The sequence below is a fragment of the Nicotiana attenuata genome, unplaced genomic scaffold, assembly GCF_001879085.1.
Source record: "Nicotiana attenuata strain UT unplaced genomic scaffold, NIATTr2, whole genome shotgun sequence".
In the NCBI taxonomy this organism is placed as follows: domain Eukaryota; kingdom Viridiplantae; phylum Streptophyta; class Magnoliopsida; order Solanales; family Solanaceae; genus Nicotiana; species Nicotiana attenuata.
Genome location: NW_017670753.1, coordinates 38,667 through 105,560, shown reverse-complemented (window position 1 = coordinate 105,560; position 66,894 = coordinate 38,667). Strand labels below are relative to the sequence as shown.

General features: G+C 39.4%; 4 protein-coding genes across 4 annotated transcripts; 1 reads left to right on the top strand and 3 right to left on the bottom strand.

Moving 5' to 3' along the window:
- Nucleotides 1-6,379: 6,379 nt before the first annotated feature.
- Nucleotides 6,380-11,850, bottom strand: LOC109242998. Its single transcript, XM_019409891.1, has 4 exons — nt 11,751-11,850; nt 10,841-11,449; nt 8,461-10,487; nt 6,380-6,526 (listed from the first exon to the last, which is right to left on the bottom strand). Exons 1-4 carry the CDS (start codon nt 11,848-11,850, stop codon nt 6,380-6,382), a joined length of 2,883 nt encoding a protein of 960 aa, XP_019265436.1.
- A 2,198-nt stretch (nt 11,851-14,048) lies between these two features.
- LOC109243005 (probable UDP-3-O-acylglucosamine N-acyltransferase 2, mitochondrial) lies at nt 14,049-20,747 on the top strand. Its single transcript, XM_019409898.1, has 11 exons — nt 14,049-14,366; nt 14,693-14,942; nt 15,863-15,939; nt 16,108-16,157; nt 17,115-17,179; nt 17,302-17,353; nt 17,422-17,492; nt 17,666-17,732; nt 18,897-18,968; nt 19,070-19,122; nt 20,262-20,747. Exons 1-11 carry the CDS (start codon nt 14,180-14,182, stop codon nt 20,281-20,283), a joined length of 966 nt encoding a protein of 321 aa, XP_019265443.1. The 5' UTR covers nt 14,049-14,179; the 3' UTR covers nt 20,284-20,747.
- Nucleotides 19,668-20,550, bottom strand: LOC109243006 (NDR1/HIN1-like protein 12). Its single transcript, XM_019409899.1, has one exon. It carries the CDS (start codon nt 20,524-20,526, stop codon nt 19,852-19,854), a length of 675 nt encoding a protein of 224 aa, XP_019265444.1. The 5' UTR covers nt 20,527-20,550; the 3' UTR covers nt 19,668-19,851.
- Nucleotides 20,748-27,543: 6,796 nt separating the features above from the next.
- On the bottom strand, nt 27,544-30,359 carry LOC109243004 (peroxidase 27-like). Its single transcript, XM_019409896.1, has 4 exons — nt 30,100-30,359; nt 29,361-29,546; nt 28,700-28,865; nt 27,544-28,166 (listed from the first exon to the last, which is right to left on the bottom strand). Exons 1-4 carry the CDS (start codon nt 30,322-30,324, stop codon nt 27,760-27,762), a joined length of 984 nt encoding a protein of 327 aa, XP_019265441.1. The 5' UTR covers nt 30,325-30,359; the 3' UTR covers nt 27,544-27,759.
- Nucleotides 30,360-66,894: the final 36,535 nt, after the last annotated feature.

Here is a 66,894-nt window from a genome sequence, read left to right as displayed (position 1 = left end):
AGTTGATTTGTTTAATAGCAGATATAGCCCATCATCCTCTTTACCAATCTCCTTACACCTTGCCAATTGTAAAGATACCTGAAAAACACAAAAAGTTAGGATAAAAGGCACCTACACAATTTAACTGTTTTATAGCCTGTGATACTGACATAAGATTGTATTTAAATTGAGGCAGTAAAAAAACATTAGTTAGAGTGCTATTATCAGAAATTTTGCTTGAACCAATGTGTGTTACTTTTGATACTTCACCATTTGGTACTGCACATTTTTCCCATTAGCATCTTTTAGTAAAGAAGCTTTGTCTAACATATTTATATCAGAAACCATGTGATTTGTTGCACCTGTGTCAATGATCCAATCTTTGAGAATTTTGGATACTAACATGACTTTACTGCTGCAAATACCGGGTTCTGTACCTGCTACATTGGCTGAAGAGCTAGTGTTTGAGTTTGTGCTTTGTTGATGGCTTTGATTTAGCATCTGAACAATCTGATCATATTGAGATTGAGTAAAGGCACACACTCCTGTTTGAGTTATTTGTCCTGGCATTTGTGTCAGTTGTGAAGGTGTATCTGTGTAATGCATCCTGCTTGTTTTGTTATTTCCTTGATTATCCAGCTGTGTCATTTGTTCACCTGCTTCTTGAGAGAGTACATTGTAAGCTGCAGAACTACCAGCACCCCCTCTCCTTTTGAATCTAGAATCTTGAGGATATCCTTTTAGTTTATAGCAGTTTTCTTTGGTATGATTCCTCATTTTGCAATGATCACAGTACAAATTACCTCCATTTTTCTTGAACTTCTGAGGTTGATATCCAGTCTTAGAATACATAACCACAGACTCAAGATTGGGCATAGTACCCAATAGACCAACTGAATTTGAAGATGCTCCTACAACTTTTTGTGCTTCATCACTTACTATCATAGCATATGCTTGATTTACTGAGGGCAGAGGAGTCATCAAAAGAATTTGACTTCTAGCCTGTAGATAGTTATCATTCAATCCCATTAAGAATTGAACAATTTCTGTCGTTGAAGATACTGAATAAATTCTCTTGATTTATCACATTTGCACCCAGGTAGTGGCACTAAGGCTTCCAATTCAACCCACAGTTCTTTAAGCTTAGTGAAGTAGGTTGCTACAGAAGCAGTTCCTTGTGTTAGCTTCACAATTTCTTGATGTAAACTGAATGACCTAGATCCATCCACTTTATTGAACTTTTCTTTAAGATCTTCCCACACATCTTGAGCACTATCAGCATACACCATTCCTCCTAATAGATTGCTATACACAGTATTCATAATCCAAGATTGAACTATAGCATTACACCTTTCCCACTGATACCATAGTTCTTCCCTAAAACTTTCTTTCTTCCAAGAACCATCGACAAACCTAGTTTGTTTCTTCCTAGTAGAGCAATCCTCATGTATTTACTCAATAGTGAGTAATTTTCAGAACCAGTTAACTGTCACACCTCCTTTTTATCTACTACACCCGCAAGGGTATAATAAAGGGAGTTATTTCCAACTTGAAGTGACAATCGGAACGGGATTTATTATTAATATTCAGAGTCGCCACTTGGGAAATTAATGGTGTCCCAAGTCACCTGTTGAATCCCGATCCGAGGAAATTATGACTCTGTTAACAGTCCGCGAACTAGAACTCCGAGTAAGGAATTCTGTTAACCCGGGAGAAGGTATTAGGCATTCCCGGGTTCCATGGTTCTAGCACGGTCGCTCAACTATTGTATTTGATTTTATCTGATTTCGAAATATGTTCTAGCTTATGTGCTTTTATTAGTAAACCGCTTTTACTTTTATTTTTATTTGATTTTTAAACGGATTGCAACGTCGTGAAAATGTGCCTCAAATCACGTCGCACCAGTGCACCTGTGATTGTTAGCACATTTCGACTTCGTTGAGATTTGGATTTGGGTCACATCAATGTGCACCCGAATTCAGGGAAGTAATATTATTAAAGTATGCGCCTAAAGCACCTACGCGTTTGGCTTTGCGAGGGCCATGAAATTTTGCTAAATGGCACGCCTCGGATTCTAATCATTTTGATATAAGCAATTAATGACGGGCCCCGTCAATTTGTGTGTTCTATNAGCTATCCTTCGGGCTCGCCTTATTGAGATCACGGTAGTCAACACATACTCTGGTCTTCCCATCCTTCTTTGGTACAGGCACCACATTAGCTAACCAGGTAGGATATCGAGTAACTCGTATGACCCTCGCCTCAAGCTGCTTGGTAACCTCTTCTTTGATTTTCACACTGATATCTGTTTTAAATTTCCTCAACTTCTGCTTGACAGGCGGGCATGCCGAATAAACAGGCAATTTGTGGACCACCAGATTGGTACTCAAACCCGGCATGTCATCATATGACCATGCGAAAACATCTTTGTATTCAAGCAGCAATTTAATTATCTCCTCCCTGAGCGGGGCTTCCAGATGGACACTTATTTTTGTTTCCCGAACATTCTCCCGATCCCCTAGATTGATTGCCTCTGTGTCGTTCAAGTTAGGCTTGGGTTTTTCCTCGAATTGATTTAACTCCTTACTGATTTCTTCCAAAGCTTCCACATCATCGTATTCCCCTCCGTCCTCACACTCAATTTCCTGTATTACTATTTCACATTGATTATCAAGACTAGGCCGGCGACTCCTTATGCATGACACATCATTGAAATCAGCATAAAAGGGACTGTACAAAAGAGAAAAGAAAACAAAAATAAAGACTATCAGGAGAGAAGAAAAGAGGAAATTGCATTTCATTATAATTGTAAGATAACAAGGTTTAACTCATCCAAAACGGACGGAACATAGGAATCTGAATTACAACCCTGGAAATAATCCAGATTTAGTACTCAAGGAAAAATCAAAACTAACTACCACGACTCCTTCCGAATTGGAAGAGGAGTAGCTTCCCAGTTACTGAGCTTAGCCTGAGATCCCATGAACTGCACATCAAATTCACTCGGGCCTTCGCCGGGTTCCACCATACTCACTTCATCGAACAACTTTTCGAACCTTGCGAGCATCTCCTTGTCAGGTTCTATCACCACAGAATTTGGCATTGCTGTTGCTGGGCGCTGTTTAGTACCAGGCCGGACGAAGGAACGGGAAAGGCGGGGAATAGGTTTTGGAAGGGTCCACACTCTCTTTTTCATCTTTCTGGCTCTCCTTATGTCAGCTGAGGTGGGTTTGAAACCTAGCCCAAAAGTGTCTAGATTTCCAGGGAGAGACACCGGCTGTATGATCCCCTGCAGTGAAGCACCTAACCCCTTTCCGGGTAAGAATCCATTTCTTATCATCTCTGAGGCTACCATAACAGATGCGGCAGCTATCTTGGGCATGGGAACACACTCTCCTTCCGGGATTTTATCAACTGGCACTGTATCCATGACTTGGTACACCCAGGGACCTTTGTCATTTTCAACTTCCTCGAAGGATGTAATAGCATTACAAGAATTGTCCTCTCCATGAACCACGATCTCTTGCCGATCCCATTCAAACTTGACCATTTGATGCAAAGTAGACGGTACTGCCTTTGCGGCATGAATCCAGGGCCGTCCCAGTAAAAGATTGTAGGAAACACTGACATCGAGCACTTGAAACTCCATCGTGAATTCCACAGGTCCTATTGTTAGCTCCAACACAATATCTCCCACTGTGTCTTTCCCTCCGCCGTCAAACCCCCGTACACAGATGCTGTTTTTATGAATTCTTTCCCTGTCAACTTGCAACTTTTCTAGAGTGGAAAGAGGGCAAATGTTGGCACTAGACCCATTATCAATTAACACCCGAGTCACCACGGAATCTTCACACCTCACTGTGAGGTACAAAGCTCTATTATGTTCAGTTCCTTCCAATGGTAACTCGTCATCAGAAAATGTCACCCTATTTACCTCAAAAATCTTATTCGCAATCTTCTCAAGATGATTCACAGTAATTTTATCTGGTACATGAGCTTCGTTTAGAATCTTCATCAAGGCCCGGCGGTGTTCATCTGAATGGATCAATAAGGACAATAATGAGATCTGTGCCGGGGTTTTCCTCAGTTGTTCCACAATCGAATAGTCCTGAGCCTTCATCTTTTTCAGGAACTCTTCAGCTTCTTCTTCAGTAACGGCTTTCTTTATCGGTGCCGAATTGTCTTTAGCTGCTTTAACCTTCCTCAATTCTTCAGGGGTAAAGCACCTCCCTGATCTAGTCAGCCCATGAGTTTCACACACTTCTTCTTTAATTTCCTTTCCTTGGTACACCATAGTCACTCTGTCGTAGTTCCACGGGACAGCTTTCTCACTAACCACGGGCAATTGGGTCACCGGTTTGATGATGACTGGCTCTGTTCGAACGCCTTTTACAACCAATACAGGCTCGACAGCTGCTCCTGGTATTGTTACCTTAACAGGCCCTGGTTTTATTACCCTCACTGGTTCATTGACTGTCCGGCCCACTGCGACCCAAGCTTTCTTATCAACCAAGTCCTCTTTTGCTTTACTTTCGCTTGCTTTAATCATCATCACAGTCTGCGACGGCTTCTTGTATTCTCCCTTCTGCACTATCTCGATCATGTGAGCCTCATGATGAATTGGTAGCGGATTCTGAGTGATATTGGGAGTCTCCGGAGCCTGCACCTCGATTCTGCGTGTATCAATCAATTCCTGAATGGCAGTTTTCAGATGCCAACATTTCTCTGTATCATGTCCAGGCGCTCCTGAGCAGTACTCACAATTCACTGAATGGTCCAGGTTCCTTGGGGGAGGGTTTGGTAATTTAGGTTCGATCGGGTTCAGCATACCCAACTGCCTCAATCTGTGGTATAGGCTCGTATAAGATTCTCCCAAGGGAGTGAAAGTCTTCTTCTTCTGCGACCTATCAGTCTTATATGCAGGATTGGGTTGGAAACTGGTTCCAGCGGTATTTCTGTTGGTTCTTTGGGGTGGGTAAGTGTTTTGGGGTGCGGGTGCGCGCCATTGGGCACGAGTGGGAGGTTATGGGTATGTCTGGGCATGATGGACAGAGAAATGGGGAGTAGGAGGTGGGTAGTACTGCTGTAGTGGGCCATATGAGGTATGCGGGTAAGCTTGGGGGTGAGGGCGAGGTTGGTGATAATATGGTGGCGGACCCCTGGACCAAACCCTTGATTCCACTACCGCCACTTCTTCTTTCTTCTTCTTGCCCAACACTCCTCCGGTGCCGCTTTGAATGGCCTGCGTGGTTGCTTTGAGTGCTGAGTAACTCATAATTTTGTTGGACTTGAGACCCTCTTCTACCATGCTGCCCATCTTTACAACTTCGTTGAAAGTTTTCCCCACAGCGGACACTAGATGGCCATAGTAAGTCGGCTCTAAAGCCTGAAGGAAATAATCCACCATCTCATTCTCTTTCATCGGGGATCNTGGTCATCGGAGCTTCGCCGCCGGCGGCGGCGATTTCCGGCCGGCGGCGGACGGCGGAGGGACGGTGGGGCTAGGGCGGAGGAGGGTGGCCGGCACCGGCGTTACAGGGGACGGGTTGGTACGAGGAAGAGGAATTATGTTTTTATTTTTTGTGTATAATTCGGACAGTTTTATTCCATTTTGAGAGTTAATCGTGGCCATTGGATTTGGGGAAATAGACGGTCGTGATTAAACGACGTCAAAACGACGTCGTTTTGAACGTGGGGCAATTGGACCGGGCAGGGTGTTTGGGTCTGGACGTGGGAATTGTTTGGGCTACCTGATTTTGGCCCAAATTTGGTCTTTACTCAAGTCCATTTTGAATTTTTCTCTTTTTCTCCTTTTTTTGTATTTTTTGTATTTATTTATTATTATTTTTATTTTTTTTTATTTTATAAAATGCTAAAACAAAGCACAGACCTAATTACACTATTTAACTCCTAGAATTACTTATAGCTCTATTTAAAACAAATGCAATAATTAATAATGCAAAGAACTATTTTCTTGCAATTTTCTCTACATTTATTCTAAAATTAATTAGTACTAAAATTGTGAAATTAAATCCCTAAATGCCAATGCATATTTTGGTATTTTCATATGGATACAAATAAAAATGCAACAATTACCAAAGGATGCCACAAAATTCACAAAAAAAATTATAAATACTAGAAAAACTGTTTTGTTTGAAATTTTGGGAATTATTGCTTAGGGCAAAAATCACGTGCTCACATTAACTGTAGAGAAATGAGGGAAATGCCACTTACATCTGTTGAATGCAGATACAAGGGGTGATTATGATCCATAGAAGGCAAGATTCCTGGTGCATTTTGTGTTGAGCTTGCATCGATTTGATTGACAGGTATTCCACTCCCAGTTTCCAGATTTTCTGCACCATTGATAGCCATGTTTCAAGAATTATTTTCCAGATATTCAACTTGATACCAATTCTGCTTCTTCCGTTTTAGTTTCTGCAGATTTTGAAAGCTGCCTGAGAATTCTAAGAGTTTCAGAGTTTTGCGAGTGTGATTTGATTGCGGATGACTCTGATACCATGTAGAAATTCATACATGGATCAAACTATATCAATTGAGAAAGCAAGAATATAATCTGCAGAAGAAATGAAGAAAGAACTGAAGAAGAAACAGAGAAAGAAAATGAAGAAGAAGAAGAGATAGGGAGAGAGAACTTCGTATTTTATTTCTTGTGTTATGAAATGTATTACAACCATATATATAGAGCAAGATTCTCTACTAAATACTAGTTCAATTTCCAGATGTGAAGTATCTAATTTTCCCGCTAATCTAACAACTCTAACTACCTTAACTAACTGACTTTTAACTAACTTAACTAATTTTTGGAAATTTCCAGCTGGGTTGGTTTTAATCTATTTCACTGCTTTTTATTTCTTCCATTGTATTCAATAGAACTAGATTATTATAATAGCAAGAACTAAAATAAAAGTGCAAACAATTAACATGTACTACAAAACTTTAGAAACTTTGTGTAAAAATTATACATGTGTATAAGTGTAATAATAATTTTAAATAGCTACTTTTATAGTCGTTTTGGTTCGGATTTTTTCGGTTATTTTTTTACTAAAACCAAAACAAAAACCAAACCAAATTTGATCATTTTTAAAATTCAAAACCTACCCAAAAAAGTATTGATTTTTCTAACCGGTTTGCTTTAGTTTTCAGTTTGGATCAATTTCTCGGGTTTTTATGAAGACCCACCAGGGTATTCCGGTTACGTGTAGCGACTAGTCTAGTTAATTGTTCAAAATACATTAAGTTTACCCGGAAAAACTGAAAGAAAAAAAATAGAGCGGATATTATGGAATTTCCACGATATGCGTGATCAATTTATTGTTTGGAGAAAGATTTTCATGAAGCAAGTTCTACCAATTCACAATCTTGAAGTCGTATTTTATGGTTGAACTTTGGAAATCTTACAAAGACTTGTCATATATGCCTCCAGCTATAATTTCATATATTACATGAACCTCCTTTGATATAAAGATAACAATCTAGTTCTCTTTAAGGAAATTTTTCTATTTTAATTTACAATCTTTATTAGTGTTATATGTATTTTTTATTTATACTTTTAAAAGGAAAATCTATTTGGAAAAAGTTTATGGAATTAACATACTCTCCCCGTCCCAACTTATAATAATTTCTTTGTAATCTATTTCAAAAAATTTACTTCTTCGAAACAATTTAATTTTAAACTTTCTATTTTACTTAATGAGATAACTTATAGCTATAACTTATTTTATACTTTATATTATAAGTTTCAATATTTTTTCTTTCTTTTATTAATACTTGCTTAGCAAACATCATCATATAAATTGGAACGAAGGATAGACAAAGTAATAGAATTTTTAGCTAAAATTATCCCTTATCTTTAAGGGTAGGTCCAACTTAGTCCTTTATCTATTATCCCGAACACCTATTGTCTTCAAGTTTGCCAAAGTTGAGCAGTTTTTAGTCTACCTACAAAAATTCAGACGAAGAATCCTAATATAAACGGGTCTTTATCGCCAGTAGGGAAAAAAGACTTTGACCGGACTGTTCTTCTTCTTTGAAATCCTAATTCCATTTTCCCAATTTGTTTAAACTCGCCAACCACTGGGCCACCTCTTCCTTTTCTTGCTGCTATACATACGCTTTGTCTTTAGCAGCAACTTTATTTGCCTTCTTATCATTTTTCTTTTTGGTTAAACTGAAAATTTTATTTAACCAAGTGTAAATATGTACATCCACCCACTCGATGGACTCTAGAGACGGGTCTTACAAAAATAGCCTATCTTTTTAGCACCTAAGTTCCACATCTGGAACTTAAACTCTATACTAACATGGATATCTATTTATCCTATCTAGGACAACCCTCCATTTACAATAGCTATCTCCTTTAATGTGCAAATGCAATACAATTTCTCTAACTCTATCCCTACTTTCTTTTCTTGTTTGTTGAAACCTTCGTAGGTTCCTTTCCATCCAGGTATGATATACTGTAGCTGCAAAGGCATTTCCCAGGATCTTCCATTTTGTATTCCTGCTCTTTGTTTTTGTAGCCATCCATTCAATCTCTTCCTGCCATCCACCTACTTGTCGATCGTTTCCAAACAGGCTCAAAAGTTGCTTCCATATGAACTTTGAATATGAGCATTCAAAGAACAAATGATCATGAGTTTCCTCTTCATCTGTCATACACAAAACACATTCTGCAGGTACTGGTATTCCCCATCTGATCAGCCTATCCACAGTTGCTAGTCTTCGATGCATAGCCATCCACAAAATGAACTGGTGCCTAGGTATCATACCTCGTGTCATGTACAGTGTCTTCCAAGTAACTTTTGGATATTGTGGCATGAATGAATGATAAGCTTTGCTGATGGTATACTTTCCCTGTATAACATATAGTTCCAGTTCTTGTATTCCGGTGTTTAGCCTTTTTCTGGCTTCAAATATTTTTCTTACCACCCAGCTAGCCTCTTTTGGAGTTTCCATATTTTCCATCTCCTTCTTCTTTATATAGTGATTATGTATCCACATAACCCATAACTTGTCTTTCTTCTGTGCAATTACCCATAACAGTTTCCCTATTGCTGCTCTATTCCACATAGAGAAGTTTATAATGTTCAGTCCTCCTGCTGCTTTTGGCTTGCAAATTGTATCCCATGATATAGGAGCTTTTTTTCCTTCATTGCTTCCATGCCATAGAAAGTTCCTGCATATCTCTGTAACCATATCATGTACTTTTTTTGGAATCATGAAGACTTGTGCCCAGTATGTTTGCATTTCAAACAACACACTTTTGATTAGTTGGACTCTCCCTGCATATGATAAAAATCTTGTTGTCCAGCATCTGGCCCTGCCTGCAATTCTATCAACCAATGGCATGCATTGACTAATGGTGGGTTTCTTTGAGGACAAAGGGACACCTAGGTACTTGAATGGTATTTCTCCATTGGTGAACTTCAGCTTCTCCAGTATTTTTTGCTTGTGTTGATTAGATATTCCTGCCACATAGAATGAGCTCTTTTCCATATTAGCCTGTAAGCCTGAAGCTGTGGAGAATTTTTCAAATTGTGTCATTATGAGTTCAATAGACACCTTATCAGCTCTGCAGCACATTAATAAGTCATCAGCAAAACATATGTGAACTATTCCTAGTCTTGCACATTTAGGATGGTAGTTAAAATCTGAATTTGATTTCAGCTGCTTCAAAGATCTGTTCAAATACTCCATCACCAAAATAAAAAGATAAGGTGACATTGGGTCACCTTGTCTTAATCCTTTTTTTGCCTGAAACTTTGGTGTTAATCCTTCATTGATCAGTAGGGAGTAAGAAACTGTGCTTACACACTCCATAATGAGTTTGACCATTTTACCAAGGATACCAAATTCCAGCATAAGGGCCCTTAGAAAATTCCAGTCCACTGAGTCATATGCCTTTCTAATATCTACTTTAACTGTACATCTTGGTGAAACTTTTTTCTGATTGTACCCCTTGATCAGTTCATGAGCTAGAATTACATTTTCCAAGATGTTTCTTCCCTCTATAAATGCTGACTGTGAAGGTCCCACCAGATAATCCACTACCGACTTCAACCTAGTAGTAAGCAGCTTGGCTATAATCTTGTACATTGTAGAACAACATGCAATAGGTCTGAATTCCTTCACATAATTTGGATTTGTCACCTTAGGTATGAGTGTGACAGTGGTGCAGTTGATCTCTCTAAGTAGCTTCCTTGTTTCAAAGAATTGGATTACTACCTTTATAACATCTTCACCAATTACTTCCCAGTTTTCTTTGAAAAATTCAGCTGGATATCCATCTATTCCTGGAGCTTTATCATTTGGTAGTTCTTGTACCACCCTTGTAATCTCCTCTTCTGTTACAGGCCTTAACATTTGTTGCTGTTGTGCCATTGATAGACAGGGTCCATCTCTAACTATGTTAACATCAATTCCAGGCATCACTGGTGCAGCCTCTCCTAGTAGCTCTTGAAAAATTGTATAAACTCCTGCTGGATCTGCAGGGGATCAGTCAATCTCTCATTTTGTTCTGTACAAATAGATGTGACTCTATTTCTTGCCTGTCTAGCCTTCAATTGAGCATGGAAGTATTTAGTATTAGAGTCTCCATGTTTGATCCATATGGCCCTTGACTTCTGTCTTAATATCTTCTCATGTACTGCCTCCCATTTCTCCATTAGCCTCAGAAGTTCCTTTTCTTGCTCTATCAATTGTAGATTTAATAGGTCATCATTAAGTTTCTGTTGTATTCCTTTAATATCCTCCTTCATCTATTTGAGTTTTTCCTCCACTGATGAGTATTTTCTTTGTAATCCTCTAGTATAAAACTCCAGCAGTTTAAGTTTCCTACAGATAGCATACATAGTGTATCCTTGTAAGTCTTGTCTCCATACATTCTCCACTGCTGCCTTATACTCTTCCTGTTGTAACATTACAGTCAGTAATCTATAAGGTTTCTTCACCTTCATTCTATGAACTTCTGTGTTCAATAGGATAGGTATGTGGTCAGAACATCCAGGTACTAAGTATATTGCTTCAATACCTGCATACAGCCAAAACCATTCTGCATTACCAAACGCCCAGTCTATATGACCGTATATCCCATCTTCAGCCCCTCTCTTATTACTCCATGAAAACTGCATCCCTTTTTTGTTTATCAAGCCTACTCCAATATCAGAAATGCATTGTTTGAAATCAACCACTTCATTTTGGTGAACAGGTACCCCATTAATTCTATCCTCCACTGATAGGACACTATTGAAATCCCCCATAATCAACCAAGGGCCATTGGTTACTGCATTGATGTCCCTTAATTGATCCCAAAGAGCTCTTCTATCTGCTATAGTATGTAGGCCATATACAATAGTTAAATCACTTTGAAACTCAGAATTTCTATCTTGTATATGGCAATGGATCAGCTGTGATGGTATCTGCTTTACAACTAAGTTTACTGCTGACCCTTTCCAACACAGCCAAATCGTACCATTAGGAGCCTCAGGATAGTTATCGATGACTTCCCACTACCAATCTTCTTTTGTATATCCCTTGCTCTCCTTTGTTTCATTCTAGTCTCCAAACATCCTATCAAATCAATTTTATTCTCTACAAGGAAGTCTTTAAACTCCCTCTGCTTAAAGGACTTGTTTAGTCCTCTAATATTCCATGTACTGAAGATCATATTGGTGGGATGGTAGTTGGAGTAGGCCCTTTGGTAATCCCCTGTATATGCTCATTGCCTCCATGTCTATCAGGTGGCTCACCTTCCTGAATTCTCAGTGTTGCATATTTATTTCTCCTTGTCAACTCTTCATAATCAATTGTTGGTTGGCCTTTTGTATTTGATCTACCATGGTAGACCATAGCCTATTTGCCTCTTTCTCCAACCTGAATTTGAATCTCCTGTGTCTCCTCCTGTGTATTCTCTTCCTCATGTGTTTCCTTCTCAGCAACAGTTGTTTCATTCTCTACATTTGTATCTATCTTAGTTTTCCTCACCCATTTCTGCTTTTTATCCTTCTTCCTTTGCATTGGTCTTCCTGTCTGTTTTTCTAGCTTACATTCCCCATTAGGATGCCCAAATTGGTTGCACTCCTGGCAGAGTTTTGGTTTCCATTCATACTCCACTATTTGCACCCTAATTTTACCATCAGAAAGTTCTAAATTCAGATCATCTGGTAATGGCTGTGTTATATCCATCTCTATCAACACACGAGCATATGATACTCTTTCACATTGTGCTGTTAGTCTGTCAGTTCATATAGGTTTTCCCAAACAACTTGCAATTCTTCCCAGGTTCTCCTCTGCCCAGCATTGGATAGGTAGTCCTGGCAAGGTGACCCATAGTGGCATCACACGCATAGGCTCCTTATCAAGCTCAAAGTCAGGCTCCCAATTCTTCAGTACCATTGGTCTATTGTTGAAAGTATGCGGTCCTTTTGCCATAATCTGCATTTTATCCTCAATTGATTCAAATCTAAAAATAAAATAGCCATCATCATATAGTAATACCGTTGGAGTAGTGACTGAGTTCCGCACCCCATAAGCAAATTTCAGCATCTCTTTGAAGGTAGGATTTCCTCCCATAACGTACCCTATGAGTGCTGACTCCCATTTTTTGCCATTTCTTCCTGATTCAGCTTCACAACTTTAACTCCATCCCTCACCTCAGGTGGATAGAGTTTGAGTTGCATTCCTTGTTGTACTGTTCTATTGCCTTTGACCACATCTGCCATAGTTCTCTTCTCCTCTCTAGATCCAGTAGAATAGGTCAATTTCCTTGCTGCTGTAGCCATAGTATTCTCATTCAACTTTGTAGTTTCAAGTTCCTTCGGCGGTGGGTCTTGCATGATTGTCGGTGCACTCCCCATACCTGGCATCCATTGTAGCAATTGAACCGGAGCTAATTGTTGTATAACTGCTGATTCAGGCGTAACCATTCGATTCAGAGTTTCCTCTTTACTTTCCTCCGTCTGTATTTGCTGCGTATTAGGTTTCCGATTTGTTTTCCTCCTTATAATTAAATATAAAAATAATTATTTAAATAAAGCTATTTTATAATATACATTATATATTCTTGTATTTCAGCAAATTTATTATTCTTATAATACAGAAAAGTTCCTCTTTAGTTGATATAATAAAAAAAGATCAACTAAAACTTTATTATTTTTATGCCAAATAAAAATATTTAGCCTAAATAATGTAGTTCTATCCAAGTTTTATTATAAATTCTATTCGAAAAAAATTATCCAAAAAAGTAACATACTTAAAAAGGTAAAAATATATTTTATTTAAAAAAAATGCCACATATACAGAAAAGTCCACGTGGCAGGCGAGTGCACCCACACTCTTTGCCACATCAGCGTCCAGGGGGTAATGACTCTCAAAAAGCCAAGTTGAGGGGGTAATTAAGATCATAAATAGTTTAAAGCTGTAACTAATAATCCGTGTCAAATTTAGGCGGGTGTTAAGGTACTTTGCCTTATATTTATCCAATGTTTGGTCATCGCCTGTTGGTATAGCTAAAATCGACATGAATTTATATCAAAATCTTGATATTACATATTGAATGGTGGGTTAAAATTTCAAGATTATTAATCTCGAAAATATAATCCCAAAATAACCTTGTTCGGAACTAAATTACCCATTACAACTTGTTTGGATGGTTGATCTGCTTCATAATTTATCGTATAGTATTGTATTGTATTGTACTGGATAGAATGTATTGTTTGCCGTAGTTTCATGATGTAATGTAGCAATAATATAAAAAATAAACTTACAATAATATAAAGAAAAAGTAAGTTATGAGGTAATATTATTATATAAAAAGATAGGATAAAAGATAAAATAAGATTATATTTAGTAATAAAAAGGGTAAGATGATACAAAAAAACAAGGAAACTACGCGACCACACTAAATCGGTCATTTCATAAAGTGACATTTTTCGTCGTTACATATTTAATGATCTGATATAATATAATTTAATTAATAATTAAAATAAATATATTATATTTAAAGTAAGAGTAGGATACAATACAAAAGATAACAACCATCCAAACAAGGTATTAAAGACATAGAGTTGCCGAGACGCCTATAAACAAGTGTTATTGCAATCTCGTGAATTGCTATGACCATTACAAACTTGTTTTGCCGTTGGATTAAGGTTAAACAAGTAATCAGCTACTTCACAGAATGGCGTCTTGCCTTAAAAGATTAGCTTCCATTCGTACCCTTTCCTCTATAACTGGACTGGTTCGTAACAAATTACACACAAGTAAGGTTGAAAATTTGTTGGCCCCAACACTCGTATCAGCAACTACTTCTTCCCATTATTTCTCTATAAGCCAAAGATCTTCACAGGATTACTCTACTGGGCCGGGTATCATTTTCTGCATGTCATTTTACTTTTAACATTTAAGTAGCTCACGTGTTTGTGAAAATGCCACTTAGACTGCGTTACTTGTTTTTGCAGTGGAGTCTATTCTTTTTCACGAGTTGGGCAAGAAATAAATTAAGAACTAAGTTTGATAAATATTTAAGCTCTTATGCATACTCTATCCCTTCCATTTTGTGTGGCATATTTTGATTGGATTTTTAGAAAAAAAGACAGACTTTTGATACTTATAAGCTAAACAAACCATAGAAATTATTTCTAAATAATGAATAGATTTTGCTTTCAAGATGACTATTTCTAGATTCCATCAGGTACCACAGTGCACCCCGAATGTGCTTTGAATTCAAGACTTCAGAATGATGGTGAGGTTGATCATCAAGATTACCTCAGATGGGGCAATGGTGGTGGGACTTTTCACAAGTCGGCTAGCATTGATCCCTCGGCCTTTGTGGAAATTGGTGCTGTAGTACATTCAGAATGTGCAGTGGGTGCAGAGTGTCGCATTGGCTGCGGAGCAATCATTGGACCTACAGTCACTATAGGCCAATCAACAAAAATAGGGTAAACATCTTGTCTATGTTGAAGACAATTCTTTGGCCAGAGTAGTCAAAAACGAAAAGAGCGAAAAAGCACTACATTCTATTGGAGCTTTAAGCACAAATAAAACGTGTGCTTTAGTGAAGAAAAGCTCCGATGAAGAAAAAATAAGAAAAATAATTACAGTGCAAGAAGATACAAGTATAACCACAACGAATAGTTATTTGGACAAAAGAATGGAAAAACTATATATATATATATATATATATATATATATATATATATATATATATAGATGTGTGTGTGTGTGTGTTATAGTGCCTTTAAAGACAAAATCCATTTGTGAAGGTTCACAGGCTTAGCACCTTGATGCATACGCAAAGCGCAAATTAATTAATCAAACTTCAAGGTTGTTGAACACTTTAAGAGCCTTTAACAACACTGTATTTGGCCTCATTTTGATGGGATATCTCTAGTAGGTAGCTAGAAGACTGCGTTCTAAATATTGAGTTGAAATAGGTTCAGCCTAATAAATAGAGTAGAGGTATTGTTAAAAAGATAGTTGTTATTTGGTTTCAGTTGGCAAAATAATATCGTTCTTCCGAGCAAAATCTCGCCAGCCTTTCTTTCATGATTATATTAAAAAATTATCGATTATCTATGCTTAAGCCTTTTCTCGATTTGTTAGGATGTCTTAGTTCTGTGCTGGAGTCTCCTAAAGAAAGAAATCCAAAAGTTTAGAATTGAAAGAAAAAAGTGGATGGGATACAGTAGAGGGGGAATAAAAATAAGATAAAAGAGCTATGGAAAAGCAAGATGATCCATTTACTTTCTTAGCTGTAGGCAGTGTCTCAAATGCATCTATTTTTGTGGCCTGAATTCTATTTTGCACCATTTCTTACAAGTGACTTTTGGTCTATGAATTATGCACAAATTGTCTTCAGCTACAATGTTGCATTGGCTAATTGCATGGTTGGTGACTTTTGTGTTATCCACAGCGGAGTATGCATTGGTCAAGATGGTAAGACTGAATCTAATGTGGAATTTTCTTTTTCAGTTCATTAAAAAGAAAACCAAGACTATTCTCTTTTCTGGTACATATTTCGGTCTACCTGTCGCTGACCTGCTTTTAATTTACATATTACTGCTTGTATTAGATTCTAAATAAAAAGTTCCTTTCTTGTTACAGGTTTTGGATTTTTCGTAGATGAGCAAGGAAATATGGTGAAAAAGCCTCAAGTTAGTCAAATACTACTAGTTATCTAAGAGATAAAATTGTTATTTTGTGATCCTTGAAATCATGTCTTTTACATGAACCAAAATGTGTTTTTATTTCTTTGTGGTTGTGGCCAATTCAGGACCCCTAAAGTCTTTAGGGCCTTAAATGCAAGTGACCAAGAGTAAATAAACAAAGAAAAAGTAAGTGCGGAGAGCTACCAAATGAGCTCCTCAGTGAAGTGAGCTAGAATTTGAGTAATTCTAGTAATCCTTAGAGTCCTATAGTTAAGTCTGTTGATCATGCTTGTGTGTAGTGAAAAGGTGTGCAATAGATATTTAATATTAGAATTTGGACAAAACCAATTTGATTATTCTTCATTGTTATTTTATTTGGTGTTACATTTTAGAACGATATTTGACACACAAAGTGTCAACGTTTGTGCTCGATATTAAATTAGTTTCTTAGCCCGTCACTTCTCCTCTGCTCAACATTTATATGTTCATATTACTTGTATGATGTCCTTTCTTATTTTGGTATTTTGGTCCTTTAAAAATTAGAAGCTGACATGAGGGATTTCTGATGTAGATATAATACCATGCTATATGGGGCTTGATTTGTTGATCAGAAAAAAAATGTCATTGAGTTTGGTCCATGATCATTTATGTTAATGGCTCATTGTTCGTGCTGAAGCCCAGTAAGCACTTGAGTATAACTTTGACCTATGCTCAAGCTTGGCCGTTCTCTGAATGAATCAGGGCTGACCGTACTTGAGCTAAAAATTGTTAGTCCTTGATTTGTTTTTCATTGGTTGATACCAGATCAACTACCTATCAAAAATTTTAAAATTAAATAAAGGCTGATAGCAGAAACTATATAAACTTTTCCTGGATTCTTTTTCATATACTTGATGTCTTATGAGCTACGACTCTTTGTAATCTTCCAAGACTATTAATTTTTTTCTTTTATCTCATCTGCAGACCCTGAACGTGAGAATAGAAAACCATGTAGAAATAGGTGCAAATACGTGTATCGATAGGGGCAGGTGAAATAAATGCTCTTTTTTAATTCTTCATTGTGGTTGTCTCAAGTCTTTCCAAATTAAATCCCCTGAACTAATGTTTCTGAGCTTAAACATAAATGCCTCATCATTCCGGAGCTATGCAGTTGGAGGGATACAGTAGTCGGAGAACATACAAAGATAGATAATTTAGTTCAGGTACTTTTCTACTTCTAAATTTTGGAGAAAATCTTGGTTCAAGACGGTTCTTATGATCTGTAATACAGATAGGTCACAATGCAGTGATTGGGAGAAGCTGCATCATATGTGGACAAGTCGGGGTTGCGGGTTCAGTGACGTATGTTATCCTTCTTATCCCACTTTGATAAATAATTGAAGTAAAAAAAACATCTATTTAGATTTGATCACTAATTTATTTTACTTTCTAGTTCAGTATACTTTTAGCTTTCAAGATTATATATTTGTTCTTTTCTTGGATTAATCTACATAATTTTCCTTTTGTTTTTCTAGTATAGGTGACTATGTAACTTTCGGAGGAAGAGTCGGGATCCGTGATCATGTAAACATTGCCTCAAAGGTATAGTTTTCTATTTAACTGGTGATTTGTTCCTTGACTAGCACCATTTGGATTCTATGTGAAATGACTACTCCATACAATAAATATAATTTATTTTTTGTAGATTTCTGACATTATTATATATTATATTGCATGGAACAGATGCAGATGCTAGAACACTTAACTTCCAAGCAAGCAGAGATTGCGTGTTATCACTTTATGCATCATAAGTTCTATATGGCACTGTTTAGCTTGACATTATCATGTTTATTCACTGCCTAGTATTGATCTTAATGGACATGGTAAGAATACAGAAATGTCAAGAATGAGAGGGTTCTCATAATAAAATAATAAAGCTGCACTTTGTGCACCCGTTCTCTTGCTTCAAGTTTGTCCACCTGTTCCCTATAGGCCTTGAGCTAACTGATATGATAGGATAAAAGACGAGATATTGTTGGAATAAACCACAGGTGTAGAATTCTTTAGCCACACAACTGCTTATTTTTGTTTGCTTGACAATGCTGCTTATTATCCTCCAACTTCCTCCTAACATAAGTCAGATTCAGAATGTTATGGCACATATTCAAAAGAGAATCAGAATGCTATTACATTTTATGATGGTTATGGAATCCTTGTAGCATGTTCTCTGTTCATGAAGTCAATAGATCTCTATGTTTCTACTACCAATACCATCATTCTTACTCCCTGTTAACCGTTTAGTGTCCTAGTTTGACGTGCCCCCCACTTGGGATAAAAGGATACTTTTCAGTAGGTTTGAGATGTAGGAGTTTTGAGGGTTAAAAAGAGAAATAGGATTAAAAAGTGGGCTCCATATAGCTTTTGAAGTACTATAATATTCAAAAAAAAATGTAGTGGAAAAGTTCCGTTAACAGAAAGCAGATACCCTTTTGGGAGAAACCGAAAAGTAAAGCAAAACAATCTCTTTGTAGAGAAGGGAGTATCCTATTGGCCTATTCTATTAAAAGTGTATTACTTAATTATATTCTAAAGCTTTTCTAAGACGTCGAGGAATGCTGTGAGCCATAAAGTACTTCAACTTAATATGAATCGGGATATTAAATTTCTCCGTGCATACTGCCGCTCCTTCTGTTGATTGTGCACATCCTATGTGGTTATTGTTCTATTGATCAGATTGTTACCAAGTAATAGCATTTGATGCTACAGGTCAGGTTAGCAGCTAATAGCTGTGTCACCAAGGATATTAGTGAGCCTGGAGATTATGGTGGCTTTCCTGCTGTAAGGACTCTACCGTTCGGTTCATGGTGTTATCTAGTCACTTCCAAAGAAGTCTGACCTTGTTTTTACAATTGTTTGATAATACTTGTGGCTAAATGCAGATTCCTATACGTGATTGGCGAAGACAAATTGCTATGCATCGTCAATCCTTGAAGTGAGTATTCTGCTTGAATGCCATCATAAACTCAAAATTTTGAACAATTTATTCATGACTATGCATGCCATTTGATGTGCACCCAGTGAACCATCCCCGGGACTATTATTTCCATATCACTTGTATTCTTTTGCTCCTATGTATGTTGAGCATGTGTTCTTTGGATAGCTTAAAAATGTCTGTGCACATGAAATTGTTGTTCCTCTTACCTTTTAAAGCATTGCATACTCCTTCGAAAGAAAAATCATGTTTAAAAAACATCTATTTGGCCTGTCTCGATGGTTAACTTGATATCTTTAAATTACCCCTGGTGCTTCATGCCCAGTGTTAAATAACTATGCAGTTTTGGATTTGTCTATATCTTCTGACGTATTCTGAATGTCCGTTAGCTATTGTTTAGTATATTGCTGAGATTATCAAAGGGATGAACTAGAAAATCGACACAAATACAGTTCGAGCTTTCTAATTAAGCCTTTGCTGCGTTCTTCTCCTTCGAGTTTTTGAAGATTTCGACCTCCGCAGTGGTTTACATGCCAATTCTAAAGTACATTTCCACTGCTATTTGTCATACTTTGTTAAAGAAACATATATATCAGTTGGTTCATTAGAGTTTCTTTACTTCAGAAATAATGCAGTTCAATTAGTAAAATACAATCCTAAAAATGAAAAAATCAACAAGAATAAGATAACAAATGGAAAAGATTTGAAATGAATGCTTCCCTTCCTAAATCAGCTAAAATAAACTGGACATCTCTTATCCATATAATCAGGCAATATCATGCCATCTTGTCCTACTCCAACAGGACAATTAGCATGCATCCTGTGGCGTTTACTGTTCCACGACGAAATCTTAAATCTTATAGTTGATGTTAATTCAAGACGAAAAATCACTGGCCCTCTCGTTCGATCATTCTGCATTTGCTTCCACTGTGATCCTGTCACTGTCAATGATGAACCACTTAGCATACTAGCAAAAATGGTACTGTTCTTAGGCTGTTGATAGAATGGTGTCAACACTTGGTAACCTCCAATACTTTGTTCTTGATAATACACTGTCACTTGACTTGCATCATAGTAAACGCCAATACCTTGATTAGAATTTCTTGCTGTGACTTTGAAGTTTATTTGTGCATTTTCAGGTCCGCCAACTCCTTGGCCTAAAGCTGGAACAGAGAAGTCATCGAGGAAAATTCGTGGCCGATGAGGGCGAAGACTTAGCCATAAAATGAATGTGATGAGTCCAACAATTGCAAGAAGGCCTAAGAATATAGAACATACTAGTTTTGAAACTCTTGTGGTTAAACTTTCTTTCACCCTGTGGGCATAGTAGCTAGCGCTATGGTATCGCCTTATAGGGCGATCTTCATCACGGCCATAAACAGGTAATTCAGGCCTAGACTGCATTTTTTTATTTCAAGAGAATGGAATTGAGATTGATCATGAACAGTTTTACAGTACATGATTATATATGCAAATTTGAACTGTGAAAATTGGTGGATTGAGCATTAGGTAATGTCTAAAGAGATGTTGAGATCTTTTAAGACAAGAAAAGAATAAAGAACTAGTTATGTGATCTTGGTATGTAATACTATCTTCTTGAAAGGTACTGTTATTGGATTCTTGAAGTCAGGGGAAAGTATCCTTTGTTCTGTCCACAAATTTATTCCTTCTTACTCAGAAAGTAAAAGGGCAGCCGGTGCACAAAGCATCATACGTTCACGCAAAGTGAGGAGAAGGGCCGTACCTTAAGGTGTATACTGTAGGTAGCCTACCCGAATGCAAGCATCAATGACTTACTTAGAAAGTATCCTTGCCAAATGTACATAATTTTTTCTGCAAGTTTTTTGAAGCAAAGGATTAATTGTTTGAATCATGATTCTAGTAGTATGTTATATGCAGCTATGGTTATCAGCATCACATATAGGGGTGTCAAATGGTTGGGTTGGGAAGATTTTGGGCGGGTCAAAATGGGTTGAGTCAATAATTACACGTCAAATGACCCTCCCAAAAGTTACTTGGGCTAAGATGACCTGGGTCAAGCTGGACTAAAATTTGGGTCATAGCTCAATCCGCCCAACTCTTATCAAGCTTTACTTAATATGTGTTCTTTTTTTATGAATTGTATAATTACTAAATAAGACCTTTTTTCTTTGTTATGGTCATATATAACATATAAAAAAAAAAAAATTATTTCTAAGATATTTTGGGAGTTATTCATGGATCAATTTGGACTAAAAATTAGCTCAACTTTAAATGGTTTGAGAGGTTGGGTCAAGGTGGGCTAAGTTCAACAAATGAGCGGGTCAATAACCATCCGAACCTTGGACAGGTCATTTGGGCTTGGGCCAAATTTGACACCCCTAATCACACATGTAGCATGTGTTCAGTAAGTGACAGGGTGGATGTAAATTATCTCATAACTCTTTAAGGGCTCTTATTACTTTTAGCCCGTGCCAAAAAAAAATTTACATCTGGTAACAGAAAAAATAATATAAAATTTGTATAATTTTTGTATATATATATATATATAAAATATAAAAATTTTATACATTTTCTCGGCTATTATTTTTACAGCGGCTGTACAATGTCATTTTTTTACTTTTTTTTAATTGTTTCAAAATTATTGAACATGATGACTTATCAGTTTGGAGTTTTTTTTCTCTCTTCAAGTCTAAAGAACTTTTACACTATCGAATTAAGTTTACTTACAAGTTACAACAAAAGTAAGCTCTTGAAAACAAAACCGTAAAACTTGCAGGGTGCCTATTGGTCGCCCCTATTACCTATACCCTATTTTTTTAAACTTTAACTTGTACCACTTTTAACAACTTCAGCCCCTTTCTCCTCCTCCTTCTCCCAGTGTACTCTCCATATCCTTTACCGGACTTAACATTGATGTAACAATATCTCTCCTTCTGTGGCTTTGCTCAATTCCTCAGAAGCCATCTTACTATACATTCTAGTAGCGTTATTGTACTAATATTTACTGAACTATCAGCATATGAAGAAAATTAAATATTATATTTGCCATCCCACAACGATATAAAAGCAGGAGGATGATGATGAAGCCAAATTTACTCTTATACAGCAACTCCTCTTCTGAGTTCGATCTCGTCTTCAAATGTTTTCTTCAATATGTTTAATTTGTTTGGTGTTTGTGATGACTGATGACGCTTTAGATGTTTGGAAAAGAACGTACAGATCAGAACATTATTGATAGCTAAATCTACATCCTCTTTTGAACCTGCTTGTTTTATCAAGTCTGAGCTTTTGGTTCAAAAATGAATATTGTCGAACTGAAAATATTTCTCATAACTTCATTCCAGATCAGAAATTGTATAAACCAAGAAAACTTCAGCTCTAGAGCTGAAGTTCCCCAGTTACAAAGACAAAAACTTCAGCTCTTCCCCAGTTACAAAGACAAAAACTTCAGTTCTAGAGCTGAAGTTCCCCAGTTACAAACACAAAAACTTCAGCTCTAGAGCTGAATTTCAGGCCCGGCTACTAGAATGCTGAAGTTTTGGGTGATTGCCTTTGCTACTTCAGCCCCGTATGCTGAAGTTATGCGAAAAAGCGGGTACGCTTGCAATTTTTTTGCAAAGCGGGCACAAGTTAAAACGTGGCACAAAAAACGGGTATAGATGCAAATGCCCCACAAAAACCTGAAATTTTTTAGATTGTGAATCCTAAAACAACCATCCTCATCCCAGGCCTCAGGGTGCAGTTAACTCTTGGGAGAAATTAAAAAATAGCCAGATTTACCACTGGTCGTTGAAAAATAGCCAAGTTTCAAAAGTCATCGAAATTTAGCCACTTTAAATCTGAGCGAAAACACTGTTCAAAATCCGGAAAAGTACGCCCGCAAATTTTACGAGAGTTCCAGCATAAGTATGCTTGAACTCCCGTAAATTTTACGGGAGTTCCAGGATAACTATGCTGGAACTCCTGCAAATTTTACGGGAGTTCAAGCATAATTATGCTGGAACTCCCGCAAATTTTACGGGAAATTTGCGGGAGTTCCAGCAAGTATAATTGTCCAGTAATATATACTGATATACTGGAGTTTGGAGCACTGGTGCTCCAGTCTCCCGCAAATTTTACAGGAGTTAGCAAAGTATACCGGTCCAGCATAATATGCTGGAGTTCGTACACAAATGCACCAGAACTCCCGTATATTATACTGGACCGGTCCCTGTTGCAGCAAAATAGTGGCTATTTTTCATTGACTTGATAAACGCTGACTATTTTTCATTGACCAGTGTGAAAACTGGCTATACCATGATATTTTAACTTAACTCTTTGGTTGTCTATTGAACGTAAGCTGTTGTGGGGGATCTCTGTCACTCTGATTCGTTTTTTCTCTTAATCAATGGTAACAAATTCACTTAAAATTGTTACTTCTCCTGTTTCTAAAAGAAGGAATCTATTTCTTTTTTAGTCAATTTTAAAAAAAAGAAATGGATCCATTCTAAATTTGAAAATAATTTGATTTTAAAAATTTTCTTTTATCCTTAATGAGATGATTTATAGTCACACAAATATCTTTAGATTATTTTAGATCATAAGTTTCAAAAGTTTTATCTTCTTTCTTAAATTTCATGCCCAGTCAAATAGGTTCAGATGAAGCATTTTAAAGTTAGATATTTCGTTAAATGGGACATATGCTTCTCTGATGGAGAATTAAATTACAATATTATCAAAAACTCACTGCCATCATGACCTTAAATTTTACTTCCTTTGTCCCAATTTTTGTAGCGGTGTTTGACTTGGCACGAATTTTAAGAAAAAATTAAAGTTTTGAAATTTGTGGTCTAAATCAAGCTATAGACATTTGTGTGACTATAAATTATTTTATTAAAGGCAAAGTAGGAATTTAAAATAAAATCATTTTAAAATAAAAAAAGCATGACATTATTCTTGGAACATACTAAAAAGTAAAGTATAATAAGATTCCAGCTAAAGTAAAAGGCAGAATGGCCTAAATGACACCTATACTTATCACACTTTGTCATGCCGGTCCCCAAACTTCACTTGTTTTCATTCAGACACTTTAACTTGATCAAAGCCTATATTTTAAGGCCCTCTGACCGTTGACCAAGCACATGTGGCAACAAAATGGTTGAGCTGGACAAAGTGGGTGTAATTCACGCGGACAACGAGCGTGCATATTAAAATTTTGAACAAGAAATAATTAAAATAAGAAGAAAAAATTATTAAAATAAAAATGAAAAATGAATTAAAAAGATAAAGATAAAATAAGTCAAAAAAGAAAAAAGCAAAAGAGATATCGTCTTTTTCAGTTCTTCCACGCAACCCCACCCCCATTTAATTTCTTTTTCCTATTAACCCCCTCCCTCCCCCCCTCCCCCCCTCCCCCGCACTCCACCCCACCCCACCCCCACCCACCCAACAAACACCGCACCCCTCCCTTTCCTCTTCCCTTTTCGATTATTTCCCCCTGTATGCTTCTTCTTCTTCCCCGCCCCAACCCCCTCCCCCAAAACAACCCCGGCTCTTCCCTTTTCGATTTTTTCCCCTGTATGCTACTTCTTCTTCTTCCCCACTCCCCCGCTCGCCCCTTCCAAAAAAAAAAACTCAATCCCTAGAGTTCCCTTAGACATCTCTGTATTCCTATGGTGTCATTTTTTACTACTCTTGAATTCTGAACAAGTCAAAAATCTACTAAAGGGGCAGCGGGTATAATTTTTGAGCTAAACGAATAATGGACCATCGAACTTCTTCTCCGCCACCTAACGCCTTCAGCCATGGAAATGGACCACCGAACTTCTTCTCCCACTTTTCGATCTAGAAAAAAAATAATTTTTCCTCGGTTTCTTTTCTTTACATATTTTAATATTATTCTACAATATAAAAAGGGAAGAATTGGAAGGGAAAAGGAGGAAGAACACGAAGAGAGAGAAACAAGATGGGCAGGAGAAAGAACGTGAGGGGAGAGAGAAATCAATGAGGGCGGGGATTAGGGAATTAATGTTTGAATTTTATTTTTTATTTTTTTATTTTAATTATTTTAATCTACCATGTGACATGGCATCTACACATTGTTATTTTTGACGTGGCAACCAACGTGGAGGAGATTGTATTACACGCACTGGCAGCCTCCTGTCATAAGCGTTCATTATACACGGTTTGAAGGAGTGTAAGGGTTCAACTGGCAAATTATCAAGTTTGGGGACCGACATGACAAAGTGGCATAAGTATAGGTGCCATTTAGGCTATTCCGCCAAAGTATAATAATAAGCATTTGACTTCCAATTATACTACCTAATCTCCTACACCGATACCTATCTCTTTCAATACCGTGCTTTAGTCATGTTGAATCTTTTCGAATCTGTTGGCTTCACAGTAACGGATATTTGCTTAACGTGCGCTACATTTTAAGAACTGCTCGTTGGTGCAAATAATTATATTAGTACTAATTAAGAAGATAATTATATTATAGTTGACTTTGCCAGTAACATGCCTCAATCAGTTATAGTTACCTCGTACTGTTACCTTCTAATTAATGGCAAAAAAAAAAAAAAGAAAAAAAAAGACTAGTGGAACTATATGACTTGATACACTTATTCTAGACTATTGATTCACGAAAACCCAATAACTTTTGCAAACCTGTATATTAGGTAAAAATAGCACGGACTAGCCAGTTTTCGGACTGGCCATTCAAAAATAGCCAGCATTTGCAAAGTCATTAAAAAAGAGCCACTATTTTGCTGCAACACGAAGTTCCAGCATAATATACTAGAGATCGGTGCACCTGCGTATGAACTTTCAGCATATTATGCTGGAACTCCAACACGCGGAATGTTCCGGTATAATATACTGGATATTGGAGTACCGGTGCTTCAATCTCCAGTATAATATGCTGGAGTTCCACTATACTGGAACTCTATTATAATATACTGGAGTTCCAGTATACTTATGCTGGAACTCCAGTATATTATGCTGGAGTATTTTCCGGATTTTGAACAATGTTTTCGTTCAGATTTATCTTTACATGAAAAGTGGCTAAATTTCGATTACTTTTTAAACTGTGGCTATTTTTGAATGACCACTTGTAAATCTGGCTATTTTTTAATTTCTCCCGTATATTAGTGTGTGCATATATAATATACTGGATATTGGAGCACCGGTGCTTCAATCTCCGGTATAATATGCTGGAGTTCCACTATATATATATATATATATGTATATATATATATGTATATATATATATATATATATATATATATATATATATATATATATATATATCACCAAATATAAATATTTAATTGTGAATCTAATTATTATTGTATATTAATTTGGGATTATTATAATAGAAACCGATAAACTTTAGATCCTAAATCTATTACTACCTTAACCCAATATGAGTACGCAATTAGTAAGCATAGCCAATAATGTATGCAACTTGTTATAAAGTATAAAAAGGATTTTTTGACCGTTAAATCTATTATGATAGAGCTCGTGATTAGGGAATGGATGGTTTACATGTAAGATTATATATAGATTATATATATATATATATTATAGTTTAAACAGTTAGGTAAGCTACTATATTTAGATTATTTCTTGTGTTTACTTTTTTTCGATTTACATTATCCTCGAAATATTCATGATCTGCATGTGAATGAATTGAAACAACAATAGCACATGGATGGCTGTTATACAAGCTGAACTTTTAGCCTTACTTTATGGCTTATAAAAGTAAACACAAACAAAGAATCTCATTTGATCAGGTGCTAAAAGCATATATAAAACGTAAAATACTCACTTATTTTTTTTCTACAGGTTGCTATTTGACGCTATATTTGTGCAGCTAATTATTTGCCACATATATAGGAAGGCAAATGCGGTAGCAGAATCTTTGGCAGAACATAAAAAGAAAAATTGGCCTATAGTTTTTCTTACTTTGTGTTTAATTAGCTTGCGAAGAATTGGACGAAACTGTAACTATATATTCAGTTTCGGGTTTTAATAATATAAAGTGTAGTTGCCCGTCAGAAATTATTTACATTTCGCTGTCGAGAAAATGTATATGATTTGTATAATTTTTGTATAACATATATATATATATATATATATATATATATATATATATATATATATATTATTTTTTTCGGTTATTATTGAATGGCTATACAATGTCATTTTCCCTTTTTCTTTCAATAAATTTTCTTTTATGTGCCAAAACAATTCCAGCTAAAGTAAATAAATAAAAGTATATATTGTAATTGTATAATTCATGTATATATGTATATAACTGCGTATATATTATAGATCTTTGACGATACCACCATAACTAATCTCCAAATCTATTTCATATTCATTCTTTAGCGTATTGACAAATTCTTCGAATCTTTTTGTTCGTAGAAATGCGTGGCAATATATATTACAATAATTGGCTTCATAAACATATCATCAATAAATTAGAACAAAAATATCAAAGTTTCCACTTTTCTCACACAACAAATTATTTTCATAACTTCAACAAAAGAACCACTAAACTCTCATATGTTTGAAGGACAAATATATTACTCAAATAATCAAAGAAAAAATAGAAACAATTCTCAAAAATCAAGAGAAAAAAACCCCACTAGACATGCAATAATTTTGCTTTTTTTAGTTGATCTTTGAACACACTTTTCTAATTTCACCTTGAGTACCAGTGAGTACTTGAATCCTTCCCATTTTAACCATAGATTCACCAAAATCCTTAAAAAATGTTGAACCATGGTTAAGTGCTTGTTCTTTGAGATAACCTTTGGTTTCTTTATCATCAAGCAAAGCAGAATCGGACGTAAAAAGTCCTCTTCTTTTTGCTACAAGATTATAGTAAGATGTATCAAATGTTCTAACACTTCCTGGATCCATCTCTACAATGGAGTTTTGGTCAGTTGGAGAACATTTCATTTTCAATCTTTTTATATAGTTTGGATCCAAAGAAGGATCTGTATCTCCTTTCCCAGTGAAGTTGTATAGACGATTGTTGAATGATGAGCAATGAGATATTCCAATTGTGTGAGAACCTATAAGTTGTTTTTTCAACAAACAAAAAAAAGCACAAAATTTAAATATTAGCTAGTTTGCATGCATATCATAGTGCTGAAATGTGTATGTAAAAAAAAAAAACCAGCCCATGCACAAGGCATCCCGTGTACGTGAAGTTCGAAGAATGGCCGCACCTCAAGTGGTGTAATGTAGACAGCCTATTCTAATGCACGCATTAGTTGCTGCTTCCACAGCTCGAACCCGTGACCTATACGTCACACGGAGATAACCTTACTGTTGCTCCAAGATTCCCCTCCGAAGAAAGGTCGCGCCCTAAGGGGTGTAATGTAGATAGCCTATCCTAATGCAAGCACTAGTGGCTGCTTCCACATTTCGAACCCGTGACCCATAGGTCACACGGAAACAACTTTACCGTTACTCCAAGGCTCTCCTTTGAAATGCATATAATTAATTAAGTAAATATGTTTTTTTTTTGTCAATTTAAGCTTTTAAATGAGATAATCATATATTTCACGATATGGTCGAAAAACTAGTAGAATTAATCAAGTACCTGATAATACTACTAGGTCCTTGACACTTAATCCCCTTTGCAAGAATCCTTGTTTCAATGATGTTATATTTGCAAATGGAGGAATTAAATTAAATAAGGCTTCAGTAATATTTGAGACCCTTCCATCTCTTCTCCCAGTTTCAACTTCCCAGAATGGTCCCTTGACCTGAGAATTATAAATACAAAAAGAACATTAATAAGGTGGAGTAATATGTAAGACTAGTATGGAATAATAATGAGTACGTAATAATGCGGAAATAAGAGTAGTTTTATCATATACCAAATATTGTTATACCACATTGCACAATGCACCTATATATATATATATGCAGTGACGGGATTTTTACTAAGGGGAATCAAAATATAAAACATTAAATATATAAGCCAAGGAGATTCAACACACACACACACTATATATATATATATATATATATATATATATATATATATATATATATATATATATAAATGTGGGCAACCCGGTGCACAAGGCATCCCGCATTCACGCAGGACCAGGGAAGGACCTAACCTCAAGGGGTGTGATGTAGACAGCCTGCCCTAATACAAGCATTAGTGGCTGCTTCCACGACTCGAGCCTGCCACCTATAGATTACACAGAGACCTATAGGTTGGTAAAATATAAAATGTAAACAACACTTACCGCAACTGTGACATCTCTAGCTACTAGGGCAACAATATCGGCACAGGAAACTATCCCAGGGCAGGATTTTTCTACTGCAGTCTTCACTTTATCAATAATTTGAAATCCTCTAAGGCTTAAATTTGGAATTGCATCCTTCTCAGCTTGTTTAGTTGGGGAATCCAACAGAACCGAGCCATCACAACCCTGTCAATAGAGACAATATCAATTCAAGTTAGATCATATATAATGCCAATGGCATATACCTTTAAAAAAAAAACAATTTTGTGCACGAAGCATCTCGTATTCACACAAGGTTCGGAGAAGGGCCGCACCCCAAGCGATATGATATAGACAGCCTACCCTAACGCAAGTGTCAGTGGCTGATCCTACGCTCGAACCGGTAACCTGTAAGTCACACGGAAACAACATGGGATCGGGGAAGGGCCCCACCCAAGGGGATGATATAGACAACCTACCCTGGCGCAAGCAACATTAATAGATGATCCTACGGCTCGAACCGGTAACCTATACGTCATACAGACACAACAAGGGTTCAGGGAAGAGCCCCACCCAAGAGGTATGATATAGACAACGACCTACCCTGACGCAAGCGCCAGTAGATGATCCTACGGCTCGAATCAATTACCTATAAATCACACGGATACAATAGTACCGTTGCTGCAAGGCTCCCCTTCAGCGACATATACTAAAATGGTAAAGGAAATCAAAGAATTCATTTTTCTTTTTGCATGCATACCCTAACGAAACAATCGTGAAAGTGCATTCTCAGCAAAGGAGCAGCGAGACTTGGGACTCTGGAAATAACATCATCAATAACTTCCTTCACTATCAACTCGAGATGAGGACATTTTTTGTGGTAAAAACCTACTTTGAGTTCTTTCCCATTTGCATGGTTTGAAGCAAATGCAAAGAAGATCAATGAAATCAAGAAACAACAATTTACAAATTGTGAAGTTGCCATATTACTTGGCTAAGCTCAAAGTAGACAGTGTGTTTGAAGCAAATGCAAAGAGGATCCTTTCATTTTATACTTAATTTTAACTTTAGAATATTTGAATCAGTCGTGAAGTGATCAGCTGTCACGACAGCTTAGGTTTCTCTATTTTAATGCTTTCAAATGGATTAAAGTACCACTTGAACCATATAAATTATTATAAAATATATTTGTCTTGGCCAACTCAAATTATGGTTTTGATAATGTCTAAGACGAGGCGTTGAAGGTATTTCCTCACGATATACATAATTGGTGATATTAGTATTACAATACGTTTTATCTTAACCATTAGGTGTTCGAAAATTACCAGCATAATTAATTTAGTAATATTCGCCTCGAGTAAATACAGTATGGGGTAAAGGCCTCTTAATCAAGCAATTCTAAATTTTCAGAGTTCGAACTTGAAATCTCTAAATCTAATTATCGGTGAAAGATCTCAACTATTTTACCAAGAAGGAAAAAAAAGGCAGCCTGGTGCAAGAAGGATTCCGCGTTCATACATGATTTGGGGAAGAGAAGCAGCCAAAGGGGATGCAGGCAATCAACCCTGATATTGGTAACTGATTCCACGAATCAAACTCGTATCATATAGATCACACGGGAGATAACTTGATCGATATTCCAAGACTCCTCTATTCTACCAAGAGGGGTACTAAAATATGTTCCCATGGTCGGGAAATATGCTACACCGTTTAGAACAGCTCATTGGGGAATGTGATTTTCAGCACTTTTAGTACTGACTAAAAATTAATTAGTTGACTTTGCTAGTAACATGCCTCTATCAGTTATCTTCAATAATAATAATAATAGATTTACTCGATATGCTTTTTCCAGGCTAGGTAAACATGACAGTTACAACCTAACTGCAAGAAATACATGTATGGTTGCTACAATTTAAGAAGCAATTTGAGAACATAGAAAAATATATTTTATGGGTTTAATAAATTATTATTGAGTTTGTGATTAGGTGAAGGTTTACATGAATGATATGTTTGCACGTCAACTAATTAAGTCGTACTAATCATTTTTTAACTATATAAAATACTCCATTATTGGAGAGCTACGATAGTAATTGCCAGTACAATTTGGTACAATGGAACCATTGAATTTTTAACTGAGTTTCGTTTGTTTATACATAGTATATGGTCGAAATCGTATGCCTCCGATCCATAGGCTCGAGGGGTCATCTTGAGCCCGAGTTCAGGCAAGGTCGAGTTCGAGCTCGAGGACAGAGTCAATGCCCGAAGATTGAAGCATGATGTACACCAAGGCCGAGTACACTCGACCCCGAAATAGTACCGTTATGGATTTGTAACATAAAGAGCTAGATTCTTACCATATCCCCAAGATCATGGCGCAAATCCCCGAATAGGATTGTACGATTCCGTACCAGGCGGTTAGACAACTATATCAAGAATATTCCTTACTGTAAATAGAAATATACCTTATTTAGGGTTCCCCTATTATATTAAGGGGACCCCCAATCATTTGTAACAGGATCTAATCATTGAGGAAAGAATATACTCTCTACTTTTTGCCTACTGTTCATCAGAATTCTCCTTTAACTCTAATGCTCTTACTTTACCTTTTTTGCTTAATTGTTCTTATGGTTTTAAACCCACCTCGAGGTTACTAAGCTCGAGGTCACAGCTGCTGAGTTATATTGGTTTGATTCACTTCTTTCATTTCTACTTCATATTTCTTGATTATTAATTGGCATTGAATCAAATCACATATCTTTATAACCACAAATCAAATTTAATTGTTACTCATATTATCAAGGTAAACAGTTTGGCGCCCACAGTGGGGCTAAAGATAATAGTGATTATTTCTTTATTGCTTCTCGTTACACACATTATTTTTACACTTTTTCTTGTCAAGATTTTCTGATTCTCAGGATTAAACATGTCAAACTCACAAAATACACCTGTTCATGACAACGAAGGTCTTGGATTTCATGGGAAAAACAATAATGCAGGGGTCGGTGTACCACCAACAAACCCTGGGGAAATGCCAAATCTGGAACTAGTTGACGTTGGTTCGCACATTGCTTTAAATGCAAATTTAGGCGCACACCCCGGAGGGAGTGTACGCAGGGAGCCCGGCCTGGAGGCCAAGGAACACCAGGAACAGGAGATGGGGGAGTCAGCCTCCAAGTGATATTCGAGATGCTGCAAGCCCAGCAAATCGCCATCGCTCAACTTCAGAGCCAGAACAAAACCCCGAGCATAGCTGAACCGGAATACACTCGATGTGCTAAACCGGCGCCAGAGAGGTCGAACGAAAATGGCTCGGGGACTGACCCCATTATTATGAGAATGCTCGAAGAGCTCACCAAGAGGATATAGTCCGGGGAAAAGAGGATTAAGGATAATGACAAAAAAGTGGAGACTTATAACTCCCGTGTCGATCAAATACCGGGAGCTCCCCTGATCTCGAAGGGATTGGACGCCAAAAAATTCGTGCAATGGCCGCTCCCTCCGAGCGCGGCTCCGAAGCCCATCCCAAAGAAGTTGTGTATGCCCGATATACCTAAATACAACAGAACCTCTGACCCAAATGAACACGTTACTTCTTACACATGCGCCATAAAGGGAAACGACTTGGAAGACGACGTAATCGAGTCTGTACTGCTGAAGAAGTTCGGGGAAACTCTATCGAAGGGTGCCTTAGTATGGTATCATAACTTACCCCCTAATTCTATTGATCCGTTTGCTATGCTTGCAGATTCTTTTGTAAAGGCACACGCCGGAGCCATTAAAATTGCAACAAGAAAGTCGGACCTTTTCAAGATAAGGTAGAAAAATAACGAGATGCTCAGGGAATTCGTATCTCGATTCCAAGTGGAGAGAATGGGTTTGCCTCTTATCACCGATGACTGGGCTATTAAAGCTTTCACTCAAGGTCTCAACACTCGGAGTTCCATAGGGTCACAGCAGTTGAAGCAAAGTTTAGTCGATTACCCGACTGTCACTTGGGCCGACGTACATAATTGGTATCAGTCGAAGATTAGGGTCGAAGACGATCAACTGGGGACCCCTTCGGGGTCCGTTTATCCTAGCAGGATCATGGATAGGATCGAAGGGGATATTGATCGAGAGCCGGGGTCGAACAGAGATCGATATCAACCATACAAAAGAGACTATAGAGGCAGCGGATCCGGGCAAAGCTTCACACGAAATGAGAAGAGAAATGATCGAGGTCAAAATTCACGGGGGCTTGGTGCCAAGGAAGATCACGTTAAGTATCCAAAGTTCGAATAAAGGTAAGACTCTAGTCCAGTCTTTTCTATTTTTTTCGACTAACACTTGCAGGCTATCGATAAGGATTGGCATGAAGCTTTAGATCTTGAAGCACGCTTTGCACTCTTTTTCCCTCAGATCGGTTTTTGTCCCAAGTAGGTTTTTCCGGCGGGGTTTTTAACAAGGCAACTGTTGTTCATGCTAACTAAAAGCAATTCGACAGAATCTGAGGTTCCCTACACGGGCCTCGATAGGAAAGTGTTGTAAGGGCCAAACGGTCAGATGAACTGTGCCCGTATAGGTTGTTCGAGCCCTAGACATCAAGCATGCACGCTTGTAAAATCATCTATCAAGAGAAGTACTTTTCCTTGTCGATATCCCCTGCCCTTATTAAATTTCATATTTTATACTCTTGATCTATTGTGTAAACAGGCTTAAGGGCCGACCGTAGAGGGAATTCAAACAACTGACCCATGCTTGAGGGCTACTATCCCAAAAGTGAATGGAATCAAACTGCTAACATTTCGAGACCATAAGACCTTAAAGGCAATCCTTGATTTTGTGGGCCATGGCCACCCCACTCGGGGACTGACACTTCGAGCAAGCTCGAAGTGAAATGGGAGATCAGCCCAAAGGGCAAATTCCGAACTAAAGAGGATACGGCCAAACTAACTTGGATCGGAGACATCCGAAATCCGTGACAAAAAGGCCCAAGGGCTACCTTAGCCCGAGTTCGAGCAAACCCTCACTCGGAGACCGTTTATGAAGCCTACGGGCTAACTTTACTTCGAGTTCGAACGAATTCTCACTCAATCATAAAAGCCTAAGGGCTATCTTAACCCAAATGCAAGCATGTCTCGAACACTCGAGGATTATTTACTCGAGCTATCTGAGTTCAAAATAATAAGACCTCAAAGAGGCATCCCTAATATACAGGCCAAGGCCATCACACTCGGGGACTAACATTTCGAACAAGTTCGAAATGTTATCGGGAAACAAGTCCAAGAGACATACCCGAAGGCTACGGCCATACTAAAGACTACGGTCATATGAAAAGGCTACGACCGAAATAATGCGGCTCGGAGACGTCCGACTTCCGCCATAAAATAAAGGCCTTCAAACACTTTGAAAAAAACCTATTAAATCAGGCTACCCTCGACAAAAGCAAACGATAAAGGTCTTCGATAGAATTAGCCCTCTAATAAGTTAAAGGCTTCGATAACATCAACTTTCGAAAATGCCTTAAGAGGTGTTCGATTGTCTTTTCACAAACAAATTACAAATAAGGTTCCAATCAGACGAACCTTCAAAAAACCCAACGGGTACAAGAAACACATGCTAAGGCATAGCAAAATTTTCACTAAGTGTTTTAGCCGAAATGAGGGAAAAATTATAGTCGTTATTAGAGGCCGAATTGGCCCAATTCAAAGAGCCTAAGGGCTGATCAAAAGAGCCTAAGGGCCGATCCAAAGAGCCTAAGGGCCAATATAAAAAAAAAGCCCAAGGGCTACCTGTTCGAGTTCGAGCAAATTCTCACTCGGGGACTATCTATAAAGCCTGAGGGCTAACCTTATTTCGAGTTCGAGCAAGCACTCACTCGACTACTAAGCCTAAGGGCTACCCGAGTTCGAGAAAATTTTCACTCGAGGACTATCTATAAAGCCTAAGGGCTAACTTTACTTCGAGTTCGAGCAAGCACTCGCTCGACTACTAAGCCTAAGGGCTACCCGAGTTCGAGAAAACTCTCACTCGAGGACTATCTATAATGCCTAAGGGCTAACTTTATTTCCAGTTCGAGCAAGCACTCACTCGATTACTAAGCCCAAGGGTGTGACGATCTGGTCGGTCGTTTTGAGAATTTAAGCTCTGTTCGGCAGCGTAAGGTCTTGAACATCTTCATAATATGTGTATCAACTTGCGTGCATGGTTGAATTCAGTTAACGGATGATTCAGAGTCAAATTGGAAGAAGGAATCTAGTTTTGGGAGTTTAAGCGGTGAGAATTTGGCCGAAATTGGACTTTTGAGTAAATGACCCCGGAATGAGTTTTTGATGATTCCAACAGCTTCGTATGGTGATTTTGGACTTAGGCGCGCGTTCGGATTGTGCTTTGGAGGTACGTAGCTAATTTAGTCTTGAAATGCCGAAAGTTGAATTTTTAAAGTTTCCGGTTCGATAGTGAGATTTTGATCCGAGGTTCGGAATGGAATTCCGGAAGTTGGAGTAGCTCCGTAGTGTTAAATGTGACGTGTGTGCAAAATTCAGGCCATTCGGACGAGGTTTGATAGACTTTTTGATTGAAAGCGTAAATTGAGAGTTTTTGGAGTTCTTAGGATTGAATCCGATGTTAAATTGGTTTTTTGATGTTGTTTTGAGCGTTCCGAAGGTTGGAACAAGTTTGGCTGATTTTATGGGATATGTTGGCATGTTTGGTTGAGGTCCCGAAGGCCTCGGGTGTGTTCCGGGTGGGCTACGGGCTATTTTTCTCCTATTTTGAACTGCTGTTATCTGTCAATTGGTTTTCTTCTTCGCGTTCGCGTCTACTCCTCCGCGATCGCCAAGAGTAATTTTGGAGGAGGTATTAATTGTGCATCGCGTTCGCATGAAAACGTTCGCGATCACGGAAGTCTATGTGTTCCTTCTTTGCGTTCGCATCTTCTATGTCTGCGTTCGCATAGTTCTTCCTTTCGGGCAACAAATTTTTTCTTGAACGCGATCACATCTTTCTCTTTGCGATCGAGAAAAGTAGCTTTGGGATTCACTACGCCATCACGTAAGCCTTTCCGCGGTCGCGTAGCACATTTTTGGGCAGTGGCTATTTTCCTTCTACGCTATCGCATCATTTCTTCCACGATCGCGATGTACAAAATCTGGGCGACAGAATATAATTTCCAAATCGAGTGGTACACCATTTTCACCATAACTTGACTTGTGGAGCTCGGTTCTGAGCGATTCTTCGAGGGCTTTTCACACAAATTGATTGGGTAAGTGTTCTTCACCTAGAATCAAACATATTCCATGAATTTGTCTTCATTTTTATCTTTTAATTTGTGATTTGGGTTGAGTAAAATGTTGGTTTTTGAAGAAAATTCTTAAAATAAAAAATGGTGATTTGAGGGGCCAAATGGTATCGGAATTTAATAAATTTTGTATGGTTGAACTCATATTGGAATGGGTATTCGGATTTTGTAAAATTTGTCAGGTTCCGATGCGCGGGCCCGGGGGTCGACTTTTGGACCAATTTTTGGATTTTGTTAAAGATTGAGACTTTATGATCCGGAATAGTTTCTTATGTGTTTTATTTGTGCTATGAAGTTAATTTGGTTAGATTTGAGCCGTCCGGAGGTCCTTTCACCCGAGAAGTGCATTTTTGAATATCAGCTTATCGTCTTTGAGGTAAGTGTCTTGCCTAACCTTGTGTGGGGGACTTCCCCTTAGGATCTGAGTCTTCTATGCTAATTGTAGTTCTTGCACGCGAGGTGACGAGTGTGTGCTCGGGCTTATTTGTGGGAAAATTGTCTTTAGGGTTCTCAGGTCCATATGTTCATCATATGGGAAGTATTCTGTTATGATTGAGTTATCTAATTTTATAATTTACCTCTATATGCTCTATACAATGTTGTTAGCTTTCCTCTGACTCTTACCTGTTACTTGGCCTTAATTGCCTTAATTGAATTAGCTGTTCTTTTGTTGTTTTGTTAAGGTTATTGTGTTTTCTTAGTTTCTCCGTGATTCTCTTGTTGCTATGTAATCATACTCTTGGTTTTGGAACTTCCTTGTGATTGGATTATTGGATTGTTGTTGATTCCCTTGCCGGGATGTTATTGATCATATTGTTGATTCCCTTGCCGGAATGTATTGTTTATATTGTTGATTCCCTTGCCAGGATGTATTGTTTATATTGTTGATTCCCTTGTCGAGATGTATTGTTTATATTGTTGATTCCCTTGCCAGGGTGTTATTTGTTCATATTGTTGATTCCCTTGCCGGGATGCTATTGTTCATATTTGTTGGCTCGGGATACCAAGAGATCCCCAGCCATATATTGAGGATACCAAGAGATCCTCGGGAAACCTAGAGATCCCTAGTATATATATTGAGGATACCAAGAGATCCTCGGGATACCAAGAGATCCCCAACACATATATTGAGGATACCAAGAGATCCCCAGCATATATATTGAGGATACCAAGAGATCCCCAGCATATATATTGAGGATACCAAGAGATCCCCAGCATATATATTGAGGATACCAAGAGATCCTCGGGATACTAAGAGATCCCCAGCATATATGTTGAGGATACCAAGAGATCCTAGGGATACCAAGAGATCCCCAGCATACTTACGTTTGGGACTACGGGACGGGATCCCGGGAGATCCCCTGTCGATATTCTGTGAGTGTAAAAGCACGAAGGGTGATGCCGTGCACTTTCTGTTGCTGTGTATATTTGTTGTTATCAATTCAAGTGTTTTAACGGGTTAGATTTCCCTTACTGCTGTGATTCTTTGTGTTGGAACCTATGATATATATATATATATATATATATATATATATATATATATATATATACATACTTCAAACTTCAGTAATTTATACATTTTTTGACTCAATTAGCTTCTCAACTGAATTTTCCTTAAATCGTCTGAGGTTGTATTCTACTTAAAGGGAATTTCTACTAAGTTATAAATTATTAAATCCCATGGTAAAGGTAATAATTCATTAGATGTTGTATTCTGATTGAAAATGGTACTTTCTTTATTCAAATGATTTCTATAAATAACTTCATCTTTTCTCGCTGGTTTTTCCTAATTCGTTTAGAATTTGTAATCTACTTATATTAGGTAAATGAGACTTCTTGAACATCTTGAACATCTTGAGTGCATTTGTACGGTCATTATGTATTGTATAGCATGTGGGTTTCTTTTGTTAAGAGTGAGATGGAAAACATGGGAGCACTAGGTGCATGTGTGTTGAGGGTTCGGAAGTTGAGATTATGATGTGAGAAACCGAGGATTGAGATGGTCGGGATTGTGTATTAGACATGATGTGAGTGATTGAGTTGGCACTGGTTTCTTTATTTGGATACATTCTTCCTTGTCCCTGTTCCTGTTTTGTCAGTGTTGATTTACTTGGTTATCTGATGTACTCAGTTACCTGATTTACTTGGTTATCTGATTTACTTGGTATCGTTCGTTACTACCCGTGTTCTCCCTTTATTGTTCCTACTGTTTGTATTTTTAATTTCTCTCCGCTGTTGATATTACCTCGTTATCTTTATCTCGATATTTTTTGTTATCATATCCTCTTCATTTCATTTGACCAGTAGGTGTCTCGACTGTTCCTCGTCACTACTCCACCGAGGTTAGTCTTGATACTTACTGGGCACCGCTGTGGTGTGCTCATACTACACATCTGCACATTTTTTTTGTGCAGACCCAGGTATTGTTTGCTAGTAGCTGTGTGGATCCTTGCCGAGGAGACTCAAGGTAGCCCTGCTGCTGCGTTCGCAGGCTTCAGAGTCACCTTCCTATTTTATATTCTCACTGCTGTACTTATTTCCATACGGTTGTGTTTAGAAATGGTAGCGAAACTTTGTAGAGCTTATGACTTGTACTACCGGGTTTTGGGTAGATGTTCATTGTATAACGGATTTATTTCAGAAGAATTTTAGATGTTATTATTCATTGTTGTTATTCCGAAATTATTAGGCTTACCTAGTCCTTAAGACTAGGGTCGTGATAGGTTGGTATTAGAGCTCTAGGTTCATAGGTGCTACGAGTCATAAGCGAGTTTAGTAGAGTTTTGCGGATCAGTACGGAGACGTCTGTACTTATCTTCGAGAGGCTACGGAACTATTAGGACAATCTCACTTCCTTCATTCTTATCGTGCGAGCTTATTGATCTTGGAGTTTGAACTTTTATCCTTCCATTCTCTCACCGACAGTGAGGACACGAGCTATGGTTATCGATGACGCTGCTTCCGGAGCAGGTATCGCTAGAGGCAGAGACCGACAAGGAGTATGTGCCATAGCTAGACCACACTCAGAGCAACGAGTTTCCATTGGTCAGGTTCCAGGCGTCATGGCGACACAATTTGTGATTCCAGTTCAGCCCATGGTCAGGGAAGCAGCATCCGAGGGAGAGCAACTTAGAATTGCAAGGTTCAAGAAAGAGTGACCCTCCTACATTCAACGGTTTGGCTTAAGAGAGCACAATGGGTTTCATAGAGGTGTGCCATCGCATTATCAGCACTATGGGTATCGCAAAGACGAGTGAGGTTGCTTTTACTACGTTCCAGCTGGACAGAGCAGCTTATCAGTGGTGGTGGACATATGAGTTAGGTAATCAGCCGATGCAGTTTCACTTACATGGGTTCAGTTTTCAGTGATGTTTTGAGAGAGTTTGTACCTCAGTCACTTCGGTTCAGCATGGCTCGAGAGTTGGAGTCAGATGTGTCACAACAAGGTATTCAGGTGAGTAGAGGGTACCCAAGAGGGGGAGGCCCGGCCCGTTGATGTGTTTCTAGTAGGCTTAAGGCCGTTGCTCCAGATGATGTCATTCAGGTATGATTTTGATTTGTTATAGAGGAGTACCATCCGTATTTCATTACAGCTCTGCCTATCGGGGTGAGTTCCCCTATTCGTTGCTCCACTTATGGGTGCGTTTCATGATTTGCACTCTGTTTATGTGTTACCCTGTTGGAAGGTCCTATAAGTGATAGCCGTGTCTATCGTCTGTTTTTTTTGTTTATTATCGAGAACTATGAGACTAGTAGTAAATTTTTGTTGTCTTTCTCGGTAGGCTTGATGTGATTTATGAGTATTTTGGCTACGAGCTGTGATTTTATGCTCCACTGGTGTGGGGGCCAGCACTTGTTGTAAATTGTGACGGAATTGATCTAATGAGAGTTTCCAGCTGATTTGGTGTGTACCCTACTTGTGATTCAGAGTTGAGGGCAGGACCCTCGTTGTTTCATGTAATTTGATGTGTTGAGACCGGGCTGTGTACCGCAGTGGGAGTTATATCAGTATGAGATCCTTGTGATTCTTTTATATGCTTTAATTCATTCTTGTTAGATTGTTGAAACGGGTTCCTATCAAAATTTGAGGCTTACAGCCGGTGCAGGATTTGATTTCGGGCAAGTATTGTGATCAGGAATGTTATTATAGGCCTATGCGTGGTGTGTATGTTGTGTGGTTGTACTCTGTGGGTGTAGGCATAAGTGGTTGCAGCTAGTTGAAACTAAAACCGGGTATGGATTTAGAAAGGTTATGGGTATTGATAGAAAGGCTGAATTTCAGTTGAGATGATGTCGTCAGGTTTATGTGTGGATTGGGGTGACGTGGGATCACCCGCGGGTGTATGTTGGAAGTGTGCATTCAGCAACTTGAGGACTTCGAGACGAATCTTGGCACGTTCGAGGACGAACGTTGGTTTTAAGAGGGGGAGGATGTAACGACCCGGCCGGTCGTTTTGAGAATTTAAGCTCCGTTCGGCAGCGTAAGGTCTTGAAAAGCTTCATAATATGTGTATCAACTTGTGTGCATGGTTGAATTCAGTTAACGGATGATTCAGAGTCAAATTGGAATATGGAATCTAGTTTTGGGAGTATAAGCGGTGAGAATTTGACCGGAATTGAACTTTTGAGTAAACAGCCCCGGAATGAATTTTTGACGATTCCAACAGCTTCGTATGGTGATTTTGGACTTAGGCACACATTCGGATTGTGTTTTGGAGGTCCGTAGCTAATTGAGGCTTGAAATACTGAAAGTTGAATTTTTGAAGTTTCCGGTTCGATAGTGAGATTTTGATCCAAGGGTTGAATGGAATTCCAGAAGTCGGAGTAGCTCCGAAGTGTTGAATGTGACGTGTGTGCAAAATTTCAGGCCATTCGGACGAGGTTTGATAGACTTTTTGATCGAAAGCGTAAATTGAGAGTTTTGGGAGTTCTTAGGCTTGAATCCGATGTTAAATTGGTGTTTTGATGTTGTTTTGAGAGTTCCGAAGGTTGGAACAAGTTTGAATGATGTTCTGGGATATGTTGGCATGTTTGGTTGAGGTCCCGAAGGCCTCGGGTGTGTTCCGGGTGGGCTACGGGCCATTTTTCTCCTATTTTGAACTGCTGTTATCTGTCAGCTGGTTTTCTTCTTCGCGTTCGCGTCTGCTCCTCCGCGATCGCGAAGAGTAACTTTGGAGGAGGTATTAATTGTGCATCGCGTTCTCATGACAACGTTCACGATCGCGGAAGTCTGTGTGTTCCTTCTTCGCGTTCGCGTCTTCTATGTCTGCGTTCGCATAGTTGTTCCTTTTGGGCAACAAATTTTTCCTTGAACGTGATCGCATCTTTCTCTTTGCGATCGCAAAGAGTAGCTTTGGAAAGCAGAACGTTCCTTCACTACGCGATCGCATAAGCCTTTCTGCGATCGCGTAGCTCATTTTTGGGCAGTGGCTATTTTCCTCCTACGCGATCGCATCATTTCTTCCGCGATCGCGATGTACAAAATCTAGGCGGATAGAATATAATTTCCAAATCGAGGGTTACACCATTTTCACCATAACTTGACTTGTGGAGCTCGGTTTTGAGCGATTCTTCGAGGGCTTTTCACACAAATTGATTGGGTAAGTGTTCTTCACCTAGAATCAAACATATTCCCTGAATTTGTTTTCATTTTTATCATTTAATTTGTGATTTGTGTTGAGTAAAATGTTGGTTTTTGAAGAAAATTCCTAAAATGAAAAATCGTGATTTGAGGGGCCAAATGGTATCGGAATTTAATAAATTTTGTATGGTTGAACTCATATTGGAATGGGTATTCGGATTTTGTAAAATTTATCGGGTTCCATGGCGCGGGCCCGGGGGTCGACTTTTGGACCAATTTTTGGATTTTGTTAAAGATTGAGACTTTATGACCCAGAGTAGTTTCTTATGTGTTTTATTTGTGCTTTGAAGTTAATTTGGGCTTCTCCTGCGCGGACCGCACAAAAATGTCACGCGGACCGCCAGCTGGCTTCAGAGACTCAGCTCCCATTTCACCAGCCTACGCGGACCGCACTGTTTTGGTGCGTGGCCGCGTAGGCAAACTTCACAGACCTTAAAATTTTTGCTACTTTTGTCCTGCACTGGTCCAATATCAACCCTGCAACATCTCACAAACCATGAGTTGAAAAATCCTAATCTACAATGGAAAAATAAAAAGAAAGAAAAAGACATGGGTTGCCTCCCATGAAGCGCCTGATTTAACGTCGCGGCACGACGCATTTTACCATAATATCACTTCAAATGAAGGAGTGCCACCACGTGGCTATCATCAATCTTCCCCAAGTAATGCTTCACACGATGCCCATTGACCCGAATAGCTCACCATTTTTGTTTTTGAGATCAAGAGCACCAAAGGGAGTCACAAATACCACTTCAAAAGGGCCACTCCGCTTAGATTTGAGTTTGCCCTGAAATAACCTCAACCGGGAGTTGAAAAGATGAACCATATCACCGACCTTGAATTCCTTTCCCCGAGCATATTTATCGTGAAGGTACTTCATCTTGTCCTTGTACAAAGACGAGCTGGAGTAGGCATGAAATCTAAACTCATCAAGCTCATTCGATTGCTCCACTCGAAGATTGGCTGCAACATCCCATTCCAAGTTCAACTTCCTAAATGCCCACATAGCCTTATGCTCAAGTTCCACCGAAAGATGGCAAGCTTTACCAAACACCAACCGATACGGAGACATACCAATTGGAGTCTTGTAAGCCGTCCGATAAGCCCAAAGAGCATCATCCAATTTCTTCGACCAATCGGTCCTATTAGCATTCACCGTTTTGGACAAAATACTCTTTATCTCCCGATTTTAGACTTCCACTTGTCCACTAGCTTGTGGATGATAGGGGGTGGTCACTTTGTGATTAACTCCATACTTAGCAAGTAATGAGTCGAAAGCCTTGTTGCAAAAATGGGACCCCCCATCACTAATAATGGCCCGAGGAGTACCAAATCTCGTAAAGATACTCTTTTTCAAAAATGCTACAACACTTCGGGCTTCATTGTTGGGTAGAGCCACGGCTTCCACCCATTTTGAAACATAGTCCACCGCCACGAGAATGTAAGTATTACCACAGGAGCTCACGAACGGACCCATGAAATCGATGCCCCAAACATAAAAAATATCCACCTCAAGAATTGTATTGAGGGGCATCTCATCCTTCTTGGAAATACCGCCGGCTCTTTGACATGCATCACATCTCTTCACCAATTCACTAGCATCCTTGAACAGCGTGGGCCAATAGAAGCCGCAACTCAAAACTTTTGAGGCTGTCCTCACCCCCCCGTGATGGCCACCATAGGGAGAAGAGTGACAGGCCTCCAATATGCTCATTTGTTCACTTTCCGGTACACATCTTCTTATCACTCCATCCGTGCAAATTCTAAACAAATACGGATCATCCCAATAGAAATCCAAACTATTCCGCTTGAGTTTCTTCCTTTGGTTGGAAGAGATCTCACACGGGACGTTACCAGTCACAATGAAGTTGGCGATGTCCGCGAACCATGGCATTTCGCACATAGAAATGGAAAGAAGCTGCTCGTCAGGGAACCTATCATTAATCTCAATACCATCACTTGGTCTCCCATCTTCCTCTAATCGGGACAAATGGTCTGCAACTTGATTCTCGCTTCCCTTTCTATCCACAATCTCTAAATCAAATTCCTAAAGGAGTAGCACCCATCTCATCAATCTTGCTTTCGAATCCTTCTTAGTCATCAAATACCGGAGGGCTGCATGGTTTGTGTGTATGATCACCTTTGCTCCCATAAGGTAAGGTCGAAATTTCTCCATCGCGAACACAATAGCCAATAGCTCCTTTTCTATCACTGTGTAGTTTCTCTGGGCCTCATTCATAGTCTTGCTAGCATAATACACAAGATGGAACATTTTGTTGATCCTTTGGCCTAGCACCGCCCCAACCGCTACATCACTCGCATCGCACATAAGTTCAAAAGGCAAATCCCAATTAGGTGCAGTAATTATAGGAGTTGTTGTCAACTTGTGTTTCAATAGCTCAACGACTCCATGCACTTCTCATCAAAAATAAACTTGACATCCTTCTCTAACAACTTGCAAAGCGGGTTCACAATTTTTGAAAAGTCTTTAATGAATCGCTGGTAGAACCCGGCATGACCAAGAAAACTCCTCACCCCTTTGACAGAAGTAAGGGGAGGGAGCCCTGAGATAACCTCTATTTTTTCCTTGTCAACTTCAATTCCTTGCCTTGAGATTTTGTGACCCAATACAATTCCCTTTTGCACCATAAAGTGACATTTCTCCCAGTTGAGCACAAGGTTGGTTTCTTCACATCTTGCCAAAATCCTATCCAAGTTCACCAAACATTCTTCAAATGAATCTCCCACCACACTGAAGTCGTCCATGAATACCTCCAAGATATCCTCCACCACGTCGGTGAAAATTGCCATCATACATCTTTGGAAGGTCGCTGGGGCATTACATAGTCCGAATGGCATCCTCGAGAAAGCGAACGTGCCATAAGGACATGTAAAGGTTGTCTTCTCCTGATCCTCTGGGGCAATGAGAATTTGATTATACCCCGACTAGCCATCTAGAAAACAATAAAAGTCCCGGCCCGCAAGACGATCAAGCATTTGGTCCAAGAATGGTAGTGGGAAATGATCTTTTCTTGTCACCTTGTTCAGCTTTCTATAGTCCATACACACCTCCAACCCGTAACTGTCCGAGTAGGAATCAACTCATTGTTGGCATTGGTCACTACCGTCATTCCACCCTTCTTTGGCACACATTGGACCGGAGAGGTCCATGAACTGTCCGAGATCGGGTAAACCACACCGGCGTCAAGCCACTTGATAACCTCTTTCTTTACTACTTCTTGCATCACCTCGTTGAGTCTCCTTTGATGTTCAAGAGATGGCCGTGCATCCTCCTCCAAGATGATCTTATGCATGCAAAATGCGAGGCTTATTCCCCTGATGTCCGCCAAAGTCCATCCTATTGCCCTTTTTCGCTTTTGAAGCACCTCCATAGTGGCCTCAACCTGCAAGTTGGTAAGGCAAGAAGAAAGAATAACTGGAAGAGTAGAATTAGAGCCCAAGAATTCATACCTGAGGTGTGGAGGAAGTGGTTTCAACTCCAACACCGGTGGCACCTCAATTGATGGCTTGGTTGGCGGAGTTTTGCGATTTTCAAGATCCAAAGATAGTTTCCTAGGCTCATATGAATATGAACCCATTCCATGCAATGCATTCACGCACTCCACTCTACCGGCATCATCATTGGCATCCATGTTAAGAAGCACGGCTTCAAGAGGATCTTCAACATTAATCAAAGCACTTGTGTCATCCACTATCACCGCTGTGACAATGTCCACAAATGAACACACCTCCGTACTATTGGGTTGCCTCATTGACTTGCACACATGAAATACCACCTTCTCATCACCCACACGGAATGTTAACTCCCCTGCTTCCACATCAACCAATGCCTTCCCCGTAGCTAGGAAAGGTCTTCCAAGAATAATAGGCACTTCGAAATCCACTTCGCAATCCAATATGACAAAGTCGGCCGGCAATATAAATTTGTCCACCCGGACAAGCACATCGTCGATTATACCTAAAGGCCTCTTCATCGACCGGTCCGCCATTTGAAGTCTCATTGAGGTTGGCCTAGGTTGCCCAATTCCCAAAGTCTTGAAGACTGAGTACGACATCAGATTAATGCTAGCCCCCAAGTCACATAGGGCCTTAGCAAAGTCCGCACTTCCGATAGTGCAAGGAATAGTGAAAGCTCCAGGGTCTTCTAGTTTCGGGGCCATAGAATGCACAATCGCACTAACTTGGTGCGTCATCTTTATTGTTTCACACTCCATAGAACGCTTCTTGGTGACTAAATCCTTCATAAATTTTGCGTACCCAGGCATTTGTTCAAGTGCCTCCACTAAAGGAACATTGATTGTGAGGCTCTTCATCATGTCTATGAATTTCTTGAACTGATTGTCATTCTTTTGCTTTGCTAACCGCTGAGGATATGGTGGAGGTGGTCTAGGCAAGGGTGCCTTGGCCTTGGGCACCGCCGGCTCGGGTATATTAATAATGTGTTCCCTAGACGGGTTCACGGCATCTTGAGTCTCTACCCCGGCCTCATCATCAATATCAATCCGCACATCATTTGTCACTATTGGTTCAACCACATTGTCAACATTCAAAGGTGCATCATCATCATGCAACTCAATTTCATCATTCACAACCTGATTCTCAACCGAGGCATGCACATCACCGCCTCTTCCACTCCTAGTTGTAACCGCCATCACATGATTGTTACCCCCCTTCGGGTTCACTACCGTATCACTTGGTAGCGCACCTTTTGGTCGGGTATTTAAAGCTTGAGAAATTTGTCCTATTTGCACCTCTAGGTTCCGGATAGACGTGTTATGTGAAGCCAATTGTGCGTCAGAATCTTGGTTCTTTTTCATCATCTGCTCGAACATCATCTCTATCCATCCCAAATCACTTCCGGAAGAACTAGGCCCTTGTGACTGAAAAGGGGGTGGATTGTTTGGTTGTTGGAACATGGGGGGCCTTTGAAAGCCTTGCCCTCTACCACCATTATTCCGCCCTCCTTGATTGCTATTGTTGATGTTCCCGTTCCAATTGCCTTAGTTATTACCTTGATTACCCCAATTGTTGTTCTGATTGTTATTGTTCCAATTGTTACCACCTTGTTGTTGATTATTGTTATTCCAATTGCCGCCTCCTTGTTGATTTCCCCAATTGCCTTGGGGGCGCCATTGTTGATTCCCTTGATTTCCTCTATTTCCTTGGTAGTTATTGACATATTGGCATTCCTCACTTTGATCATCAAAACACTCGTTCGAATAACCACCACCATCATTGTTGTTGTCAAACTGCTCACCATTACCTTGAGGTTGTTGTTGACCTCTTTGCCTCCTTTTTAGCATAGAAACATTCTCCATCGCATTGACTTGGCGCGGGTTTTGAACTTGTTGCAATTGCGCCTTCGCCAACTGATTCATTGTTGTTGTAAGTTTGGCAATAGCTTGGCCATGATCACTCAACTCCTTGTGCAAATGGATGACCGTGGGGTCACCTTGGGGTACATTCGCTCGGCTTTGCCATGCCGAAGAGGTGTCAGCCATTTCATCAAGTACGTCACATGCCTCTTGGTAAGAAAGTTTCATAAAGTTCCCACCGGCCAATTGGTTCACAATGCATTGATTCGTGGTGTTGATGCCCCTATAGAAAGTCTGCTGGATCATCGCCTCAGTCATGTCGTTGTTAGGGCACTCCTTCACCATTGTTCTATATCGCTCCCAGATCTCATGCAATGGCTCCGTTGGCATTTGCTTAAAGGCTAGAATCTCGTCCCGAAGAGCCGCCATATGACTTGGAGAAAAGAACTTGGCAATAAATTTGTCCGCCAATTCATCCCATGTGGTGAAAGAATGATTTGGTAACCTTTTTAACCAGTCCAACGCTTTGCCCCGAAGATAAAACGGGAAAAGCCTCAATCTCAACGCATCCTCTGACACGTTTATTTGTTTGCTGCCCCAGCAAGTATCTACAAACCCCTTCAAGTGCTAGTATGCATTTTGGTCGGAGGCGCCCGTAAAATATCCCCTTTGCTCGAGCAACGTCAACATGACATTTGTGATTTGAAAGTTCCCCGCCCGGATTCGGGGAGGAACGATGGCACTCGCGTACCCTTGATTAGGAAGAACTCTTGGGACCGCTCGTGGCGGTGGCGGAGGAGGGTCTGGAATAGGATTGTTGTCATGTACATTAGCATTGGCATTTCTACCTCTCCGTGGTACTTGAGGTACCGGAAGCTCATCTTGCTCAACATCTTCAACCTCCTCCCCCGCCAAGGCATTGCCAAGAGGGTCATTTCCGTTTAGAGCCATGTGTACCTGATGGATCAACACAAATAAAGTTAGTAAAAAGAAGGAAAGAGAAGCAAAACACAAAACTAGCTACACAAATAGTCAACACCGTAAGCTCCCCGGCAACGGCGCCAAAAAGTGATCGCAGCGGACTCAACCTTAGGAAGAGTGGGCGCTAATACTTTTACCCAATAGTGGTATCGGGGTCAATTTCCACAGGGAGCTAGAAAGGGAGTTGGATATTTTCTTAGCCTAGAAATGCGTGTTTGCTTCTAATTGATCTTCTATCATTTTTGGGTTTTTATGATTATCAACTACAATTTAACAACTACTAATTATAACTAAATTATGCTAAGATATTAATTCTAGGTTGTATGCAAGATAGAGAAAGACACTAAGGTCGTGACATTTACCTAGGTGGTCAACTAACGGGTAGAGATTCCTAATACAAGAATGATGATTATGGGGCTTATGCTATAACCGTTGCACGATTGCACTCACTCTCACACCTCTCGGTAGAAAGAGTGATTTTGCCCAATTGACTCTCTCGAGACCAATTGGGTAGGCCAACAAGCCCAAGCAACTTAGGGTTCAAGTTGGGTAATTACTCTCTCGAGGTTTAACCCGTTAATTGGGACTACCATTCTCATGGGTCCATCCCAATTCCTTGTTGGGTTAATTTTGGAGTCATAGACACTCTTTCTCAAGAAGAGTCAAGACCCACTAAGCTAGACTTAGTGTTTGCAACCACCAAATCCTAGTTAAATCATAAAATTAACCCAAATAGCAAACACCCAACATCATTCAAGCATTAAACAATCACACCCATTAATTACCCATACTAGGGTTGAGCCACAACCCTAGCTAATGGGTTTAGCTAGACATAATAGCAACAAAAATTGAAGAAGTAGTAGATAAAATCAACATATTAATTAACTAGAATGTTAATCTACAAGAATCCACGATAAAACAAGATGAAAATGCCCAAAATAGGCTAAAACTTGAGTCTCACGAGTGCAACTGCTATCTGATATCTAATGCTTAACCTAAAAATAATAAAATATTCTATTTATACTAGGCTAGAAAAAATGGACAAAAATACCCCTGCAGGGCTGGCGCGGACCGCGCAGAAATGCAGCGCGGCTGCGTAGGGGTCTTGATCCTCGATCACTCACTTCTGAAGCTGGGGATGCAGACCGCGCAAAAAGGTAGCGCGGCCGCGCAGGCTAATGGGCGCGGACCGCGCAACAATGAAGCGCGACCGCGTGGAAGGAAATCTCCACAAGCGCTGACCGCGTAGAAAGGAGCGTGGACCGCGCATGGTTACCCTTGAAATGTATATTCTCTGAATTTCCTAGCGCGGCCGTGCAGCAAAACAGTGCGGTCCGCGCTAGGTCCTCTTGTCCCCACTTCAATGATTTTTGACACTTGAGCAGGTTTCACTCCGTTTCGAGCCGATTTTTGACTTTTGTCATCTTGTCGCTCAAACCTGCAATTAAGCGCACTTTGTAAGCAATCTGGGTCTATTTTATGACAATTCATACATAAAGCATAGGCAAGTATGGGCATAAAACGTGTTAAAATCACAGTTATCAATCCTCAACACATATATTGAGGATACCAAGAGATCCCCAGCATATATATCGAGGATACCAAAAGATCCTTGGGATACCAAGAGATCCTCGGGATACCAAGAGATCCCCAGCATATATATTGAGGATACCAAGAGATCCCCAGCATATATATTGAGGATACCAAGAGATCCTCGGGATACCAAGAGATCCCCAGCACATATATTGAGGATACCAAGAGATCATCGGGATACCAAGAGATCCCCCAAGTACTTACGTTTGGGACTACGGGACGGGATCTCGGGAGATCCCCTATCGATATTCTGTGAGTGTAAAAGCACAAAGGGTGATGCCGTGCACTTTCTGTTGCTATATTTATTTATTGTTATCANCTCGTCACATATATATATATATATATATATATATATATATATTTCAATACTTCAAACTTCAATAATTTCTACATTTTTTTGACTCAATTAGTTTCTCAACTAAATTTTTCTTAAATCGTCTGAGGTTGTATTCTACTTAAAGGGAATTTCTACTAAGTTGTACATTATTAAATCCCATGGTAAAGGTAATAATTCATTCGATGTTGTATACTGATTGAAAATGAAACTTTCTTTATTCAAATGATTTCTAAAAATAACTTCATCTTTTCTCGCTGGTTTTTCCTAATTAGTTTAGAATTTGTCATCTACTTATATTAGGTAAATGAGACTTCTTGAACATCTTGAACATCTTGAGTGCATTTGTACGGTCATAATGTATTGTATAGCATGTGGATTTCTTTTGTTAAGAGTGAGATGAAAAATATGGGAGCACAAGGTGCATGTGTGTTGAGGGTTCGGAAGTTGAGATTATGATGTGAGAAACCGAGGATTGAGATGGTCGGGATTGTGTATTAGACATGATGTGAGTGATTGAGTTGGCATTGCTTTCTTTATTTGGATACATTCTTACTTGTCTCTGTTCGTGTTATGTCAGTGTTGATTTACTTGGTTATCTGATGTACTCGGTTACCTGATTTACTTGGTTATCTGATTTACTTGGTATCGTTCGTTACTACCCGTGTTCTCCCTTTATTGGTCCTACTGTTTGTATTTTGAATTTCTCACCGCTGTTGATATTACCTCGTTATCTTTATCTCGATATTTTTTATTATCATATCCTGTTCATTTCATTTGACCAGTAAGTGTCTCGATTGTTCCTCGTCACTACTCCACCGAGGTTAGTCTTGATACTTACTGGGCACTGCTGTGGTGTGCTCATACTACATATCTGCACATTTTTTTGTGTGCAGACCCAGGTATTGTTCACTAGTAGCTGTGCGGATCCTTGCCGAGAAGACTCAAGGTAGCCCTGCTGCTGCGTTCGCAGGCTTCGGAGTCACCTTCCTATTTGATATTCTCACTGCTGTACTTATTTCCATACGGTTTTGTTTAGAAATGGTAGCCAAACTCTGTAGAGCTTATGACTTGCAGGGTCAGATTTAGGCAGGCGCAAGGGTGTTCACCCGAACACCCTTCGCCGAAATATTACACTGCATATATAAGGCAAAAACTGTTTTTTACCTCTATATATTAAGTTTTGAACACCCTTAACACAATCCAAAAGTGTAGTTTAGTGGTCAAGGGATTCAAAATCTACATAAGGTCATGGGTTCAATTCCCACTAGCTACAAAAAAAAATTTTTGAAACCCCTTCGTGGAGATCCTGCCTCCGCCACTGATGACTTGTACTACCGGGTTTTGGGCAGATGTTCATTGTATAAGGGATTTATTTCAGAAGAATTTTAGATGTTATTATTCATTGTTGTTATTCCAAAATTATTAGGCTTGCCTAGTCCTTAAGACTAGGTGCCATCACGAAACCCAACGGAGGGGAAATTGGGTCGTGACAAAGGGCTACCCGAGTTCGAGAAAATTCTCACTCAGGGACTATCTATAAAGCCTGAGGGCTAACTTTATTTCGAGTTCGAGCAAGCACTCACTCGACTACTCAGCCTAAGGGCTACCCGAGTTCGACAAAATCCTCGCTCGGGGACTATCTATGAAGCCTAAGGGCTAACTTTACTTCGAGTTCGAGCAAATCTTCACTCGACTATAAAGCCTAAGGGCTATTTTTCATTTCAAGTCCGAGCATATACCCACTCAACCATCAAGCCCAAACCTCATCGACTGTTTGGCCTAAGATCTACTCAAACTCAAGTTCAAATGATCATTTGGGGTCCTTTGATCAGAAACGGCCGAGGGCTGTACTTATTTTCGGCCATTACCATCTCAAAACCATGGACATTCAAAGGGAATTTTATGCTAAGACACTCTGATCCGCACAAAAGGGTAACAGATTCCGGAGCCATGGAAGGATAAAATTTTTGTATAAACCTATTTACAAGGGCTATAGGTCACGATCAAGTGTTCCTCATAAGGGCCGATCAGCCTCAAAAGCGAAGAATCACGAAGAACACGAAACCTAAGCAGCGCGATCCTTATCGGCATAAGCGTCTCCACCCTCAGAATCTTCTCCACCGCTGGACTTGCTAGAGTTCTCAAAGTCGCCCTCGGGAAAGGCCAGCTTCCAAACTTTTGTTTCCTCAGTCGCTTACGCCATGATGATGATGTCGTAACAAATCGGGGTAAGGATCAAGGACTCATTTCGTTTCTTATCATCCTACTCTAAGAAACACAGGGACTATCTGTATATGGTCGAAATCGTATGCCTCCGATCCATAGGCTCGAGGGGTCATCTTGAGCCCGAGTTCAGGCAAGGTTGAGTTCGAGCTCGAGGACAGAGTGCAATGCCCGAATATTGAAGCATGATGTACACCAAGGCCGAGCTCGACCCCGAAATAGTATCGTTATGGATTTGTAATAGAATGAGCTAGATTCCTGCCACGTCGCGCAAATCCCGGAATAGGATTGTACGATTCTGTACCAGGCGGTTAGACAGCTGTATCAAGAATATTCCTTACTGTAAATAGAAATATACCTTATTTAGGGTTCCCCTATTATATCAAGGGGACTCCAATCATTTGTAACATGATCTAATCATTAAGGAAGAATATACTCTCTACTTTTTGCCTACTGTTCATCAGAACTGTCCTTTAACTCTACTGCTCTTACTTTACCTTTTTTGCTTAATTGTTCTTATTGTTCTAAACCCACCTCGAGGTCACAACTGCTGAGTTATATTGGTTTGATTCACTTACTTCTTTCATTTCTACTTCATATTTCTTGATTATTAATTGGTATTGAATCTAATCACGTATCTTTAAAACCACAAATAAAATTTAATTGTTACTCGTATTTTCAAGGTAAACATACATATTTGACAAAGCCACGTCCTACAAATTATCAGAGGCAAAATCGACATTTTTATAGACTTGAATAATCTTGTGGTTAAGCACAAGGGGACATTATCATTTTTTTGTTAATTGGATACTTCTATAGACACACACACACACACACACACACACACAAAATTACATCAATATATGGGGAGGAAGATGTCCTCTGTTGATTGTTGTCAACGGCTACCATTGTATTGCTATTACAAACGTTAATTTTCCTTTGAAAAATAGTTCCTGAGATGTCTGCCCACACTGCATCATTTGCAAACACCGAAGGAACTGCCAAAAGTTGGGTCTTGTAAAAAACTTCCTTCCTAGCTCCTTCCTTTGTGAGGAGGTCTGCCACTTGATTCTACTCCCTGTAGCTATGCCCTATGACTGGGTTCCCCAGTTGCTCCATCAGAAACCTGCATTCAGAAATTATGGGGTTGTGAGCTAAGTTACTATGTTTTAGCATTTCTAGCACCACTTCAGAGTCAGTGTCAATCATAATATGTGACAAACGTTGCTCTGTTGCTATTTTTAGCCCCACCCATAACGCTTAATGTTCTTCCTTAATACTATTAGTGATTGGGAGCCCCCTTATGAAGCCTAAAACCCAGCCCCCCTGCTGTTTCTGATTACCCCCTCCCCCCCAATACCCCCTTTCCCCTGAGGTAAGGCATGATGCCCCATCAGTGTTCAACTTATAGAAGTCCCTATCTGGTGGTTGCCACTTGAGGTATAGGGTTTTTGTTGTTTTAACAGGCCTGGATGTGGTTGCCACATGGTGGTTTTCCACAGCCTTTGCAATTGTTTGGTGCACATTAATGTAATTTCTTTTCTTATCAAAGACATTAGAGTTCCTAGTGAGCCAGATGGCCTAGAGGCAAAATGGTAGTAACTATTTCCAAAGGATGCAAGCATTATATTCCACTTTTGGAGCCTATTCCATGTGTCTTCCCAGTTTGTCATTGAAAATGGGTTGGCTCTAAGGTTAGGTTTATGGTTGCACTAGTTTACCAGTTGCTGCCAGAACCCTTTGACATTAGCACATTCAAAGAAAATATGGTTTATGTCTTCTATGGCATGATCACAGAAGTAGCATTTAGGATTAATTCTCAGCCCAATATGGTGTAGATGATTCCCTGTAGGCAGCCAGTTTTGCTGCATGAGCCATATGTAAGAACTTAATCTTATTGGGTGTTTTTAGTTTCCAAACCCAGTTGAATTGGTCTTAATTAGAAGTGTCTTTGTGCATCAGTGCATTAAAGAAGTATTATACTAATTTGGTACTAAACATTCCATTGGGGTTGAGGTTCCAGATTAGCTTAACCTCGGACAATGTGTAGTTAGGAATGAAAGTTCTTTGGATTATCATATTGATGTCAGAGGGAATTGGATATGGAATATTGTTGAAGTCCTAGATCCCATTGGAGTATACTTCATTTATCCGTGTTGTCATGACCATGGACCATTAAGGATTTTATCCATTGGCTGCATGTTGGGGAGCCAAGTGTCACTAAGGAAACTGACCCTATCCCCTTTGTGGACCACCCATCTAGTGCAGTTGGCGCATATCTTCCATCCCTCCTGAACATTTTTACAGGTCCTGGTCTTAGGCTTAACCCTGTTCCATCTTCCATTGCAGTACTTTCCCATGAGTACCCTAGCCTAGATGGATGAGGTATTGATGTAGAGTCTCCAAGCAAAACTGGTGTGGCATGCTATGTTCTTTAGGTGGGCCTGCTAGAGGCCCAGTCTTCCCCTGTTCTTAGGCTTGGTGACAGTGGTCCATTTAACCTTGGGAAGCTTCCTTTTAGTCGAAGTTGTACCCCAAATGAAGTTTCTTTGGATTTTTTCAATATGGTTGGTTATTTTGGGAGGGTAACTAGATGTACTGCATTACATGTTTTGGGATGCTACTAAGGCAAGACTTTGCTAGAGTAGTTCAACCAGCCATGTTCAGGAACTTTATTTTCCAGTCTGCCATTCTACTATTGAGATTATCTATGATGAATTGGAAGTCACTATTTCTAGGCCTTCTGTTGAAGATAGGAAAACCGAAGTAGTTCCCAAAGTCCGTAGCACTTTTGATGGCTAAAATGTCACTGCATGATGTGGCACACTGCTCTCGGCAATTTGAAGAAAAAAACACTTTTGATTTCCGGAGATTGACTTTATGCCTAGATGCAGTGTTAAAGTTGCCCAAGATGGATAAGATTATCTCAGAGTTTCTCCTCTTGGCTATGGCAAACATAGTGAGGTCATCAGCAAAGAATAAGTGAGAGATTTTAGGTCCTAGGGGACATTATCATTGTTTACCCTATAAATGAGTAACAATTGAATTTATAAGCGATTTAAAGGATATTTGATTTAATTTAACAAGAATGATCTAAGAACAATAAATAATTAAATTAAAGAAAAACAAAATGAACAAACCAAACACGATGGATGACTAAGCCTGGCTTGATGATGAACACTGAAAGTTAGTTCCGATCAAGCCCTAGAAACAGGCTCGGTTGCAACTAAAAAATAAGTAGCTGAAGAACACTTTGAACAGTAATTAGAGAACAAAATTGACTTTATTACTTTGATATGCGTGCCAACAATGATCTCAAAAATAAAAAGGTACTCCCCTTTGTATAGTAGGGGAGTTTTAATCCTAGTACAAGTCTAAACAAGATAAAAATATTTCTCTTTTGGTAAACCTTGATACGCCGTTGATATCGGGTGAGATTTACGCCGTAATATCCGATTAAGGGCAGATTTTTTGGCCCCTCGTTGGTCCTTTCCAACTGTCTTTCCTTTAGTCTTGGTTCTTTAGTTTGCGCGAACTCATTTCTTCCCATGTTTGGCCGTGTCCGATTCTTAGCGTGTCATTCATCCTCCCCGGGCTATGATATGTGGGAGCCCCCGGCTTCACCCGAGGCCATATCAGACCACGCTTCTTCCCGTTTCTTTACCGAAAAATTGGGGGTAACTTTATTTCCGATTTTATCCATACACAAGCATGTATAACCTTATACACTTACAAATAATATAATCTTTTTATATCACTAAATCAACTAAAAGTAACTATAAGTAAATGTTCATAAGACAGTGAATATAATAACCTGAAAAATTAGACAGTTTACTAAGTTAAAAGTACGTTAATAGTTTATATGTTTTTTACATTGCAATGTATAGTATATGTTAAGTCTTGCGCAAATAGAAAATTAGAGTTAATTTTGGTGGCCTCCTAATTGTGATGGCCAAATGAAATCCTATATTTTGGGAAATCTAGATTTGCCCACATATAATGAATTTGCAGGAGATTGTTCCCTGAATTAGGACTAATTAGTGAGGATGGCATGTTTCTTCTTTTTATAAAGAGCTTAACTTTTATATGATATTGTAAGACAACTTATACTGCCAAGGGGAAAGGACCCAGTGAAGCATCTCCCCTAGTTGGTAGATCATCGGGGTGTGCCTCTGACATAAGTTACACTTTTGAACAAAGTGTTTCGCATCCATTTCCAGCTCGTTCCAGTAGTAACTGGCTCTGGTCAATATTCGGACCAAGGATTCTGCTCCCGAATGATTTTCACAAGTGCCTTCGTGAACTTCTCTCATCATGTAATCGTCTCCCCTGGACCCAAGCACCTTGCTAACGGTTCAAAAAACAATATTAGGTATAGTTTCCCTCTAACCAAGCTAAACCTAGCAGCCTTAGTTTGTAGGGATATCGATTCTTTGGGATCCGATGGCAATTTCCCTTTCTGAAGGTAGTCTATGTATTTGTTTCTCCAATCCCAAGTTAAACTTGTTGTGTTTACCTAGCGTGACCACCTTCTCCGATTTCATCAATTGCACCACCGCTCTAGAATTGAATTCATCGGAGTCGACTGAAGATCCTAGATTAGCCGAGGTGTAACACCCCGTACATTCGGACTAGATGTGGATATATAAAATGGGTGTTAATTTGATATTTTAGACATATGAAGTCCTAGCGGGATGAGTATGGGTAAAAATAGTTGTTTTGGAATCAAGACGGAGAGTGAGGTGCATAAGATTCGATAAAATCGACTAAGTTTAGAAAAGGCCTGTCTTCCAGCAGGATTTAGTGACAATGTGTAAGTAATTTGGGAAAACTCAAAAGACAAAAGTTGTGGGCCTTTGAAATAGCTTTCCAACAATATATTATGGAGCCCGAACGGATCTATGTAAAAAACGTTATGTGCGTTTTACAGTGCAGTGCACAATATGCGCACCCAGGTGCGTGCCCAGAAGGTCACGTGCGCGGCCGCTCACTTGTGGCAGTGCAACTGCCATTTTGCGTGGTCACGTGCACGGTCAGGCCTTCAGGTGCGCGGGGGTGCAACTAGGTGGTCATTTTTAAAGCCCTACTTCGTCCTCCACACCCCCAAAACATAAAAACTTGCTCTACAAAGGGAAGCTCTCAAGAACCTAACTCCTCAAAGGTCCCTCCACCATCCAAGATAAGTTCAAATGGTGATTCTAAGTTGATTTCAATTCCGCAACACCTTATTAAACTGGGTAAACCCTCCAAATCATTAGATATTCGAATGGGGCATCATTGTTGAGAGAAGAAACCCTAGAACTCGAATTCAAAAGGATTGAACTTCAAAAAGGTTATGTTTTCACCCTCTAATTGATTATACCATTGGATTAATGATTATAGAATCTATGTTCATGAGATATGAGTTGATGAGTTTGATAGAAAAGCATGAAAGGTTATAGGTTTGGGTTGTTTATTTTTGATTATTGGTTAAGGGTGTTGTTTATCTTATGAGTGATGAAGAATGGTATTAATTATAACAATTTGAGATTTTAGTATTATCTAGGAGCAAAAGAATGGGTTGTTGGGTGTAGAAACACCATTAATAAGGGCTATGAAGCTTTATGCCACAAAGTGTTTGAGAAAATGTCTAAGTGACCAAAACATGAGTATTATTGCTAATATGGAATCCCTTTGACTTGTATTGATATAGATTAAAGTTGAAAGGGTTGGCGAATGTTGTATTACGCTCAAGAGCAAGAAGTTAAGGTATGTGAGGCTAAATCTCTATGTTGGGAATGTTAATGATTCTCCATGCACTATGTTTCTTTTACCACGTTACTAATTGCCTCAGAAATATAGTTAAGCCTAGTTCCTTGAATAGTTGCAGAACTTCTATTCTCTAGCTTCGTAACTTGTTTATGACTTTTATTCTGAACGTTGTCAAATGAGTGCTAATCAATATAGACTTGGGTTTGATGCCCATGAGTCTCAGTCTAGATTACTCAGAATGTCATAAACAGTTGAAGTTTCAGTTTTCATAATCAGTTCATGAATACATGTCCCAGTCTAGTTCTATTCAGCATTCAAGTATCATGTAACTCAGTGTGATTCAGTATTTCACTATCATGTATTGCAGTATGATTCTCTGTTCCTAATTTTAAATCCCTGAATGTTGAAACCCTGTATTTTGGGCCTGAGGCTGCAGTTAATGCTTTATGCATCTTTGGGCCTGAGGCTGCAGTTTATGCTTTATGCATCTTTGGGTCTGAGGCCGCAGTTATGTATACGTATACTTGAGCCCGAGGCCGCAGTTTGTGCACATATATATTGGGCCTAAGGCCGTAGTTTATTTATTCAGATAAACAGGTGGTTCATCATTCAGAAGAGGGAGTATGCATATCCTTACTTCCTTTGTTCAGTTCAGTTATCAGTTATTAGTTAACATTATCATTTCAGTTATCAGTTATCAGCTATCAGTTATCATTTTATTTTCAGTTTCAATAGTTATCATTTTAGTTATCAATTATCAATTCTCAGTTATCAGGTTAGTTTCGGTTTCAGTATTTATAATTCTTTCTTTTAGTCGCTTTACATACCAGTGCAATTCAAATGTACTAACGTCCCTTTTTTTCCTGAGGCCTGCATCGTGATGATTTACAGGTTGACGATTCAGAGCGCTAGGATTCTCGTACCAGCTATTTGGTGATCCCCAGTTCTTTCAGGGCATTATCATTACTTTACACTCTTCAGTATTTTCAGATAGTCAGTGTTTGCAGTGCTTCTTTAGAGGCTTCCTCGACTAGAGTAACAGTTAGACAGAGTCACAGGCATTTAAGGTTAAGCAATGTTGCTACATATATATTTCAAACTTATATTAGTATTTTCACATTTGATTTATATCATTTAGACTCTCAGTATATCAGCATGTGTTAGTTTATCTTCCGCATTCAGTATGTTATGATATCACATGTTGATTCAGCTAGCTAGTTGGTTCGCTCGGTCATATGTAGTCAGGCACCGAGTGCCGTGTTACGTCCAGGGCCAGGTTCGAGGCGTGACACGAGGCATCAACCTCATTATTTTGATCTCGGGGTACATATTGTAGTGTACATTCCTTGAACTGATGTAATGTCACTTGCAACTTATCCAAGTACCTCCGCATACGATCCTCTTTTACTCCAAACGTCCCGTTGACTTGGTTAACAACGAGGATGGAGTCTCACTTAGCTTCGATCACCTCACCCCTAGGTTCTTAGCCAATTCTAGACCTGCAATCATAGCCTCATATTCGGCTTCGTTCTTATTCAATTTCACAGTTCTAAAAGATTTCCTTATTATGTTACTCGTAGGTGGTTTCAACACGATTCCCAACCCGGACCCTTTCGCGTTAGAAGCACCATTCGTGAACAGGTTCCAGACCCCCGAGCTAGTCCCCAAGTGATAAATAATTCCTTCTCAACTTCGAGGATCAAGGCCATTGTAAAGTCGGCTACGAAGTCTGCCAAAATCTGAGACTTTATGGTAGTTCGGGGTTTGTACTCAATATCGTACCCGCTAACCTCCACGGCCCATTTGGACAGTCGACTCGATAGCTCGGGTTTATAGATAACATTTCTTAGCGAATACGAGGTCACGACACATATGGGGTGACATTGAAAGTACAGTTTTAGTTTCCTGGATGCGCATAATAAGGCGAGCGCTAATTTCTCTAAGTGTGGATACCTAGTTTCGGTATCGCTTAGGGTTCTACTAACATAATAGATAGAAAACTGCTTACCTTCTTCTTCCTGGACCAGGACACCACTTACCGCTACCTCAGAGACTACCAAGTAGATTTATAATTTCTCGTTCACCTTCGGGGTGTGCAACAAAGAAGGGCTTGATAAGTGTTGTTTGAGTTCCTCTAAAGCTTGTTGACATTCTGGGGTCCACGAGAAGTCATCCTCGAAATAACCCGGCCCAATGCGGCTATCCGCACGGTAAGTCTTTGTAGCGCCTTGACATTGTCAACTACGGTGATATCTTCTATAGCTTTTATTTTATTCGGGTTGATCTCTATTCCTCCCTTAGACACCATGAAATTGAGGAACTTGCCCAAGCCAACTCCGAAGGCACACTTCATCGGGTTTAGCTTCATGTTGTATTTTCTCAGTATGTCGAAGGTTTCTTGCAAATGCTTCAAATGGTCCTATGCTCGTAGGGACATAACTAACATATCGTCATATAAACCTCCATTGATTTTCCTATTTGTTCCTCGAACATTCGGTTAACTAGGCGTTGATACTTGGCACCAGTATTTTTTAATCCAAACGGCATTACGTTATAATAATAGGTGCCGAATTTAGTTATAAAAGAAGTCTTCTCTTAGTCACACGGCTCCATCCGTATTTGGTTGTACCCAGTATAGGCATCGATAAAACTCAGTGTCTCGTGCCCAACCATTACATCGATCATTCAGTCGATGTTAGGCAAAGGAAACGAATCCTTCGGGCATGCCTTGTTCAAGTCCTTATAATCTACACACATTCTAACTTTGTTTCCCTTTTTAGGTACGACCACTACATTTACTAGCTAATCCGGGTATTTAACTTCCCGAATGGAACCTATTTTCAAGAGTTTAGATACCTCGTCTTTGATGAAAGTATGCTTGATTTTGGATTGCAGCCTTCTCTTCTGTTTGACCGGGTGAAAATTTGGATCCAAGATTAATTTGTGAGTTGTCACCTCCGGTGGGATCCTTTTCATATCTAAGTGCGACCAGGCAAAACAATCAGCATTAGCTCTGAGGAAATCAATAAGTTTTTTCCTGAGCTCGGGGGTTAATCTCGTGCCCAGGTATACCTTTCTGTTCGGTAGATACTCGATATATGACCTGTTCCAATTCCTTGATCGTCGATTTGGTGGCGTCGGTATCATCAGGTGCTATGAAGGATCTCTGGACCCAGAAATCATCTTCTTCATTCGTTGAGTGTTCCCTCTATTTCTCCGGCCCGGTTAGGGTCAGGGCCGGGGCCGGGGCCGGTGATTGCTGTTTGGTGCATTTCTCTTTGACCAGTTACTCACCTTTCGATGTTTTGATTATGGGCACCAGGATTACCTCCTCGATATCAAACATCTCCTTGCTTCCTGTTATTCTCGCAGACCATTTTGATTCCGCCTGGGGTGGGAAATTTCAACACTTGATGCAAGGTTGAAACCGCTCTCATACTGTGGACCCATGGCCTTTCAAACAAAGCATTGTATCTCATGTCCCATGCAATTACATAAAAATTTGTTTCCTGGGTGGTCTCGGCAGTGTTTTCTGGTAGGGTTATTTCGCCCTTCATTGTCTCGCAAGCCATGTTGAACCCGTTCAATACTCGTACTGCCGATACGATTCCGTCCAATAATCCTAGTTGTTCCACGACTCTCCATCAGAAGATATTGCCTGAGCTACCTGGATCAATTAACACACGCTTAACTCGAGATTTATTAACAAGTACAGATATTATCAATGTATCATTGTGAGGTTGAATAATGACCTCATCGCCCTTGTTGCTGAACGAGATGGACCATTTCGGAACGTAGTCCCGAGTGCATTTTTCCATTGTGATACAAACTACTGCATGCGTTATCTTAGTCAAGGGAAACAAAAAAAAAGACATGCGAGAGTCTTACCAGTGAAAACCCGTATGGGCACCGTAAGGTGATAGTGAGTAGAGAAATTAGAGAGTCTTATTAGTGAAAACCCATATGGGCACCATAAGGTGATGGTGAGTAGAGAAATGAGAGAGGCAAATTAGCGAAGACTCGCGAAGGGCGCTACTGGCCGAATGAGATTTTCGGTACTCCAGCATGAGCACAACTAAGAACTCGGTTTCAAGATGAACATTTGCGACGGATTTTGAGAATTAGATAGCTCAGGCGGATCATAAGTCCAGTCCAAAATGCATGTCATGATTCATTGAAGTCGGCACATACCTCTAGATAAGTCTCCCTATTCCTCTCCTTGAAAGGGACACCTTTTGTTTAGACACAATTGTTTTTTCGCTTTCAATTGCACTTCTATGTTTTCCCATAATTTTTATTTGAGTCCTTTTTGGTGTAATCTTGCATCAAAGGTGAAGCAAGGAAATGGCTGCAAAACTGGCTACAGTTTCCCCGTAATACCGAGCATAATTTGGGGCATATACGACATTGACGATGGCATGAATCCATTTGTGATCTCTTTTGATAAGGCTAACAAAGTGTCTCAAAGAAACTAAAAAGGTCGCCTAAGCAAGACTTGCTTCGTGGGAAAAGTTGATAAGCACTACGGACACAAACTGGTACTGGGTGCAAGACAACTAAGTTTGATTTTAAGGGAAAATTTGCCTTACCTTAGGGACCAGGTTTAGCGGTACCATGGACATCCGGGTATGAAACAATTGGGGGCAACGTTGGAATGCCAAGGTCTCCAGAAAACGATACAAAGTATCCGAGCATCTCGGTACCACACTGACAGAACCAGTTCTTCGATAGTGGAATGGCCGTCCTTTTAAACTACTCAAGGCATCAAGGCCACAAACCAACCACCACTTTGAAAACTCACAAATTTTCTTTGTTTGAAGCAGGAACAAAGCAGTGCAGAATGACGATTCTTGAAGGAAAAAATGTCACCAAAGGTAAGTTCCTCAAAATCGCCATTTTTTCTTTTATTTTCAGTATGCATCACTACTGTTCATACCTCCCATTTTCGTAGCTTAACCTAGGTAGAACCTTTTCGCCTAGGGGGATCCAGTTCACATTTCTGGGTAGAAGTACTCTTCGTTCAGGCTGTATTACGTAGCTTAACCCAGGTAGAACCTTTTCTCCTAGGGGGATCCAGCTCATATTCTGGGTAGAAATACTCTTCGCTCAGGCTATTTTACCTAGCTTAACCCAGGTAGAACCTTTTCGTCTAGGGGATCCAGCTCATATTTCAGGTAGAAGTACTCTTCGTTCAGGCTATTTTTCGTATCTTAACCCAGGTTGAACCTTTTTGCCTAGGGGGATCCAGCTCATATTTTTGGGTAGAAGTACTCTTCGCTCAGGCTGTTTTACGTAGCTTAACCCAGGTAGAACATTTTCGCCTAGGGGGATCCAACTCATATTTTTGGGGTAGAAGTACTCTTCGCTCAGATTGTTTTACGTATCTTAACCCAGGTAGAACCTTTTTCGCCTAGGGGGATCCAGCTGATATTTTTCGGGTAGAAGTACTCTTCGCTCAGGTTGTTTTACATAGCTTTACCCAGGTAGAACCTTTTCGCCTGGATGGATTCAGCACTTTATTAGTGACACATGGTACCAACCCCTGGTTACATCACTCCTCAGTGATACAGGGTACTAACCCCTGGTTACATTTCTCCTTAGTAATGCATGGCACCAATCCCTGGTTATATTCCTTTCAGTAATACAGGGTATGAACCCCTGATTACATTCCTCTTAGTGATATAGGGCACCATCCCCTAGTTACATAACTTTCATTGATACAAGGTACCAACCTCTGGTTATATTCCTTTTAGTATTACAGGATACCAACCCCTGGTTACATTCCTCTCAGTGATACAGGGTACCAATGCCCTAGTTACATAACTTTCATCGATACAGGGTACTAACCCCTGATTTCATTTCTCTCAATGATACAGGGTACCAACCGCTGGTTACGTTTTCCTCCAGTAATACATGGCACCATCCCCTAGTTACATTTTATCCAATGATACAGGGTACCAACCCCTGGTTGTATTCCTTTCAGTAATACAGGGTACTAACCCCTGATTACATTCCTCTCAGTGATACATGCTACCAATCCCCTAATTACATAACTTTCATTGATACAGGGTACCAACCCCTGGTTATATTCCTTTCAGTAATACAGGGTACCAACCCCTGATTACATTCCTCTCAGTGATACATGGTACCAACCCCTGGTTACGTTTTCCTTCAGTAATATAGGGCACCATCCCCTAGTTATATTTTATCCAGTGATACAGGTACCGACCCCTGGTTATATTCCTTTCAGTAATACCGGGCGTCATCCCAGGTTATGTTCTCTCTCCTTAACACATGGTACTACCCCTGGTTGCATATCATCAGATATCTAGTTTATACTACTGTCTTTATCTTCCTTTCAATAAATTAAATAGTTTATAGCTTACTCTAATAACTCACAAAATTTTCCTAGTTCCAAACTGGAGCAGACAAATTTTGTCATCTTTGATGGCTTTGCAGGCCCTGGCCGTAGAGCATAGATTGCGACGATTTAAAGCTTGCAGTTCCAATTTACATTAGAAAAAAAGAAGTCTTTCGATCGCAAGATAGTTGGAGTTAGATTTGATAATGTGTCAGCAACCCAGCTTCTCAAGTTTCATTTCCTTAAATTCGGAACCAGAACGCAAGCAATCGAGAATGATCCATAATCTTTTTCTTCAAAGGGCGTCAAGATCCAATCTAAGGTCAACACAAGCGAGTAGGTCAAGAATCAAGGTTTGACTCCAAAAGACACATAGATAGGAATTTTGTAACTCTTAGCTTGTAGACAAAGGTAGTTATCTTCTCTTTTTCTTTTGATATAAGCAACAAGTAACAATAATAGCAACAACAGTAGCAACCATAACTCAGTATCCGGTAGTCCCACCTACCAAAATTTTCCAAAACTACACTGACCTAATTCCTTTATAGCCAAGGATATGTACGCAACCTCGAAAGCAAGGTTCGGTCATGCTTTTCAAAAAGTGCTTTCAGAGTGATACACGAGCAAAATTAGCTATGACATTGACTTTATTTGCACGAAAATTCTTCATGTTCTCGAGCAAAGAGGGGCAGCTGTAAATATCTAATTTTCACTCTTTCCAATTCTCCTACATTATATTTTTTTTTATGGTTTATTGTATGTGTTTTTTTAGATTTTAGCATTAGATTATTAATCAGTTTGTTAAGGGGTTAAATGGATTGGGCCTTTTTTGTTCTTTACCCAAATTGGGCCAAAATTTGGGGCAAATCAGTAGCCCAAATCGGTTTGACCTAGTCCAAGATGATATTGAGATCAAACGACGTAGTTTCATATTAAAACTATATCGTTTCATTTAGTAATCTTAAGATTCAATCTCGTTCGTTCATCTCTCCTTGATCCAATGGTCCACATTTGATCCCCCAAGAGGTATAAAACCCCTCTAAAATCAGAAAAATGGGCAATTTTGCCCATAACTCCAAACCATAGAGCCTCCCCTCATCTCTCTCTTCTCTCTTCTCCCTCTCTTTAGCCGCCGCCTCTGCCACCTTCCGCCGCCGCAGTGGATGTCCTCCAAACCACTCCAAAATTTCACCACTTTTTCCTCTCAACCTCCTCTCTATGAATCCAAGCCTCAAATTCTCTTAATCCTCACCAATCTTCTTAAATCTAGCTTTGACCAAAAACCCTAGTTTACTTTGTTCTTGAAGATTTTCAAGTTTTAGCCGCCCCACATCGTAATACCTACATAAATGGATAGATCTCAAAGAAATATACCTGTTCATATCGATTTCACCCCCAAAAATGCCATCGCTGCTGCCCGACCACCACTACCGCTGCACTCCCGCCATCACTGCCACCCCTCAACCGCTACTGCCTCTCAAATCGGCCTCGGGCGAGGTTGTGTTGTTGCATACATAAAAAATGGACTCGAATTTACCGGAGTTCATGATTGTGATGAATATCAACAATCTAAGCTTGCTCGAACCGAACAACTTCCTTTGTCGTACTACTATTGATGTACTACCGCTTGCCCGGATGATAGAGTTTGGTTTAATTCCTTATCCTTTTTCCCGTCACTGATTTTTGTGTTCTTTGTGATTAGTTTTAGATTTTTAGTTTAGTTTTAGGTCCGTTAGCGATCATGTACTATAATCGTCCAAGTTTGATTAGCAGTGGTAGTTAAAACTTTTAAATTTGAATATTTGATTTTTGCATCTTACTAGTTTGAAGCATGTAGTTCAATTTCTCAAAGAGTATTTGTTTAGTTTTTTGTTTGTCGTTCCCGTAGCTCGACATGTAGTTTAACTTTGTGAATAGCGGAATAATTGCTCTTTTAATAATCTAGAACAATCGTTTAGCTAGTATGGTTGTTTGTTTGATTTCGTTCATGTCGTTTGGTTTGAATCACCTATTGGATTGCAATTTCGAGTTTGTCATTCCTACGTTGCCAATG

Coding starts and splice junctions, on each gene's coding strand:
- LOC109242998 (XM_019409891.1), bottom strand. CDS start 11,850: ATGGTCTACCATGGTAGATCAAATACAAAAGGCCAACCAACAATTGAT. Junction 11,450..11,750: donor AACACTGAGAATTCAGGAAG/GTGAGCCACCTG, acceptor TGTGTTGGAAAG/GGTCAGCAGTAAACTTAGTT. Junction 6,527..8,460: donor GAAATGCCTTTGCAGCTACA/GTATATCATACC, acceptor CAATTGATATAG/TTTGATCCATGTATGAATTT.
- LOC109243005 (XM_019409898.1), top strand. CDS start 14,180: ATGGCGTCTTGCCTTAAAAGATTAGCTTCCATTCGTACCCTTTCCTCT. Junction 17,354..17,421: donor AGATAGATAATTTAGTTCAG/GTACTTTTCTAC, acceptor TCTGTAATACAG/ATAGGTCACAATGCAGTGAT. Junction 19,123..20,261: donor ATGCATCGTCAATCCTTGAA/GTGAGTATTCTG, acceptor GTGCATTTTCAG/GTCCGCCAACTCCTTGGCCT.
- LOC109243006 (XM_019409899.1), bottom strand. CDS start 20,526: ATGCAGTCTAGGCCTGAATTACCTGTTTATGGCCGTGATGAAGATCGC.
- LOC109243004 (XM_019409896.1), bottom strand. CDS start 30,324: ATGGCAACTTCACAATTTGTAAATTGTTGTTTCTTGATTTCATTGATC. Junction 29,547..30,099: donor TTCACGATTGTTTCGTTAGG/GTATGCATGCAA, acceptor CTCTATTGACAG/GGTTGTGATGGCTCGGTTCT. Junction 28,167..28,699: donor GGACCTAGTAGTATTATCAG/GTACTTGATTAA, acceptor AACAACTTATAG/GTTCTCACACAATTGGAATA.